The sequence below is a fragment of the Abramis brama genome (genome assembly GCF_963993115.1).
Source record: "Abramis brama genome assembly, chromosome: 18".
In the NCBI taxonomy this organism is placed as follows: Eukaryota; Metazoa; Chordata; class Actinopteri; order Cypriniformes; family Leuciscidae; genus Abramis; species Abramis brama.
The window spans coordinates 24,911,220-24,979,915 of NC_139980.1; the positions used below are offsets into that span (position 1 = coordinate 24,911,220).

Here is a 68,696-nt window from a genome sequence, read left to right on the forward strand (position 1 = left end):
ACGTAACACCAGAGCACTGCTGTGTTTACCCTCACCACACCTCGCAGTCGCTGCTCAGAAGTGCAACATTGTAAAGGGTCCGTCTGAAACAGTGTCGCGCGGCCGCGGCGCAGCATAACGTTCGTTCCGAACGTTGAGTAATTAAATACATCGGTATGGCGGTATATTAAAAATTAATATCGTAACGAAAATATACACCGGTTTTCGGTATGAACCGGTATACCGCCCAGCACTATATTGTAGAGCCCTAATATTTACTCTAAAATTTGAATATTCATTTTTAAGATTTTTTTTTTTTTCAATAAAAAAGCCGTTCTTCAATGTCATTCACCATCGTTTTGAGGCTCTCTTTTTATTTTTATTTTTAAGTATCGGTTCATGCACCGGTACAGTTTTTAAAAGTATTGATTTGGTACCGGTATCGGAAAAAAAAAAAAACTATACCCAACCCCTAGTTAGGAGTGGGGATAAAGTTAAGACTAAAGTTAGGATTTCTTTGTCAAGTTAGAATGCTTCTGTAATACCCTTTTCCTATCCGTAGTTAAGATGAGATTATGCATTTAAGAAATGTCAGTGTTTCCCCTACCATTATATAAGGGGGGCGCCCCGCCCTCCTAACGGCTCCCCCCGCCCCCCTTGAAGGTCAAGTAAATTTGATTTGATTTTCTTTATAGCGCCAGATTAAAGTTTTTTTTATTTTTTTTTATTACAAAAACTAAATAGCCCTTAAGTAATATGTTATTTATCTTATTTCCACGATGGCATGTCTTTTCTGTCTGTGTTTGCGCGTTTACAATTATTCCAATGAGTGCGCAAGCGCGCACACTCGCACACAAACAAACACTTGCGTCAAATACAGATGAGCACTAGCGGACAGAGCGCGCGGCGGGAAATATGTCGCTGAACTGAAGATGGCAACACTCACTCTACTGCGAGTAGCAGCCGGAGTAGCTCTCCTGCTCCAAGTCTAATGCCCGTTTCACACATATTTCGTTTGCAGTGTGTATGCGGTGAGTATTGTTTTCCGTACCCATGTTTACAGAGCTTTCACACTGCACGCAGATGCAGTCCGTCGATGATCGATCCGTTCCAGTTGCGGTGCGTATACAGCAGTGCAGCGATCGTTTCCGCACCGAGTCTATTTTTGCCGTTTATATACTGTCTATGATTTTTGCTGTGCTGCAAACGCTGAATTAAAGTGACAGCGCATGTTTCGTGGTCAAAATGAACACAGATTGACCTGAAAATGTAGTCATTTCACCATAAGTGCGATTAATTAAATAAAATGTATGTATTTATACCATAAATTTATTTAATTAAATACTACTTTTTTCATTTTAAAAACGGGGTAAAGCAAGGAAAACTACAATTTACCTTAACAAGGCGACATAATGACATTCGTGGAGGTGGAAAAACAAGTTCTCTGTGACATGCAAGATTTATTGTATTAAAATTGAAATGCAAAAGATTTTAATATAAATACATGGTTAAATATTTTACCACTTGCTTGAGCAACTTAATATATAGCCTAATTATATAGAAGTAATGCATTGAATAGTACATTGTTTAAATTGTGTTTAAACGTGAACGCGCGTTCACAGCAGTGCTGCGTCTGACAGGATTATTCTCTCCAATAAATGCATCATAGAAATAAAAACTTCTCACAAAAAAAGCCCATTTAAAATTTGTTTTTTTTAGTTGTTAGTTAAAAAATAAAACTATTTAAGCTCTGGTCCATTAATATTAACAAATACTTCTATAAATTTAACAAAGGTTATTTGCAAAAGTCAATTTTAAAAAGATTTAAATATGTTTATTTTATTTTTTTAAAGAGATATCTTATGTTAATTTTTTTTTAAACATTTGTGTTTTATGTTAACTTTTACAAAGCATTACCCTCCCAGACAACCAATTAATGTGACAGATAGATAGATAGATAGATAGATAGATAGATAGATAGATAGATAGATAGATAGATAGATAGATAGATAGATAGATAGATAGATAGATAGTGTCTGTGTCAATTTTCACCAACCAACCCCCCCCCCCCCCCCCCCCAAACCTGTAAACCAAGGGGAAACACTGAATGTCATTCTGTAATAGCCTTTGTCCTAAATGAAGACCTAACTGAAATGGCCATGGTTACCAAACAGATAAGAAAGGATTCTAAAGTTAGGATCTTTCTGTAATACGCCCCCAGAATTTCACCTATGATGGATGGGTTTTTTTTTGTTTTGTTTTTAAGTTAAGTATGAGCCTTGATTATGGACTAGTAATACATTTTACTTTTCCCCTCTCTTTCTAGATACACCTAAATACCAGAGTGAGTGAGTCACGAAGGAAATCACAATGTGTTCTATACCGGGGCTCCCATCAACAGGTTCAAATGTACCTGTACTTATAACCAGAGTTAATCTGAATCCATCATGTGTTCTTGTAGAGTTTTGGGGAAATTTTGACCAAGACCGGAAATTTGCTTATCAGCAGCTGAAAAAGGAGATACAATACCCCAGAGAGAGTTTCTGTGAATCAGATGGAAACCCTGGTGACTTGTGCCTTGTACAAGTGTATGAAACATGGTATAGAGCCCGTATAGTTTCCAGAGACACTGAAGAGTACAGCGTGTTTTTAATCGATGAAGGCAGAACACTATGTGCCACTGTTAACACTCTTGCATGGGGAAAAAGCGACTTTTTCTATCTTCCCCCTGAAGTTGAATTCTGTGTTCTTGCCAATGTGTTACCATTGTCTCCTGAAAATAAATGGTCAGCGATGGCGTTCGAGTTCATGAAGACCTTCTGTGGTCGAAGAGTCAATGCTTCGGTTCAAGATGTTCTTGTGCCTCATCGAACATTCCTTCTTGACATTCCTTGTCTGTCCAGACAGATGTTTGAAATGGGCTTTGCAAAGAAATTGTACAGTGATCGGTTCAAGGAGTTTGTTGCAAGATCTTTACAGACCAACAATGGAACTGGAGAACCTCAGAGAATTTCTTCCATTAGGCCAAAACCAGTTGAGAGTATTGAGCAAATGGAGAAGCAGCAGGCCTTCATGTACCCAGAGCTACAAACTGATACTGTTGAGACTGTCATGGTCACAGAAGTAACAAGTCCATTTCGAATATTCTGTCAGCTTAAGGTTTTCTCTCAGGAGCTGAAAAAGTTAACCGAACAGATAACTCAGCATTACGAGGGAAGAGTTGGCAGAAATTTTGCAAGACCTGAGAATTTGGGCAGCCCGTGTGCATCAAGAGGAAGTGACGGCAAGTGGTATCGTTCAGTGCTGCAGCAGGTCATGTCTGCCAACAATGTGGTTGAGGTTTTGCAGGTGGATTATGGCAAGAAACAATTTGTACAAGTTGAGAATGTCAGGCATCTTGCCTCTGAATTCTTCAGGATGCCTGTCGTAACGTACGTGTGCTCCCTTCATGGAATAGTCGACAGAGGTGTTGGTTGGACAGCTTCACAAATTGATTATCTGAAATCGCTCCTGCTCAACCGCACAGTGATTGCCAAGTTTCAGTATCAAAGCCTTTCTGAAGGTGTTCACTATGTCTCGCTTTATGGAGAGGAGAACACAAACATCAACAAATTGTTTGAACTGAAACAGAAATGTTCACAGGACTCTGAAATGACTCTTGCAGATTTTGCTGTTCAGAAGAGCCCATCATCTCAGAAGCGCAAGATTTTGGAGACAACAGAGATATCACACATTGACGAAACCTACTCTGACCTTAAAGGGAACAAACCAGTCTTTTTCACAGAAAGTCTCACACCTAACACTTCACATCTGGCTGTTGTGCAGCACGTTGACAACCCTGGAAAGTTTTGGGTTCAAACTCAGAGTCATGCTGATGAATTCGACCAGCTAATGAATGACCTTGGAAATCTGTACATTAATCCAACAAGCGCTGAAGGATTGATAAGAAAGCCTGTTGTTGGTCTCCTCTGTGCAGCTAAAGCCCAAGATGGTGTGTTCTATAGAGCAGCTGTCTATAAGGTAATTGACAAGAAAGCAGAAGTTTACTTCCTTGACTATGGCAACACAGAACTTGTTGATTGTTTCAACCTCCGACAGTTGCCTCTGAGATTCCAGCAGCTGCCAGCTGTGGCGGTAAAGTGCTCCCTCCATGGCATTAAATCGAGACTGAAACACTGGGACGAGAGGGCTACGTTGTTCTTTTCAAAACTTGTCGAAGACAAAAAACTTGATTTGCACGTACAAGACAAGCATCAAGACACTCACATGGTTCAATTAGTGGACCCGAGTTTAGATGGAGAAAATGATGTGAATAAATTGTTGTGCAATGCAAATTTTGCAGAAAGTGAAAGGAGCATTGTGGATAATTCTGTTGTAAGATCTTGTGGTTTAAAAACCACACACACCTCTGGCATATTCTTCACAGGCACTCGACCTCAGACACCTTCCAGTTCTTCTGCCGTGGCGGAAAGTGCATCGGTTTTCAAGGAATACTTGTTTCCAATTGGAAGTTCACTGGAGGTAACCGTATCCTACATCGAGAGTCCAAATGACTTCTGGTGCCAAAAAGCCCGAAATGCTGCATGCTTAGAAGTTCTAATGCAAGATATTCAGCGTTTCTATGCTCACAGTGAATTTCAGCCACCTTTGGAAGCAGCTTGTGTTGCTCGTCATCCTGAAACTGGGATATGGTACAGAGCCTTGGTCATTCAAAAACACCAAACGCCTCATGTTGAGGTCTTGTTCGTTGACTATGGGCAGACAAAGAAAGTTGCCATTGAAGATCTTCGAAAGATCAGTCCAGCATTTTTGAAGATGAAAGGACAAGCCTTTCGATGTAGTTTATATAATCTGATCCACCCCATTTCCCACTCGGCTATAGACTGGAGCCCTGAAGCCACATTACAGTTTCGAGAGTTTGTTGATACTGCAGCATCCATGAACGTGCCTTTGAAATGCACCATTTTTGCTGTAATGTATGATTCCCAGAAAGTTGTGTTCAATGTGGTGGACTTGGAGACCCCATTCCAAAGCATTTGCAATCTCCTTGTCCAGAGGCGCCTAGCTGATCGTGCACCCTCTAAGAGAGTGCCTCTCCCACCCTTTCGCCTGGACACCTACTATTATTCCACACACGGAGTCAAGACTGGATGTGAAGAGGAAGTGAGTGTCACCTGTGTGAAAAGTGTCACTCAGTTCTTTTGCCATCTCGCCAGGAATTCAGATGAGATTGAGAAACTTGCAGACAAGGTCAATTACCTATGCCGTCAGCTAGAGGTAACCAAGTGTCCTCAGACTTTTGGAACTGTTTGCTTTGCAAAATACACAGATGGACTTTGGTACAGAGGCCAGATAAAGTCTTCAAATCCGTCAGTGGTGATCAATTTTGTGGATTATGGCGACACATTGGAAGTTGATAAATCAGACTTGCTGCCAGTTCCAATTGAAGCAGGAGAGATTATGTCCGTCCCAGTGCAGGCAATTGAATGTGGGCTGTCAGATATGCCAGAAAATGTGCCATGTGCAGTGGAAAATTGGTTTCAGAATTTTGCGGACAGTCATTGTTTCACTGCTTTGATTGTGGCAAAAGAACCTGGAGGAAAGCTTATGGTGGAACTTTATGAGGGAAAAACTCAAGTGAATGCACTGATCAGACAGAAGTTTCACAATGAAATCCATAGAATTGAACCAAGCCCACTTAAAGGATATAGTTCAAAGAACCGAAGTGCACAAGTTCAGGCAGAGAGCCTTGGAAAGGAAAGTTCCAGTGGTCTTAAGAGAGATACCACAGATCAAGTTCAACAATCCCGGGAAAGTCATGCAGCACAACGAGGAAACGTTGAATCAAAACAGCCACGAAGCAAGTGGGGATTCCATACAGATGGTAGACCAGAACCAACAAGAGATTTTGTGACAATCCATAATTCTCAGAAGCAAAATGAACCACAAAGAAAGTCCAGTGATAGAGGTGATGTACGTCACCCATGTACATCTGACAAAACTAATGGTGTTAAACCAAAGTCCCAGGCTCTTCTCAGAGAATCGGCGCTCCCAGTGAAAATAATAAAACCTGGTCTAGAAGCTGAGGTATTCATCTCTCATTGCAATAGCCCTTGTAGCTTCTTTGTTCAGTTTGCAGCAGATGAGGATGACATTTACTCACTTGTAGAGAAGTTGAATGCTGACCAGTCAAGGTGCGCAAACATTGATTCTAGTGAGATTCGTGAGGGAAACATGGTCTGTGCAATGTTTCCTGATGATAACTCTTGGTACCGTGCAGCAGTACGAAAAAACATTGATGACAAAATTGACGTTGAATTTGTCGACTTTGGAAACACGGCTGTGATTTCTGCCTCAAAAATATGTCGTCTTGATCAATCATTTGCTTCGTTTCCTAGGTACAGCATCCACTGCTCTGTACATAAACTAAATGTTGACAGCATGGACCAAGAAATTGCACCCAACTTCAAACAAGTAATTGATCAAAACATTGAAAAGGTCATGTGCACGTTCGTTAAAATGTCAGGGACCGTGTGGGAAGTGAAACTCAATGTTAATGGTGTAGTGCTGGGATCCACCTGCAGGCATGAAGTTGCACCAGCAGCTGAGCTTTTGACTACAGGTGTCAAGCATCAGATGTCTGATATCAAGGTCTGTACCCTTTATAAGGACCCTGACATATCAGCTGGTCAAATGATCAATGGATACCCCTCATTTATCAAGGGTCCTCAGCTCTTCTGGTGCCAATATGTGGAAATGGACAAACTTCAAGAGATTTCAGATGCTTTACAGATTGCTGGTAATGCATCAGATACAACTTTGAGTGAGGACTCTGTGTCAGCCGGAAGTGCTTGCATTGCTCTCTTCAATGAAGACAATTTGTGGTATCGAGCTAAAGTAACATCTAGGGACCTTGACACACTCTCCATTACCTTCGTAGACTATGGAAATGAATCAAAAGTCAACATGGGTGATGTCAAAGCACTTCCACCCGAGCTATCAGATGTGCCCCCTCAGGCATTTGACTGCCAGCTTGAAGGTTTTGATCTTTCCAAGGGTTTCTGGGATAAGGCGGCAGAAGATGCTTTTTTTGATCTAGTTAATGACAAGCCTTTTAATATCACTGTTGAGAAAATGGGGGACTCTGAAACTCCACACTTCGTCAAGCTGGATTGTAATGGTGTTTTCATCAATGATGCCATGAGAAGCTATTGGAAAAGTCAAAGTCCTGAAACTCCATCAGATGAAATCTTAAGTGGAGCAGAACTGGTGTCTGCCAATGACTCTGTGGCTGCTGAAGTTAATATTGACTCTGAAGTTACCCTTGATGCAGACACTGAGCTTGTTGACGACAAAACGTGCACTTCAGTTCTTGAAATGCAACTTTCTGAACAAGAGCAGCTTGATTTACTGAGAAATTCAGAAGTTGGAAATGAAGCTCAAGATGGCCCACTTGAGATGACTGCTGAAAACTTTGCCTCGTCTGATACTTGCAGTATAGTGCCCTCTGAAACACAAAGCAACCTGGATACCACATGCATCACAGAAGATGAACCAGTTTCAGGTTTCACAAGTCCATCTGACACCACAAACCAGCATGCCTTTGCTAAAGAGACAGATGTTGACCCAACACCTTTTCCTGTAGTTTTGCCACCGCAATCTGAGGGAGCAACATCTAATATTTCCTCAGAGAATATAGAAAGCTTCTTGATGAATAACACTGATTCTCAATTATGCATTGTTGAGGAACCAGATTCACCATCATATGAGATCATTCAGTCAGGTAAGTCTGCATTTGACACATTTTGTGATACAACTTTTAAAGATAGTGTTCACTTTATGCAAGAGTTCTCCCTTCTTTAATTCTTTATTTTATTTAAATATAGGCCTAATTATATTTATATTTAAATATATATATTTATTATTATTATTATTATTATTATTATATATATATATATATATATATATATATTTTTTTTTTTAAGACTTGGGCTATTTGAGGCGATCGACAGAGAAGAAGCCTGTTGGGTCAGATTGTGTGATCTGGTCTCATGTAAGGAGGAATTGGTGCACGGCACGAATTTTAAAGGTTTCTGAAGATGCTGCATTAGTGAGTGTATCTTTCTCTTCGAATTCACAAATGTTTGTTTTAAGAGCTGTCCTTGTTGTTTTTCTGGTAAAGAAACGTGTACTTTTTGTCTTGTCTGACTTCAAATTCATCTTCAGGTTATTTTTTTCGGTGTATTTTTCAGGTTTTGCTTGTGGAGCATGATTCTGAGGTGGTAGTAGATCCACTCAACATCTTTGAAATTCTGCCAGAGAAGCCATTGCAGGTGTGGAACACTAGAATCTACTTTTGCATTTGTGTGTAAAAAATTAGAAAGCATTATTTACTCATCCAGTGTTTTAATTGCAGACTTCAAGCATTGAAGCTGCAGTTCCAAGTGGTATGTATTACATCTATATCTATTTATGTATTATATCTTTTAATGGAAAAAAATAGAGGGCACAATACTTATCATTCTCATTGTTCTCCACCAATGCCATAAAAGGTGACAGCATTTTTCCCTCTCTCTATCTCTTCATTTGAATTAAATTGTAACTATTCAAGATGTAACCAAGGGAACATGTACCTCATTGAAGAACAGTGCTTCAAAGGTAAATGTATGTTTAATCGTGGTAAGTAGAATGTTTACAGCAGTTGGGAATAGAACAACATGTAGAAACCAATTGTATCTCTATATACATCAGGACGAAGGTGCAGAATATGGAACTACAGTCGCAGAATATGGAACTACAGTCGCTTTGGAGTCTGAAGAACCAAATGGTATGAGTTTATATACCTATTTACAGAATTATTGCATCGCATATCACTAAGGAAATGAAGAAAAAGCTATATACTTGCATTACTATTTTATACTATGGTGTAAATCATAAATGCAAAATTTAGTTCAAAATAGCATTTTTAATTATGTCAAGATGAAGAGGAAACGCTCATTGACCAAATGGATCCAGGCGATGAACTTGCAGATCAGGTACAGTGTGGTGCTGTTTTACCAATCAAAAGCAATTGAATGATAGTAATCAGATAGCTTGAAGAGTCTCAACATGTTCATGTAAATAAATGCAGCCTCAAGACAAGGGGTGTGTGTCCTGCTCCATTGTTTTGGTTGAAGATTCTGAGGGTAAGTGAGCTTGCTTGATATACCTTTTTATTAAAGTATTGGTACTTCAGTTATTATAAAGTGCTTAGTACACTTATTCTATGAATGTTCTATAGTTTGTATAATGTCTGTTTGCATAAAATAATTCTTAAAGGGTTTGTTCACCCAAATATGAAAATTGTAATTTACTCACCCGCATGTTGTTCCAAACCCATAAGACTTTTGTCCGTCTTCGGAACACAAATGAAGATATTTTTAATGAAATCTGAGAGATTTCTGTTCTCTCCATTGACAGCTACGCAACTACCACTTTGACGCTTCAAAAAGTTCATAAAGCGATCATAAAACTTATCCATATGAATTGAGCAGATTAGCCCAACTTTTCTGCAGAGATGATCATTTTATATGATGAACATAATGAATTTAGGCTTTTATCCACTGAAGCTCAAACTTGCTGTGAAACACGAGAATGAACCTCAGTTCCGTTTACTAACTGATGTGTGCGTTGATTGTTCATATGTGAATAAAAGCCTAAATTGAAACTGTTCATATGATGCTATCGTGTCTCTTCAGAAAATTTGGACAAACCGCTCAATTTGTATGAATTAGTTTTATGATCTCTTTATGAACTTGATGTGTCAAAGTGGTAGTTGCAACTGTCAATGGAAAGAAAGCTCTCAGATTTCATCATTAAGATCTTCATTTGTGTTCCAAAGATGAACGAGATCTTGCGGGTTTGGAACGACATGAGGATGAGTAAATGATGACAGAATTTTTGGATGAACTATCCCTTTAAATCTATTAAATTGCACTTTAATAAAAATGAATATCTTTTTTTTGCAAGACAATGAAATATGAAGTGATTGTGAAAAGTTTTGATGCGAGTATCTTAGATCTGAATGCATTTAAAGGCTGAATTTCTTGTTTGTGTTTAGTTGAAGATACATTGGGGGAAGGTGCACTTGTTCAAGTACTGAGTGTAAGTACACATAATAAGAACGCATTATGTCATTAATTACCCTCATGTCATTCCAAACCCCGTAAGACCTTCGTTCATCTTCGGAAAACAAATTAAGATCTTTTTGATGAAATCCGAGAGGTTTCTGAACGTTCTGAGGTTTCATAGACCGCAACGGGATTGCAACTTTCAAGGCCCAGAAAGGTAGTAAAGAAATTGTTAAAATAGTCCATGTGACTACAGTGGTTCAACCTTAATATTATGAAGCGATGAGAATCAATTTTGTGCACACAAATAACGACTTTATTTAACAATTTCTTCTCTTCTGTGTCAGATCTCCTATGCTATTTGTGGTGTAACCGCAGTGTGACGTGTGTGATGCTGATGCAGAAGCTGGCCAATAGTGAGCCGGCGTTCTGACGTAGAACCCGGAAGCGCTGTACTGTTTACTACGCAAATAGCATAGGAGATCTGACACCGACGAGAAGAAATTGTTGAATCAATTCATTATTTTCATTGTTTTTTGCACTCAAGTATTCTCGTCGCTCCATAATATTAGGGTTGAACCCCTTTAGTCACATGGACTATTTTAACGATGTGTTTACTACTTTGCAATGACGTTGCTGTCTATGGAGGATATCAAAAATATCTTCATTTGTGTTACGAAGATGAACGAAGGTCTTGTGGGTTTGGACCGACATGAGGGTGAGTAATAAATGACAGAATTTTCATTTTTTGGGTGAACTAATAACCCTTTAATAAAAAATATTATTAAGCTGCTTATCTTAAAGAAATAGTTCACCCCAAAATTAAAAATGTTCTGACATTTACTCGCCCTCAGGCCTTCCAAGATGTAGGTGACACTTTTTTCTTTCAGTATAACAGTAAAGATTTTTACCTGAAACCATGGTCCTTCGTATAATACAAGTCAACGGCTACCATCACTTTGAAAAAAAACAAACAAAACATATATAGCAGCAAAACAAAATTATTGCTGGTGGCTCCTGACAATACATTTAGGTCTTATGAAGAGAAATGATTGGTCTTTGCAAGAAACTGAAAATTATTTACAACATTATTACCTGTAATCCTCAGCTTCGGCAAACCTTCTTGAGCGTGTTCACGGCAGTCTGGAGCGTGAGCTTCCTGTCACATAATGACAATCTGTCTATACAACACGCGTCAACAGTGAGTTTGCTCTCATGCCTACGTCATTATGCGACAGGTAGCTTACACTCCAAACTGGTCCATAATTTATCAGCAGGAGCCACGGGTATTAATTTTCTTTTGCGTGTATAGGTTTTTTGGACTATCAAAGTGACGATAGCCATTGACTTGCATTATATGAATCACTAAGGACCACGGTTTCAGGTAAAAAATCTTCTTTACTGGTCTACTGAAGAAAAAGTCACCTACATTTGGGATGGCCTGAGGGTGAATAAATTAACAGCAAATGTTATTTTTATTTTTTTTGGTGTTCTATCCTTTTAAATATGTTTGTACTCCAGCTTGAACCGGATCACTCCCAAGATGACTTGAATACTTCAGCTGGAGAGCAAAGAGGTTTCCCTGCATACTTCATATAAAACATACTTTAGTTTTATGTTTTGGTGTTTATAAAGTTTTATGTTTTGGTGTTTATAAATCTGCATGGAAGATTAGTTGACTGTTCCATTTTTTTTATTTTTTATTTTTTTAAATGTGACTTTAGAAGACTGTGCCAAGATGAGTACCGGAATGGATTTACTGATGGATTTTCTTGATGTTGCTCCCCATGATAAGGTGTTTTGTCTTTTCTCTTGTTTGTCTTTTTAAAGACCTACACCACTCAGTGGCTGAAAGTATTTTCCTCTCATATCATGTTTTTGCAGGTACAGGATGCATGCGAGACTGAGCATGAAACAATTACCTTACCGGAGGCGTTTAATAGTATGTCATGTTTGAATTCCATATTCAATTAAAAATAGTTAATGTAAAGCCCTTCTATTTTAACAATAGAATGGATGTGTAGCATTCTAACAGAAACCATGGATTTTATTTTTTTAGTAGATGTTACTGAAGATCTTATTGTTCTGACCAGTGATGATGGAGCAGAGTCTGACACAGCATCTGATGGCACGGTATTATAAGCTTGCTATTAATTCTTGAACCACAAACATATGTTTTCTTTTTTTCTTTTATTAATATCTCCTTTACTTTGAATACTTCAGCTTCAGGGAGATGTGATGGTCACGGAAATCCATCCTGATGCTGAAGAGTCTTCATGTTAGTAATTTAAGTATACATTTAAATGGAAGTGTCATAAAGAGTCCTAATGCTTTTCTTTGAAGTAATGAGACAATTTCTGGTTGAACTGAACTGATGGTAGTTTGCTTCACAGGCTTACAAGAGAAGTCAAGTGCATCTGATTGCACCAACTCAGAGGATCCACAAGTCACTCATCTGACCCTGAGAGTTGAGGACGCATCTGACGATGATGTCATTTTTGTTGGTGTTTTGCAAGAATCCCATGCAGAAGTATGTGAGCCGGAGAGTGAAAAACAAAAACAAAAACGTGACTAATGTAAACTTTGATGTCCCTAAAAATAGTTGCTTTTGTTTGTGCATGGTTTTGTTTTGTTTATTACATTTAAATTTGTATTAAGTGGTGTTGTCTGCTTGTTACCATAAACCGTATAGTAGCAACAGTAAGCACTGCTGCTTGTTCATAGAGTTGAGCTGGAGTTTTCACCTTCCATTACTGTTCACCGATTTCACTTTGCAGATATGAAGGCTGTTTTGTTTTTCCATTTATTACACAGCCTTTCATTGTGTTCCTTATTGGATTTCTAAAACTGTTTCTAAATTATACTTTGTACAAGGATTTTGTTATTTGTTCAGATGCTCTTAAAAGTTTACACTTGTGGTGAAAAAGCAATTTGCTGCATTTTGTGGTAACTGGTTGAAATTTTCTTTAATAAATATTCTCTCTTTGTGTGCAGCACTAATATGAACATATCTTAACAAAGTTATTATTCAGACTTTTTGTATAATTGAGAAAAAAGCAAAAAAAAAACAAACACACGTGACATGCCAAAGGTAAGATAATGTTTAATAAACAAAATCACAAATACATAAGAAAAAATTGTGCATTTTTTTTGTGGCTGTACTGGAATCCAGCGAGAAATATTGAAATCTTACATAATAGCTTTTAAAAAATTTCTTACTGACCAGAGAGTAGTGTAAAAATTGATTTCAATAATTTACAAATCAGGAAATCACAGGTTTGTTACAGATCCAGAGATGATCGTAGACTCTCTAATAAGGTTATTTTCTACAATGTTAAAATTGTTCTCAATACAGGGCAACATATAAATGCTATGCTGAATACATTTCATAGTATGGTATTTATATTTGTAAATGGTTGTCTGCTAATGGCCTTGTAATGTCAGAATCCACTGAAAACATTTAATTGATATAAAAACCTCTGCTTTACATGGCTGTAAGAACATTAAGGCACATAACAGGATGGTGTTAAAAAATCTATTGTACTGTTCTGCAATGTAGCTGGTAGAAACCTGTAGTTTTACCCTGTTTAAAAAAATACTAAACGTAATTTGCGTAAGATCAGTCTAATCCATAGTGCAAATTCAATCGTACTCGTACACCGCATTCAATATTAAAGTCTCTTATGAAATTTCCAAAATAGATGGGCCCTTTCTCATGTAACCTTCTGACTCAGTTTCATGTGAATTTGCATCTACTTTTGCATTGCACATTACAAAATCATTGTACTGATTAAACATTTCATGTTACTCGATTACATAGATGATTGTGGTATAACAATATTGGTTCCTTGAATCAAGTTGTCATCTTTTCCATCAATTAAAGGATCCCACTTATTGAAGTCTTTGTCCAGAGCTGGAAAATAAAGTTAAAAATTAAATATTGCAAACAAGTTCACAGTATTCTGTACACTAAGCATGGGGCGAAAAATGCTCAAAAAGGCTAAAATGATTTGGTCATATTATGAAATACTATTGAAAAAAATGAATTACTTTTTTCATATAGTGTAAAATGTTATTTATTCCTGCGACGTCTTTTTAATGACAATTTAATGCATCCATGCATTTTTTTTTTCTAAAATCTTACCGCAAACTTCTAAACAGTAGTGTATTACAAACGATTTAACGGAATAGCAAGAGCTGAAACACACTGAACCATTCATACTAAAAAAGGTAAATTAACTCACTTAAGTGCCTTTGAAGAAAAGCCAAAGTTGCTTTGTTGGAAAGATCCATGGCTATATATGGATCAATCTCTCCTTTCAGCTTCAGGAGCCTTCCGATCCAGTTCCCAGTAAGAAATGTGAAATCTGGGAAGCTCTGATGGACTGTCCCCCTGCCAAAACATTGTAAAGCACAATTAAATGAAGCAAAAAAATATTTTGTGGAGGGGAATGAAAAAAATAATAATGAATTACTGACTTGATGGTTATCATTTTTCTGGGAATCATGGCAGAGTCCAGCTTCTTCATACGAATGATATTCCCAATCCACTGGAATTTTTCAGAGTTGATAAAAAAGATTGGCTGCTTCACTCCTGGGAAGATCTCCTCATCCAAGGGAAACATCCAGGAGTCCAGTGCCACACCACACCTAAGAAGCAACATTTATGCAAGGATGAACATTTTGTTTTTCAAGCTCTCTTCACAAGCTACATAGCACTATTAACATGTTCCCTATAATTAGATGTTTAGCAAGTAAACGTGAAACTAAAAAAAGTAAAACTACCTGAAAAATCACCTCTGAATTTAATGCAAATAATGTTTTCATTAACTTTTTTTTGTAAATTACTCTCTATAAGGCTATTTAGAGTGATAAGGTTTCAAGTAGTGTGGGAGGGAGTGTGAAAATGCTAAAAAAAAAAAAAAAAACAGGAAACTTGCAGAAGTTTTCAGACATCAGTGTGGAGGATAAAATAAAGGCCAACCGCACTGACTGAAAGCATCGTTTCTCAAACAGTCTGCTAAATATGCTAATAATCTACCCACAAGATCTTGTAACACAAAGTATGTCACGATACGTCTTGGACATGCTAGTCAGCACAAACCGTACTTGAATTTGACATCTTTGCACAAACACTCGATCACCGTCGCGCCTCCGAAGGAATGCCCCATAACTGCTATTCTACACAAGTCCATGGAATTCTGTAATGCAGAAAAGCTCATTACCACCAGCTCTCCATCACTTATTTACACTACTATAATTAAGTCATTCGGAATATGATCAAGCAGTTTATTTTTTCTTTGTTCTCACAAGTTTAAACTCATTGTAATATTCACCTCCAATGTTGACAAATCAAAGTTGGACTGTAAGATGTTCTCGACAGACTTTCCTGAATTGATGTCAAAGAGAATATTTAAGGCTCTGATGCATTCATCTGCTCTTTGCTTTACCTGAAACATAAAGGACATTTGATTCATTTACATGTGACACAGACAGTTTCATCAATTGTGCACTAGCCAGGACCACAATACATTTCAGTAATTATTTACAAACAAGTACAATTGTCACTAATACTAATAATAATAACTATTATTGATGGGTTTTCAGTGCAAAACAACACAAAAATCAAATATTTTGAATAAAGGCAGCAGCAAATTCACTCATTTACGGCTACAAATATCAGACTAGGAAGAATATGTTTGAGATATCTGATGAGTATTGAGATTTTCCTCACTTGCTTGTTTCTTAGAGGAAACTCATGCTCCCCTGGTTTCAACGGCCTGTAGTACATCCAAACCTCCTCCAGATTATCAGACACAGGCTTGGCAATGTCACATGACGGATGCCTTTTTGTTCCCGGCTCAGTGTGTTCTCTGAAGTAAAATGTTGCAGAGGCAGATTCATCCCTGAAATTGAAAAGATATTTTAGTGAAAGTAAAACACACCAGGCCAAAGACAACACATGGTAAAATGGCTCGTCACTAGCTGATTTTCAGTCATAGGCTTCATTTAATAAAATATTCCTTTCATAACCATAAGTGACCTTGAGATTTTTAACAAGAGTGAGTGTTTTATAGCAAAATCTAATTTCTAGTTAATAGTGAGGCTCAACACACTTCATACTCTTTATGGATAAATGTTTCCTAAAACTGCAATACTACAAAGCATTTCCATTGTTCCATTTTGACTTAATAGTTTACACTACTATACACTAGTTTGAATTCCGATCCCAGTTCCATAACCTGAAAGGCCGTGTGACCGTCGCTGCTGTTAGTCCTGTGTTATGTGTCAGTCCACCGGTAAACACTGTTAAAAATGTGATGACCTAGTTTATACTATTGTTTGCACACTCCTCACACACTTTGACTATAACAACATACAAAACCTTTCAGTGCAAGGAACATTTCTGAACAGTAATTGTGACCATGTCAGTTTGTGGTTAGCAGATATCTCTTATCTCAACATACTGGTCCGTTGGAAAGCAAAAAAGCTTTTACAGCTAATAACTGAAAGCAAGCACCTGTGCTCCACGGCTGCAACAATGAAGCCCTGCGACGCCAGTTCAACACATATGGCTGAATACAATGTCCTGAACATACAACACACAAAAACACAGTGGGAATGTAAAATACTGCATCATTGTTCAGGTTTTTGTGCCTAAATTTTCAAACCAACCAAACCTGAAAGCTCCCAGTCCATGAGAAAAGATAATGACGGGATATTTCCCATCCGGTTTAAATGACGCACTCCAGGCTGCTGGGATTTTACAAGACCCTAATGTGAACAAACATACATAAATGGCCATAGCATGACAACAGTGGCAACCAATGTTTTAACCACATATCAAAGTGCCAGGAAGTGGCATGGTGAGCTGCCAATGTGTCACGACAAAAACTACATTTTCACAAGCCCCAGCACTGAGTAGCCCATACAAAAAAAAAAAAAAATGTTTACCAAAGAGGTAGTTGAAAATTCTTTCACTCAGTGTTCTGTTCATCTTCATAAAGTCTGCGAGGCCGTTGAAATACTCTCTGCACGGGACCCAGTCTGGCAGCTGAGGATTCTCGGATGCTTGGCACGGATAGTAGAGTCTCAAGAACGTATCCTTGGAAAAATATATAGGCTATATATTAATCTGATAATGACACACATACAATTCATGTACACACAATTCAAGTACACACTTACATGTACTGTGTGGCCCACCATCAGGTCTGTGCATCCCACTTGGTGGGGTCCTTTTCCTGGCGGGATACTCATAGTACTGTTGTGGCAATTTGAATTACCCATTGCGAAAACAACCAACCAGTTCACCCTTGGCATAAACTTTAAACCTGAAAAACAAGAACCACATGTCACAAGTTTTCATGTGACAGCATGAAATGGCATGACATTTTCAAACAAGCTTACTGAGTCACACTCAGTTCACACTGTTCTTGGTCCTTTTAGCGAACTCAGTGCTTGTGAATAACCACTTTTTGATTTATTAGTCATATGGATACTGTCTTTTAGAGAAGTAACGTTACTCTTAGTTCATGTGAGTTCACTGTGCTTGTCAGTGTAATAGCTACTGCCCGCACAATAGCAGCTTACATAAATAAAAAGAAAAGCAGTTAAAGCAATGGTCTGACCCTTAAATAAATATGATTGTTTATTTATTCATTTAAAAAAATCAGTGACGTACTGTAATAGGAAGTGGCTGTCAAAACAGCGAAACCAGTGACACAACTAGCTTGTTTACAGTAACGTTAAGCACACTAACGTTAGCCATTGCTATTGCGAAGTGCCGAACCACCTTTAAATCTCATTTGTAATGACTTACCCGACGTTGACTTTGACCATTCATATATCTTCTTGGCCAGAGTCAGTTGAACAAGTCTGCCGACAAAATACATCGACATTAGCAGGGCTAACTTACATTAAGCGTCAGCTGAAGACCAACAGGCGGAGTCTCATCCTGACCGCGACTCGACACGTCTGTAAATTGAGTCACAGATCAGGCTGTTTTTGGATCAGTTTGTGAAAGTGTTTTTGAACAAATCTGTTCAGTGAATGATTCGTCGAGAAAACGATTCGCACTAAAAATGAAATGCCTGCGTTTCTGCCCTCAAAGACGGACTACAGCGTAAGCCAATAGCATTCGAGTGTGGGTTGTAACGCAGCATTTCATTGGTTGGACTTATTAAACGAACACGCCCCCTTCACTGAACTAATCTGTTCAGCTCAGAAATTAAGAATCTTTCAGAGTCTGAACCATGGTTGAGAGCGTCAAAAGGTGAGATGGTCCTCACTGCAGAACACGAAATCCAGGGGGAGGAGTTGGATCCAGATCCAACTCCTCCCACCTTACCTAAACCTACCCATCTCCACCCCCTGATCCATAAACCCACCCCTAAACCTACCAATCTCCACCCCTTAGATCTGGATCCAACTCCGCCCCCTGGATCTCGTTTACTGCAGTGAGGTGCTACTGCAAAATGTTGGGCAGTTCTCGACTTTATGCAAATATCAAGCGAAAAACGCGGTCGGCAGCCAATTGCTGTGAGGTTCGTGATGTGACGTCTATCTTGAGAGTTTAAAATATGCAAATTGTGCTGGAGTTTATGCTGATTTATTGCGTAAATAATTTTGTTTACAAATTAGATGCTTTGCAGTTGTTATATATATGTTAAATATTTCAGTTTTGGTGTGTTCATTGTGATTATACTGGCTGGGTTTATAAAAGTTTATAAAACTGACAGGATATTTTTGCTTGGGGCATTTGGGAAAAAAAAATCTTGTCTATTTCCGAATGTTATCGCGTGCATCTCTGATAATATACTGTGTTGAAAAACAAAACAAAACAAAAAAACAGATTAAACACACTGGCAACAGACATACCCTAGCGTTGCCAGCGGCTGAGCGGAGTTCCCTTTCAAGGGAACTCGCGTTGCGTCGAGTTTGACGCTATGGGAACGCTTTGCGTGATGACGTCTTGAAGCACATGTAAAATCAGTCCAATGGTGTGGCGGAACGTCAGAGGCGGGTGACGTCACGTACCAGGAAGCTATAAAAGCCGGCCCGAAACAGAAAACGAAAGCTTTCTGAGTCTTCAGTTGCGCTCTGTGTGAAATCTGTCTGTATATTTGGTGTTGTCTGTCTATATCATATATATATATATTCAGTATGGCGAGCGAGCAGCAGTTTAGAGTGTGTGTCCATCCCTGCCCGCGTTATTTAACGGGAGGTGACACACACACTCTTTGTGTTGTTTGTTTGGGAGAGGAGCATGCCCAGTCAGCACTCGAGGGTGGTGACTGTGTGCATTGCTGTGCGCTTCCATTGCGTACGCTCCGATCCCGCTTGGCTCGGTTCAATCCCGACCACGCTCGCCAGGGCTCGGGTCCCGCCGCTGCCGAGGCACGGCGTCGATCTCAGACCTGGGGTTCACAGATGGATTTATCAGTGGATGTTGAGACGGGCTCTGCCTTATCTCAGCATCCGTCTGATAGATCCAGTGCCTCTTATCAGGGTGTGGAAGCACGCGCTGCGGTTTCTTTCCCCCCGATAGAGGTACCAGTACTGCAACTATCCAGCTCTGAGGAGTTGGATGTTGTGAGTATTGTAGCTGAGTCTGAGGATTCGCCACCTCAGTCTCATGCGTTTGAGGAACTGCTCGATGTCATTACTAGAGCTGTTGACAGACTGTCTATTGAGTGGCCAGAAGATAGGCAGGACGTTCGTTCGAAAAGTAAGCTCGACGAACGCTTCCTGCCATCTCGTGCGCAGCCCCAGCGCAGGAGCCTGCCGTTTTTCCCCGATCTCCACACCGAGGTGTCGAGATCGTGGGCGAAACCAGTGTCATATCGAGTGTATACTGCACAAACATCACACTATTCATCCATTCACAATTATAAAGAGCATGGTTATGGGGAGATGCCGAAGGTGGAAGAGACGCTCGCGAGCTATCTCTCTCCAGCAACGGCATCTTCTCTGAAGGCTCCTGCACTTCCATCCAAGCCAGTAAAAGTTACTTCTTCCCTGGTTCATAAAGCTTATGCCGCCGCCGGTCAAGCTGCAGCGTGTTTACATACAATGTCCATAATGCAGGCTTACCAGGCTGAGTTATTGGGTGATTTTGAGGAGGGCGGGGGTATTAGTGCTGATACGGTGTCTGAACTGCGTAGAGCCACGGATTTGTCTCTCAGGGCCACCAAGGAGACGGCTAAATCCATCGGCCGCTCTATGGCAGCCCTGGTGGCCACTGAGAGGCATCTGTGGCTCAACTTAAGTGACATAAAGGACAAAGAAAAACATGTTCTTTTAGATGCACCAGTATCCACGCAAGGGTTATTTGGAGACGCAGTTAATAGTGCTGTAGCGAAGTCACAAGAAGCTTCAAAACAGGCAGCTGCACTTCAGAAACTTCTCCCCCGCCGTTCTTTCTATGAGGCTGCTGAGCGGGAGCAGCCTCACTCCTCTAAAAAGAGCGCTGAGCACCGCGCCACTCAGAAACAGAGCGTTTCCTCCCGTGCTCCCCCACAAAAATCTCGGGGACACGGAGGGCGCTCTCAAACCCAGCAGTCTTCGAGGGGTAAAACGGATCTGCGGACCGTTATTACCGCCAAGAAGGCTGCTGGGAAAAAGTCCTGATGTCTGAGGGCTCAGGACAAATGAGGGTAGTCCCCCCGAAGCAGAGCGGTTAACACCTCTTTTCACGGTGCCCGTCTCTCTTCGGTGCCCTCAGGGGACCGTTCTGCCAACCCTGCCGCCTCCGGCGTTACAGGGCGCAGCGGTCTCCGGCGAGCACATATCTCAAGGTCCACCCGGAAACGTAGTGGCCTCGGGATGCCCGCCCCCTCTGAGGAGGGTGCTAGAGCAGTCTGTTTGGTCGTTCCCTGCCGGTGCGCCGTTACAGGGCGACGAACCGACTGCTCAACAGCAGGAGAAAAATACGGTGCCGTCTCTCTTCGGTGCCCTCAGGGGACCGTTCTGCCAACCCTGCCGCCTCCGGTGTTACAGGGCGCAGCGGTCTCCGGCGAGCACATATCTCAAGGTCCACCCGGAAACGTAGTGGCCTCGGGATGCCCGCCCCCTCTGAGGAGGGTGCTAGAGCAGTCTGTTTGGTCGTTCCCTGCCAGCAGTCTGTTTGGTCGTTCCCTACTCAACAGCAACAAAATCCAGAAACCAGTCTCGAGAGACTGGTACCTCTAGTAGAATCTTTGACAGCGTGGAAGCTACTGTCAAATGTTTCTCGTTGGGTCCTGCAGACCGTGGAAAAAGGGTATTAGATACAATTCTAGTAACGCCCACCGCGGTTTATGGGGGTCCTGCCCACAATGGTGGGCCCCGAGCAGGTTCTGGTTATGGAACAGGAAGTAAACACTCTGTTAGAGAAAGGGGCCATAGAATATGTACCTCCCTCCAACAGGGAAACCGGGTTTTACAGCCGGTACTTCATAGTTCCAAAGTAGGACGGGGGATTGCGTCCCATTTTAGGTCTTCGAGTTGTCATGCAGCTCAAGTTCAAAATGTTAACATTGAGACAATCGTGCCACAGATTAGTCCGAGGACTGGTTTGTCACGATAGACCTCAAGGACGCATATTTCCATCCGTCCGTGTCATTGGAAGTTCCTGAGGTTTGCTTTCGGGGGCAAAGCATACCAATATCGAGTTCTTCCATTCGGCCTGGCTTTATCACCCCGCACTTTCACCAAATGCGTGGATGCAGCTCTGGCGCCTCTGCGCCTCCGGGGTATTCGCATCACGAACTACATCGACGATTGGTTGATTTTAGCTCAGTCGCATTAGATGGCGGTTCAACATCGAGATGTTGTTCTCGCCCATATGAAAGAGTTGGGGTTACGGCTGAACGCCAAGAAGAGTGTGCTTCTCTATTTTAGAGGACCACTTTTTTAGGCGTGGTTTGGGATTCAGTGTCGATGCAGGCGCGCCTGTCATCGCCACGCTTCGATCCTGGCAGCTGTGAGAAGTGTAAAGCTAGGCCAGCTACTCACTGTCAAACAGTTCCAGAGACTGTTGGGTCTCATGGCAGCAGCTTCCAACGGGATACCTTTTGGACTGCTGCACATGAGGCCCCTGCAGTGGTGGCTCAGGACCAGAGGGTTTTTCCCCGAGGGGCAACCCATTTCGCACAATCAAGGTCACGCGGTGATGCCTACGTGCCTTGGTTATGTGGAAGAAACCTTGGTTCCTGTCCCAGGGCCCAGTGCTGGGAGCTCCTTGTCGTCGCAAACTGCTAACGACGGATGCTTCCCTCACGGGTTGGGGAGCGATCCTGAGGGTCGCTCATCTCAAGGTCTGTGGGAAGACCATCATCGTTCCTGGCATTCTATAGCCTAGAGATGTTAGCTGTCTTCCGGGCTCTGAGGAGCTTTATCACAGGTCTCAGGGGACACCATGTGTAGTACATACGGACAACACGTCGGTAGTCGCCTATATCAAGGGGGTCTGCGCTGGCACGCCATATCCTCTTGTGGTCCCAGGGGAAGTTGCTGTCACTCAAGGCAGCCTACATCCCCGGGGTCCAGAATATAGGAGCAGACACTCTGTCGAGACAGGGGCCGAGGCCCGGGGAATGGTGGCTCCACCCCCGAGGTGGTGGAGCTGATATGGAAATTTTAAGTGGATCTGTTTGCGTCTCGAGAGACGTCTCACTGTCCACTTTGGTTCTCCCTCACGCATCCAGCTCCTCTGGGACTGGATGCTATGGTACAGACGTGGCCGAGGCTACGTCTGTACGCCTTTCCCCCAGTTGCTCTGCTCCCGGGAGTTCTGGAAAGAGTTCGCAGGGACCGAGTTTGCCTGCTTCTTATAGCCCCGCGCTGGCCGGGCAGAGTATGGTTTCCCGATCTTGTGTCCCTCCTCGACGGGCCTCCTCTGGAGCTACCCGTCAGGAGGGACCTTCTGTCCCAAGCAGGGGGCTCGATTTTTCACCCCCGACCAGAACTGTGGAACCTGTGGGCTTGGCCTCTGAGGGGGCCCAGCTCATAGAGTCAGGTCTCTCAACTGAGGTTGTTGAGACCATTCTACAGTCCAGAGCTCCCTCCACGAGGAAACTTTATGCCCTGAACTGGAGAGTATTCACCTCTTTGTGTAGTGACCGTCGGTTGGATCCAGTCAACTGCCCAATTGGTACAGTTCTGGAGTTCCTGCAAGAGCGGTTCACTGCAGGTCTGACCCCGTCCACTTTAAAGGTTTATGTGGCGGCCGTAGGTGCTTACCACAGTCCTTTGGGTGGAATGTCTGTGGGGAAAGACCCCTTTGGTATCTCGTTTCCCTCGTGGCACTTGGAGGTCCTCCTCCCTTTCGAAATCGGACCAGGAGGCGAATAATTTGCTTTGCCCTGTTCGGGCGTTAGACGCGTATGTCCACAGAGCTGCCCTGTGGCGTAAAAGTGACATTTGCTCCCCTAACAAGGGAGGTCCAGTGTCTAAGCAAAGGATGAGCAGTGGGTGGTTGAGACTATCTCACTTGCTTATGAGGCGGCTGGACAGCCTTCTCCTTTGGCTGTCCGGTCGCACTCTACGAGGAGTATGGCGGCCTCTAAGGCCCTTATATCAGGAGTTTCGTTACAGGACGTTTGTGATGCGGCAGGCTGGTCCTCACCGCACACTTTCGTCAGGTTCTACTCTCTGGATCTAGACTCTGCTCCAGGGTCTCATGTTTTGTCTTCCTAGTGCTGCTCACCAGATTTCACACAGGACAGACATTTGTAGCTATGGAGGCGTTGGTATAGACGTTCCCATAGCGTCAAACTCGACGCAACGCGAGTTCCCTTGAAAGGGAACGCCTCGGTTACGACTGTAACCTCGGTTCCCTGAAGAGGGAACGAGCGTTGCGTCACCTTGCCATATCTCCTTCATGCCTGTCAACACGACTTCAGACTTTACGAAGCTTTCGTTTTCTGTTTCGGGCCGGCTTTTATAGCTTCCTGGTACGTGACGTCACCCGCCTCTGACGTTCCGCCACACCATTGGACTGATTTTACATGTGCTTCAAGACGTCATCACGCAAAGCGTTCCCATAGCGTCAAACTCGACGCAACGCTCGTTCCCTCTTCAGGGAACCGAGGTTACAGTCGTAACCGAGGCGTTCTGCCGACTGCCGCTGTAGTGGACACGCAGACTTTGAATCCAAGTTCTTCATACTCCATGTATGAAAGTGAAACTACTTCGTTTGTAGGCTACATCACGTTTTTCTTAAATTAATTTAAATACTCCTATTTTGCTTTTAACAGTGTTGTCTTGCCAACGTTTAACACACTTTTAGCATTGATTTCCATCTTGAGTCATATTCTGCACTTTATAAATAGCCCAGTTGTTTTTTGTTTTCATTCAGTGCATATCAATTAAAACATTTACTAGGATAAGGATTGATTTGTGCAGTTATTAAACATGTTGGGCTGTGTTTGGTTGCTTAAGGTCTGTAAACAGTGAAACTACTCACTGACTACACTGCATATGGGAGACACGTGTCATTTGGGTTATCACAAATCTACTGTCAGTAATGAGACTTCAAATCCATTGTTCCAATAAACATGGTCAAAGGCTAAAGTTCTCTTTATATAATTTAAGCGATGGCAATATCTCCTACCTCACATACTGTCAGTACTGTAAGTATGCTTTTACAGGAGCTGCTCATCTTTACAGTGCTGGCTGTAGCACTTCATGCTGTGAGTGATTTTCTGTATTTATAATTTACACTTTATAATATTATACTTTAACAGGCTTTGGTCCCTATTGCATATGCACTTATCTGGATATCTACAGTGATTGCTATCTCTAAATGCATTGGGATTAACCATATTCCTGCCATGACTTTCAGATTCCAATTTTGACTCGTATTCATGGTAAGATTAATGATTTTAATTAATTACTGTAAGTTATCATTTTTATTTTATTTCATTCATCTAAATAAATGTATACCACTATATTTATCACAGAGGTTGAAGATGAACCAAATTTCAACCCTTTCATCAACCTTGGTAAATTGTTTTATGCATTCTATTACAAAACACTGAGGCAACAAAGTTCCTTTTAATGCTACTGTATATTCAAAGAAATACTTGCACAAATGCATTATTTTATTACTAAACCATTTTTTTAACTTGTTTGTCAGGAGCAAAAACCCGACTGATTGAGGGAGACATAGCCCTACCTGTAAGTGCACAACCATGTCATAATTCAGTTTTGTTGCAATGCTGAAATCTTCTTAATAATATCTATCACTATGTATCGTTGATTTAAAAAACTGTCTATTAAAACCTACATGCCTTTACAGCCTGGTCGAGTTGGTCTTATTAACACAACATACAGATGGAAGTTCCCTATTCCATACATTCTATCTGACAGCCTGGGTAAATGATATTTACTTGTTTTCCAAATCGTTCAAAAACAAAAACTGACTTATTTGTGTTTTTATAATACTGATTTTCTTCATGGATAAATTCTCCCCATTTTACACAGACCTTAATGCAAAAGGTGCGGTCCATCAGGCATTTGAAATGTACCGTCTGAAGTCATGTGTTGATTTCAAACCCTATGAGGGAGAGAAGACATTTATCAAATTTGAGAAAAGAGATGGGTATGTGCAGCCAAACATTGCAAATAATATTTCTGTTATAACATCAGCACATTTATGTTGAGCATGAGCACATCCACACAGAATTTTACCACAAATTCAGTTAATCTGGGCCTGATAAGAAGTGTGTATATGATAATAATAAGCTCTGCTAAATAAACAAATTATCAAACCATTGTAGCATTCTAATGATGGTGTGTAGCAAATGGGATTCCGCCATCAGACAACGCTTATCGTATATCCCATACAGAAAAAAAAATATTGAAATATATTTTAAAGTGTCAAAAATATATGTGGCACATATTCCAAATACATTGAAATATATTTGCATTGTTGTACACTTATATTTATCATTTTGAAATATATTCTGAAATATAACAAAAATATATGATGTTAAGTGTGAAATATATTTACATTTATAACATGTAATGTAAAATATATGACAAAATATATGGTCATAAAATGTTTAGCTTGCTAAAGAAGGGTCGAAAATGTATTTTGATCATAATAATTCCTCTACCTTTTCCCATATACACACCAGTAGGCTACCATATTTCACTACTGTATTATGACACACAGCTATAATAAATACTGTACTTACATTTAAATGACTGCAATGTAAAATGACAGATAGTTGCTTTCCTAGGACTATTAGGCCATATTAGGTGGCACGTACCTAACACTAAGTGCAATTATTAGATTTATTGTTGTTTTATTGACATCTTTCCTGAAGTCATTTAAATATTGAAAATATGCACAATATTTATGATGCAAGTATAACAGTGACACTCCAACAGTGAAGTGCACTTAAACAATAGATAGAACTCAGTGTCTAACACTGCATACACACACTATTAAATAACTGTATTCAATTCTGTAAAAATAGGGAAAAATGCATTCTGTGTGTTATTTCCTACATAAAATTGTCATTTTCGGCCAATAAAGTCAGTTGGCTTGTAACCGGAGGGTTGCTGGTTCGATCCCTGACCAGTAGAAAAAAAGTGGGTGGGGGAAGTGGTAGAGCACTGCTCTCTCATGCCCACATCCATGGCTGAAGTGGTCTATCTAAAAAATAAATTGCAAATGTGTTGTTTGTTTGTGAAAACTTTTTAAATTTCAAAATATATTTCAAATGAAACAATTTGCAAAAGTTAAAACAAATATGAACATATATGAAAATATATTTACATATATTTAACTGAGATATATTTATTGGGCCAATTTCAAATATTTGCATATATTCCAAAAATATATTTAGAAAATATATTTCAAATATATTTCTTTTGTGTATGGGATTATAAAACAAAGGAAATCACACTAACAGGACTTGTACTTGCGGTAGGTGCTGGTCCTATGTTGGAGATCTACAGAACGGGCAGGTGCTTTCTCTGGGGCCGGGCTGTGACCATAAGGCTGTGATTGAGCATGAACTTCTGCATGCCCTGGGCTTTTACCATACGCAGTCTCGCCAGGATCGAGATGACTATGTGAAGATCTGGCTAGATCAGGTCACTGAAGGTTAGTTCATTTGTTTTGCATTATTTCCTGTGTAGTTTAATATTCATTACTCACTCTTACAATTTTGCATGTGGCTTTTATTTATAACATAATGTTTTTGTTTCTAGGCATGGAGCATAATTTCAACAAATATGATGACAGTTTTGTCACAGATCTAAATACACCATATGACTACGAGTCTGTCATGCATTATCGTCCATTTGCTTTCAACAAAGACCCCAGTATTCCTACCATCACAACCAACATCCCAGAGTTCTTCAACATCATAGGGCAATACCTGGACTTTAGTGAGATGGATGTTGTCAGACTGAATCGAATGTACAACTGCTGTAGGTTATTATAAATAATATAGAAACATTAATGCATATATCCATATCGATCTATCTATCTATCTATATATATATATTTTTTTTAAATATATATATATATATAATTTTTTTCAGCCTCTTCTCTTACCCTCCTGGACCAGTGCGCTTTTGAAAACATAAACATTTGTGGGATGGTACAGAGTTTGACTGACGATGCTGATTGGGTCCATCTTAAGAGTTCTCCTGGCTCCGAGGATCATACTCTCAATGGACTATGCAGAGGTTACAAATCTCCATTTTCTGAAATATACATTTTCCATTTTGGCTGCCGTTTGGCCAATTTAAATAACGTTTTTTTGTTTGTTGTTTTTTTAGATTTAGGATATACTATGCACTTTGACACCTCCATTGGAAATGCAGAACAATCCGCTCTCCTTGAGTCCCGCATCCTATATCCTAAGAGGAAGCTGCAGTGCCTGCAGTTTTTCTACAAAATGACAGGGAGTGTAAAGGACAGGCTAGTGATTTGGGCCAAGATGGATGATGGAACAGGAACCGTGCGAAAATTAAAGAAACTGCATACAATCTGGGGTAATTGTTTTCCTTTTTGAACTAATAGTAGCTTAGATTCTTAAAAATAAAGTAAGAACCACTGGAAACTTCCATTCCACAAAAGACTAAGAATTTGTAGGTGTACATTGCAGGAAAGCTTTAAGATATTATACATGATTGTAAAATAATTTTAAATCAACATTTCATGTCCACATATTCATGTATTCATTTAGTGAGTGACTGTATAATAATCAGAATAATGTACGTAATCATTATCCCTTAAATTATCCCTTATGTAATCCTTTATCATAAAATGAATGTGGCGTTAACAAAAGGCTTGTCTTACCCAGCTGACGAAGACGAAACATGGAAGATTGCTCATGTGCCATTGCAGATAGGAGCAAAATTCCGCTATGCATTCCAGGCAGTGAGAGGAGACCCTGCCAACTCTGGAGGAGGCATATTCATCGATGACATCAGCCTGACTGAGACGCACTGCCCAGCCGCTGTCTGGCGCATCCAGAACTTCTCGAGCATCCTGAAAACAGCCGACTACAACACCGTGCTGAACAGCCCACGTTTCTACAGTCCTGAGGGTTACGCTTATGGGATTCAAGTACACCCAATCTCTAGCTACTCCGATTACACAGGCAACTACACTGGTTTGTACTTCCATCTGGCCAGTGGTGACAATGACATTGTGATGCAGTGGCCTGCTGTGAACCGCCAGGCCACCATAGTGGTGATGGACCAGGATCCAGACATTAAGCTGAGGATGTCCTCTGCTCGTAGCCTCACCACTGACCTGACCAGAGGTATGTGGCGATGGCTTCTATTGTGATATATATATATATGAATATATATGTGATATAACATGTTCTTTTTGTTTTCCTGTTCTTTAGTCAATGGAAACCAACTAATATGGGACAATCCAAGAAAGTTTGGGACCTTTGACCCAAGCTGCCAGTGTTATCGAGGAGAGTCAGTGGGATGGAAGAATTTCATAAAACACTACGACTTACGCAGACGGAATTACCTGAAAAATGATGACCTCATCATCTTTGTTGACTTTGAGGGTATGTTTACACTGAGTAACACATTCTGTCCTAGAAATGAATTGTATTACTGTCTAATAGTTTGGTTTTGTGTGTCTCTTTAAAGACTTAACAAGCCTGATAAATAGTGAAGTTCCGGTTGCACCAAAGGTTTGAGGCTGATAAGTGTGTAAGTGAGCTCAGTTACCATACATACAGCAGTTCTATTCTTTCAGAACAAAAGGAATTGCAATAAGCTTTAGTTTACACTTTATTTCGATAGTCCTCTTTATAAATTCTACTAAGTATAAATAACTTTGCAACTACGTCAACTAACTCTCATTAATTTGCAACTATACGTCAACAACAACAACAACAACAACAACAACAACAACAAAAATGAATTAGAGTAAAGTAGACTTTTAGGTCATGGTTAGTAGAATAAGTTGAAATGTACTTGCAAAGTAACTTATAGTCAGTAGAATGTCTGTTGGGAGAGCATCAAAATAAGCGTATTCAGCCGATATTAAGCAGACAATCTGCTAATACTCTAATAACTAGTTGACATGTAGTTGCAATGTATGTATTATTCAGTAAAATATCTAATGTGGACTATCGAAATAAAGTGTTACCACTCAAGTGTTATTGGTTTAACTACCTCTGCTTTTGATCTATCAATAACTAATTAAGAAATAATCAGTTGTTTGATAAATGACATACAGTATGATATGTTTGTGAAATTGTATGAGAGAATTTACTTTTTTATCTCTTTGAAACAGGTGCGTGTCTGAAGAGAGAAAGCTGTGTGCATTGTGGAGAATGTCATCTAACACATCTTAAAACGGAATTATGATTACTACAAAAATGTGTTTGATATATTCACTCTGTACTCTAACTTTTTAAACATTCCCAATAAAATCTGAAATGAAACTCTTTTACCAAACGTCATATTAATGCAGTCAATAATTGTGAATATCTTACACATTACACTGGCATCTGAAGTGATACACCTGCATGCAGTTGAAACCTTGTTAGTTTTCTGTGTGCACTTTACTGTTAAAATGTAATATCTTAATCTTAAAATCTTATCTGAAATCTGATATGACTGTATTCACCTATGTTGCAGTGCTGAGGTTATACTCATCTCCATATCTTGGCCTGCAGTAAACCTTTAACTCTATTCGTCTTATCTTTTATTTTGAGTTTGCAGATCAGATATCAAAAAGTCCTTTTACACATAAGCTTTTATGCTTTAAAGTCACCAATGTTCACCAATCAAAATTGTCAATTCTTCTTTTTTAATGGAATGTTACAGTGTTTATTATAAATGATTTATCGGTGCACATTATTACTATTTTTAAATTCATGTATCCTCGTAATCTTTGATAAAAACTTCCCCTCCCACTTGCAACAACTTCTTCTCTTCTCTTCTCTTCTCTTCTCTTCTCTTCTCTTCTCTTCTCTTCTCTTCTCTTCTCTTCTCTTCTCTTCTCTTCTCTTCTCTTCTCTTCTCTTCTCTTCTCTTCTCTTCTCTTCTCTTCTCTTCTCTTCTGTGATGATGTGTTTAATGGAGTGAGGACAACCTATCACTCAACAATAGCAAACCACAATGTTCCAACAATGATTCACTTAGATATACATCGCAATAGAGAAGAAAAGCCTATCACAACTTCTGTTCCTTACTGACTTTATTATGCAAAAAATGGGTTACCAAATATTAATTTAAATTCAGGAACATGTTGTTATGGCTTTAGTTACTTTTCCACTACATTTCAAGCATAATCAATGCGTGTTTTTGATTTCAGTTTTTAGTTTAGCCCATTAATTACAACATAGCTGCTAAAAAATAATCTATATAAGTCTGAATTACAATTTTTCTTTGCTCATCAGATGTTATGAGCGACACAGTGTAAATATATCCCTTTTGACAGATTTAATTCCTGATACTGTTATCATAAAGAAGGATAAAGATAAAAAAGATAAAGAAGAAAGAGATAAAGATTGATATAGAAGAGCTGATGCATGCAGTAAACAGACACTTCAGAATACACATGACAGGCCACTAACTAACTGGTCAATCCACATGTGTTACTTCACCTGGTAATTGTCTGTGCTTCTCAGATCAAAGTTCTACTCCAACTCTGACTTTATTGGTATATTTGTAAGTGCGCTAAACCCTGTTGTCGTCTCCTGGAGTTAACATGGACTCTGTGTGGAGAATCATTCTGTTCATAGTACTTCTCATGTTCAAGGTATTTTAAACTTTATTATTGTTAATTTTTAAATGTAAAAACCTCTTGACATTTTTAGTTATTGTAAAGCAAACACATCCAATGAAAATGTATTAATCTAATCTATAATCAATATCTTGCAGGTGCATGCTATTCCAACACAATATGGTACAATATTTTAAACATTTTAAAGATCATGTTCAATTTGAATTGTTATCTTTATAGAGCTTCTTACACGTTTGTATGCTTTATTAAATATTAGGCAAGGATGCAGATGCAGGTGAATTACGGGAGGACATTCTTGAAATCAATTTAGGTCAGTAAAAATTAATTTGTAGAAAAGCAAACAGTTTGCCATACAAGCATAAGTGTTTTACATGCAATACAATCTTATTATACGTATATTTGTCAGTTTGTCAAGAGAAAAAAAAATATTTTAAAGGATCTGAATTTATCCATTTAATTGAAACATTTCAGATTCCCAGAGAGATTTGTTTGAAGGAGATATTGCTGGAGATGTAAGTCTTTCTTTTAAAAACCAAATGTGCTTTGTCCAAATCTCTACTGCCTTTTGTTTTTATTTTATCATATTTTCTATTCAATATTTTAATTCCTAAAATGAACTCTTATCTTAGCCACGAAGAAATGCAATATTAGATGAAAAAGCAAGATGGGAGTTTCCCATTCCATACATACTCACAGATAGTTTGGGTGAGATTATTTATTATTTTAAAATGCAAGATCAACAAACTGATTCCAGGATGAGAATATTCATATAGCTTCATTTCTTTAGATCTTAATGCAAAAGGAGTGATCCTTCAAGCATTTGAAATGTATCGTCTCAAGTCTTGCGTGGACTTTAAGCCCTATGAAGGAGAGAGCACCTATATTTCTTTCACAAAGCTGGATGGGTATGGAAAAAATCAACCTGGTCTGCTTTTCCCAAAAGCATCGTAAGCCTGCTTTTGCAGTCTTGTTTTTGTCATTGTTACAGATGTTGGTCATTTGTGGGAGATTTAAAGAGAGGGCAGAACGTCTCCATAGGGGACAGATGTGACACCAAGGCCATTGTAGAGCATGAACTTCTCCATGCACTGGGTTTCTACCACGAACAGTCTCGCTCTGACAGAGATGACTATGTTCAAATCTGGTGGGATCAGATCATTCCAGGTTATTTGCATCTATTTTTATTATAAAAGTGCATCATGAAACTCTCTTTTAGTTTCGTGCAAATTTGTGATTTGCATTGCAAAAATGGGGAAGGAAGGGACAAATGTAATGCCTCTTTCCTTTTGTCATCCACATTTGTGCAGGAAAGGAGCACAATTTTAATAAATATGAGGATGATTTTATAACCGATTTGAACACGCCCTATGATTATGAGTCCATCATGCACTACAGGCCTCTGTCTTTCAACAAGGACCCTGATATTCCCACCATAACCACTACCATCCCTGCCTTCAATAACGTAATAGGACAGCGCTTAGACTTCAGTGCTCTTGATCTGGAAAGACTGAATCGCATGTATGAATGCAGTAAGTTCTGATATTCAACAACCGCCTCAGGCTCTTACAAACATTACAAACAATGCTTGACATATTTTGTGCTTGAAAAAACATTCCATACTTGCAGTATTGCCATATCAACTTGGTTTCTTTCAGCTGCAACCCACACTCTTCTGGATCAATGTGCCTTTGAGCAGATCAACATTTGTGGAATGATTCAGTATGATGAAGATGATGTTGACTGGGTCCAGACTTTGAGCTCTACAGATGTAAAGGACCACACACTTGCAGGAAACTGCAGAGGTAATTTCAGCTGAACACTTTTGTTTATAGAATAAAGCATCGTCAGGGCTCAACAATAATATATATATTTAACATAAAATAAAAATAAAATAAAAAACCTTACATGATGCGAAATCGAACTTTTTGAAATAATGTTCTTAACATTTAAAGTGACATGACGTGAAGGCCAAGTATGGTAACCCATACTCTGAATTTAACACTTCCAAGTTAGTGTACACACATTAGGAGCAGGGAACAGTGAGTAGTGAACACACACAGCAAACCGTGAGCAGTGGGCATTGCTTCCTTTTGCTGCTGTGCCCAGGGAGCAATTGGGGGTTAGGTGCTATGCCCAAGGGAACCTCAGTCATTTTCTTCCGGTATGGAGAATCGAACCCGCTACCTTTGGGTTTCCAGTCTGACTCTCTAACCATTAGGCCATGACTGCCCCAAATCTGATGTAATTTGGTGGGAAAACATGACTGATTTCCAATACTATCACAAGTTACTCTTAATTTTAATAAATTCTCTTCTGTATTCATAACCTAGTTAGAACGTCCTTATTTGACAACAATATTTAATATATTATATATATAGCCATTGAATGCCATTTTGCATATGTTTTGTTTTTATAAGATGCAGGCTATTTTATGAAGTTTGACACCGCTAACAAGGCTAAGGGACACAGTGCTTTGTTGGAGTCACGGATTCTTTACCCCAAGAGAAACCAGCAGTGCCTTGAGTTCTTCTACAAGATGACTGGAGACTCTAGTGACCAGCTCATCATTTGGGTCAAAAGGGATGATGGAACTGGCACTGTTCACAAAGTCAAAAAAGTTCACACAATCACAGGTCAGCTACAGCCAAAAGTTACTGTATATGCACACACACACACACACACACACACACACACACACACACACACACACACACACACACACACACACACACACACACACACACACACATATATATATATATATATGTATCTATGTATATAGCCTACACTGAACAAAATTATAAACGCAACACTTTTGTTTTTGCCCCCATTTTTTTGCTGCACATTTTAGACATACTGTCTAATCAGCATCTTGATATGCCACACCTGTGAGGTGGATGGATTATCTCGGCAAAGGAGAAGTGCTCACTAACAGATTTGTGAACAAATATTTGAGAGAAATAGGCCCTTTGTGTACATAGAAAAAGTCTTAGATCTTTGAGTTCAGCTCATGAAAATTGGGGGCAAAAACAAAAGTGTTGCGTTTATAATTTCGTTCAGTATATGATTGTTTTTTTTTAATTTAGTTGCAAAATATAACTATATTAATGCCCATCTCTAAACTGATAAAAGCAGCCATAGAGCATGGATATATTAAGATATTATAAACATTAAGATCATGTTTTTCTATAAGGCTGCTTTGTGCAAAGCAAACAACTGATTTGTCTTGACTACTGACAATTGACTCAAAATATCTCTTCTAATAGCCTACTATGATTATGTATTAGATATTGAATACTGTGCACCTCTTTGATTTCTTTAGGGGATGGGGATGAGTCATGGAAGATTGCACACGTCACTCTAAATGTTGAGGAAAAGTTCCGGTACTTCTTCCAGGGTATTGTTGGCTCCAACAAAACATCAGGAGGGATCTTTATAGATGACATTACTCTGACTGAGACATCATGCCCAAATGCTGTCTGGAGGATTCAGAACTTCACCAGCCTCCTTAATACTATCCCACAGGGTGACAGAGTTCAGAGTGCTCGTTTTTACAACTCTGAGGGTTATGCTTATGGAATTAATGTGTATCCAAATGGCAGAAATAACTCCGCTGAAGAGTTTGTTGGGATCACTTTTCACCTCTTCGCTGGTGAGAATGATGCAGTATTAGAATGGCCTGCAGCGAATCGGCAGGTCACTATTACGGCTATGGATCAAAATCCAGACACACGACTTCAAATGTCTAACAGCAGAAGCTTCACCACTGGTGCGTCTGTCTGTCTTTCTGTCTGTCTGTCTATAGACAGGATCTATCTATCTATCTATCTATCTATCTATCTATCTATCTATCTATCTATCTATCTATCTATCTATCTATCTATCTATCTATCTATCTATCTATCTATCTATCTATCAGTCCATCCATCCATCCATCCATCAGTCCATCCATCCATCTATCCATCTTTGATTTCACATTGCAGCATCAAGGAATTATGAATGATTTAATGACCCCCATTAATCACTCACTTAGATGCTGACATGATGCGGTGGAGTAAACCATCTACGTCTGGAGAATGGGACGAAAACTGTTTTTGTTTCAGAGGTCCAGAGTTTGGTTGGGCCACTTTCATCTCACACGATCAGCTCCGTAGGCGGGACTTCCTCAAGAACGATGACCTGATCATCACTGTTAATTTCGATGGTAATTTTGATCATGCAGAACTGTTCCACCCATCACTATAATTAGTGTGTTTACAGCTATTGGAGTAATTATGTTAATTGTTAAATGTGTGTTTTACTTTATCAACCAGATTTGGCACATCTTGTAAAATCTGAAGTTCCAACCAAGCTCCAACTCTCAAGCAACCCCCAGCCTGCAGAAGAAAGCTTTGAGAGCCCAAAAGTCCGGGTGCCACGAGCGATCAGCGACCCATGTCAGCCAAACCCCTGCCGTAATGGAGGAGCTTGTGTCATACATCAGGGGAGAGCAACATGCAGGTTAGTGAACCTATCTGACTGTCATCTCAGCGTTTTTAATTATAAAACCACAGTTTGTTGTTTAAGAATGAAAAAATGCTTGTGTTTGCGTGGCTTATATGGTGACAGTTATATGTCTTCTGCAGGTGTGTCTCTGGACAGGCCATTGCGTACACAGGAGACACTTGTGAGAAACAGCACTTTGATGGAGGAATTCTGGGAGTTTTGATCGGTGGTGCTGCAGGAACTGTAGCTCTTACTGTTGCCATTATAGCGGTGATCTACAGGCAGAACTAAACCTATTTCATCATATTTGACATCTGAATAACCACTCTGTGATAAGCAAAGTATTTTATTGATGAACCATCTTACAATAGTATGCCCAAGATCTTTTATTCATAATAAAACTTGTGTTATTAACAATCTTATCTCTCTTTTTTTCCATATCCCTTTACATGAAAAAAGAAAATCGGTCTAACAAGAGAAAAACCAAAAAGCTCAAGAAGAGTGCATAGATGTGTTCAATTATCATCGGTTCATCAGATAATTTGTCAGAATTACTAAATAGCAGAAAATTATGTCATAGTTCCATATGTTTGTCAAAATAGAAGCAGAGCTAAAACTAATTAGATTACAACCAAGGTAAGTGACCACATTTTACATTGCATTTAAAGAGATAGGACGATTGTTTATAAAGACAACAACAATCTGGGTATCGCTACATATATACAGCGGCACTTTAAGAACAATAGTTCTTTTAAAAACATAAACACAAACATCTATTATATGTTTTTGATTCTCTTGGTTTGTTCCTAAGTTTATGCATTAAGTAAAAAGAGACGACCACAGCCTATACTTTGTTTCAAAGATGTTAAGTCTTTACAAAAAGAACTTTTAGGTCTTCATCAAACAGTTGTGCTTCCGCTCCTCTTTTTGTTTCTGCTGTGGGTTCAGAGGTGGATCAATGTCCTATAATGTTTTACATGCTCCTTCTGCAATACAAATCAGAAACAGAAATTTTATTAAAGACAATTTTGTCTTCAAGTCATTTAGCTGCCTTTGAATTGATGAACGTATTGTTATTTTCCTATAAAACTGTTTTTTGTCAATCAAACAAGGGAATTAAGCTGCATCAAAAACTTACCTTGTGTGTATTTATTTGAATGGATAATTTATTTTGCGACAGATGTTGCTGTTCCTTGTTCTTTTCCAGATTTCTGGGGGTGGAGGGAGTTGTTATAATGTTATATTTCATAATGTTATTTAAATATTATTTAATAATTAAATAATATTTTAAATAGTATTATTTTATTTTAACATTACATTTTGCAATTATTATTTGTATTATCATTTTTCACTCAAATTTATTTTTTCTCCTAACTTTGCTGTGGCATGGCATTCGATTTTTTTTTAACATGGGTTCCCCAGAACTTACCCCCAGAACTATTTTTAATATTTCATCACGGACCTGTAGAAAAAAAAAGAAAAACAGGTAAGTGTCCTGTGGTCCTAACTGTACTAAACATCTTCAATGTCAATTAAATGCATACCCTTTTTTCTGCAAAACATCCTGTCAACAAGATGAAGAAGCCCTAGAAGGTATAAATGATACAGAGGCATAAGGTATAAATGATTCAATATATATGTCATACTATTTAAAGTGTTATAATTTCCATTTAGAGATGGGAATACCTGCAGGGAGTTGACTATGGTGAACAAGTAATGCACTACGTATGTAATAAACTGTGTAAAGTCGTCCATCAGAAACACAAAAAGCCCCAGAATCCAAGTCCCACCAAAAATAGGTGTGAGAAAGATAATCACTTTGATTATGCTTTTTGCTGCATCTTTGTCCCCCTTTTTGTTGGTCTCAGCTCCAGACGGCTTTAAAACCGTCGCAATGACCACCACCATGGAAGCCAAGTTCACCAGCACGATGGTCCCAACTGGAAAGAGAAATGCGTGGATGGATCCTTGCATGGCTGACTGATAGGTAAGCCAGCATGTTTTCGAGCTGTAATACGGGATGTCAGTTGCTTGATCGTAGTACACGTATGTTACCGCCACAGTCACTGTTGGACAAACATAGCCAATGGTGAATCCGAGGATCATGTACATCTTTTTCCCAATGTGGCTGAAGACGAAAATGAGCTGGTGGACCAACATGACACTCAGACACAGCATCCAAAAGAACATCGCCAGGAAGAAGTAATGCTTCATCACCACCAAAACAAGGCACAAGGTTTCATTTAGGATTGATGGGAAAGAGGAAGCTAAGAAGCTACAGTCGGCCAAAAGCAGACACAGTGCGATGTTGAGGAGAGAAGTGTGCCGGAAGTGAGAGAGGCTGGATTTAACTACGGCGCTCCAGACCAAACACTCGATGATGATATAGATGATGAGAGAGCATATGGAGACTCCCAGTCCGATGTACGTGAGCTGATCTAGAAAAGGCATGCTTACTGCATGCTTGGACATGAGCATGGAGAAGGAGGTGAGATGGTTGCATTCACAGTAGGCGGTGTTCCCGGGACCTTGAACATAATTGCAACCTTCGTCTGACCATCTCTCCTCCGAGACGTTCCAAAACACGCATTGCATCGTGGCACTGTTGCCCTCATTTGGAAAACCCAGTCTGATGTTCACCGAAGGATGAGTGTTGTTCTCAACTGTGCTGGATACGACTATGCTAGGAAACAATGAGTTCTCATAACCCAATTTTGGCAAGCGGTTGGCCAAGCTCTGTAATCCTACTGTTTTCACCATATCTGCTGTTGCGTTCAACTCAACTTCCACGTTGAAAACGGTTTTGTTGCAAGTGGTGCCGCCTCGGCAGATCTGAAGCTGGATGTTTGAGGAGTTGTAGCCCTCACTGGCGTTTATTCTGATGCTTTTTACAAGGCCTTCTACGGATGACAGATATTGTGAGGCCAGTGAACTGCTCGCTTCCTCTTCTCCCCCATTCCAGGTTACGTTCAACATGCTGCTGGCTGATTCAAGGAAATCCTACAAAGAGAACAGATTTTCTACTGAAACAGCAAATTTCTCAAAGCAACACATTTTCACTCCCAGCCTGTCACACATTGACGCTTGGTCAGGACCCTTCAGCGTAACTTTTTAACGCACAGGGTAGCCCTTTAGCGCAACTTTTTGACATGCAGGGTAACGTTACTCCATTGCTTTCAATGAGTAATCTTTGGCATCATACACAGATGCGTTGGGCATGGAATGTTAGTGTCATGATGAATTGGGTTATAATTTTGCCATTATGGCATGTTGGAGTGTGATTCTCAATTTAATCAGCCAGCATAATTTATTTACATTTATTTAATTTTTTTATTTACACTATTTAGACAAGTTTGAACACGTAACCGAACCAAACCCCACACCTAAACCTACCCATTTGTATATTATATGATATAAAACACAGGCAGATACGACAATAGGCACAATTTATTCAAAAAGTACAAATATTCCAAGTGTTCCGAGGCCAAACGATTGATTTGTGTGAAGAAAAGACTCAAAAGTGATCACCGTCTCCATCCCCCGTAGGCTAGATCATGCCATAGATTTTACAAATGCAAAGAATTATGTGTCTTGATCTGACGCATAAGGCAAACAACTGAAAGCAATGTGGGTCGAAAAATTATGCTAAAGGGGTACCCTGTGCATTAAAGTTATGCAGAAGGGTTCTGACCAAGCATCAATATGTGACGAGGTGGGTTTGAGAACATGTTGTTCAAAGTATACAAACATTTTGATAATGTTACAGTCTGAGTTACATTTCAGACTTTAACATGATCAGAACCTGAAGATGTAGCTCTCAATATGGGTACCTCAAATTTTCTAAATGTTATATTATATTGAATATATGTAATGAAGAATTCAAGTAATTTTTTTTTTTAAATATCTAATTTTGTATATTTATTTTTTATATTCATTGATAATTAAGTAAGCAATAAAAAGACTCGAGAGGCTTGAGTAACTTATTGCTTTATAAAATGGTTACCACACAATGCAAATATTAAAGGCAAAAAATATGAATCAATGCAACTTTCAGGAAGTAAAATCACTAAAAGCCTTCCTTCCGCTGGAAAAAATAGTCCCAGACCGTGAACAGCAACAGCAGTTACATTATTTCGCCATTAGATGGTGGCAAAGACTGTCTTTATGAGTGAGTCAGTCAGTAGAGAAGACTTTTATATTGAAAGGACTGCAAGACGCAACTGACAAATGACTAACCTAACTGTTAAAAGGACAATATATTACTGCGGACATTCACATGGATGTTTTATTATTAATATAGCACTGACTTGAAGGAAAATGCTATATCTACTGTAAAACAGGTACACTCACTTACTCGATCTCTCACAATACTCTAACTAGCCTACTCTATAAGCTTCAATGAACAAATTACAATATCAATGAGAACATATGTTTACGTTGCTAAGAGTGGTTGCTAGGGGTGTTTGTGTAGTGATACATAGAACCATTGGGTGAAGCGGACATAGCCTTGTTTTATCATGAATAAAACACAGCTATTGACCAATCAGAATCAATAGTTAGCTAACTAATAGTTAGTTCTAATAATTTGTATTATTTGAATTAATTATATAATATAATTATTTAATATGTGAGCTGTCAAAAGGGAGTGAAATAGTTGAAATGCTTACTCCAAGAAGTTCCTCGCCTAGTGGCATGTTTAATGATGCCTGTTTCATAGTTTGGAAAACAGTAACTGCAGTTTTGACATCACCAAAACTGTTCTCGGTATCATCTTCGGATGTGTTGTTTTTCAAACTCTGAAAGATTAACCTAGCGCCATCTTGTGTTGCTCCAAGTCCCTTTTCAAAATCCTGCAGTGACATAAAAATTAGACATTTTCACATTAAAGACATACTTCACATGCCATAGTTGTGTCAGGTCACTCAGAATCAGTCAGGTCTATAGATTTGCATACCTTTGCTTGCAAAGCTAGATTATTCAGGACTGCTTTAACACACAGAGAGACTTCTTCACCCCATGTTTTCCCATTGCATTTGCGTTTCATTGTGCCCTGTCTCCCTGATGAAATACAATCTATAACAGCTGTTTCATTATTCTTTGTTTTTGGCCAGTTTCTATCTTCAATGACTTCTGCTGCACAAAACAGGTCACTGGCTACAAAAACAAACAAACAGACAAAAATAAATAAATACAAACATAGTTTTTTTTTTTTTTTTACATTACCAGAGTTTGTAGAATGGCATACATTTGCAGTAGAATATGACTTTCAGTACTTACGGTAAATGATTGGTACTTTTATTGAGCGATTTAGCAGTTGATGCAAAGAGTTCTCAAAAATGCAACAGGCCTCAAGTGAACTTGGTTTGCCTTCTGCCAGACAAGTAACAGGGAATTCTGCTGTATACTTGATTATACCATTGCTCTCTGTAAAACATGGGTAACAGTTTCACATGTGTTCGCAGGTTATGGATAATTGAAATTAACAGTGAACAAATGTATGTGGACACGCCCAAGTTTATGGCACGCCCAACTCAGGAACTTGGGTATCAAAATGATCCCTGATCTTCCCAGTGGTAAATATGACTTGAGAGGGCGTTGTCCAATTTTTATCTAGGAAACTCGTATTTATGATAACTCTGATAGCACGTGAAGGAAGCATAAAACCATATCTAGTGGCGAATCATCCGGATTTGGAAATGTTTTGAAACCAACGTTCGAACATCACAAACATCGAAATCACGTGACTTGGCGAGTTCGACACAAGCTCCGAACTAAAGAAAATATTTTTAAATGTTTTGAAGCTTCAAGCAGTAGTGTTTTGAAAGCGTCCATCACTAATAATATTGACACAATATTCGTGTTGTTACTTTGATGATTATTTTGTCCATTGTAGGCCTAGTGGACGATTTTATTCATAGTGGAAATTTTAAGATAGCATAGGTAGAATTATGTAGGCCTATGTGGACACACTCCAAAATGTATGGATTTCATTAAATTTGATGATTGTAAATGTAGTTTATCACATTTGATTGTTCAAGTTTGACAACCATAAAGTGTCCAAATCACTGATCTATATAGTCATTAAATAGATCAGTGGTCCACATACTTTTTTTTTGTAAAGTAGCCTATATTTTTTATATTATATCATTTAAAACCAATGTCTTTTTGATATGTTTTTCTAGAAAAAATATGCTTGTGTTGTAATGTTGTATAATAAATAAATGTAAATATCCCTTAGTTTAATATTTTGTCATCTAATGAAAAGATATTCATTTATTTAAAAGCATTTCACGAGTTCACACTTACATATAATTGAATAGACTAAAAAGGTTATGCGTATTTGGCGTGTTGTCCGAGGGGAGGGCTCCGAGCTCGATATTTGTCCTGAACCCAGAGTACTCCCCATCCCAGGTGAATTTAGAAGTGAGGAGATGGGCTGGTTGCTGGAAAACTTGTAGAACAAAGGTACGTCTGCTGTATATATATGTGTGTATATATATATATATATATATATATATATATATATATATATATATATACACACAGATATGTATAAGTATGAGTGGACTGGATGAGCTCCTCCTATGTTAATTAGGTTAATTATCTGAAAGTGCTCCTCCCGAACTTTGTTAATAAAACATCATTACACATACGTCTAAATACATTTTGGGGCCACTGCAAGCCAGATTTTGATCGCTTACAATTCACAAATGATGAGCCAAGACACATTTCAACAAAGCTTGCCCTAGAACATTTGTGCTACTTGGTAAATTGCTTGATTTTAAAACCTGTCAAATATATTTTATAGAATAAGCATAAACTTTATGTGATTTGAAGCTTCAGTTGATTATTTGCTCTATGAAAGATAAAAGTCAGCTTCATGTGCCATCAAACAGAAGATTTATATATAATATATTACAAATTGATAATTTAAATTACAGCTTTACCTTCTTTCTTTGGTGCATTATTTTCTATACTTCCGAGTTTTAGCCGGGACGTGTAGGTTTCAGTACTGTTGTTGATGGAACATGAGATGGCTACTGTGGCAGATGATGTTTCAGAGCAATCTATAGTTTGTGGATTGCTTATTATATTAATGTTTTCTGGAAGCAGTGCAATTTGAATAGGTGCCATGGCCATGTGAGCTATGTTCCCGCTGACAAAAAGGCAGCTGTATGTTCCTGGAATATCAAAAAATGACAAAAGTCACAATAATGTAAATTGTTGTCCCTGTTTCACTCATGATTGCATTGAACAACACACCTGACCAGAATCCACTTGTCTTCAGAAGTGTGATTGTTGATGTTTCTGTACAAGTATCTGACAGCATTATTTCACTCCCTGGTCCCAGAATCAATGGCACTTCTTCACCTCTTGACATCTGCCACACACACTTGCTCATAGCCTCTATACTGGTACAATTCAGCTGTTGTCTTGAATTATAACACACTTTTCCTGTAGGTGCCTCTATGAATACCATTCCTGTAAATTATAGTGAAAAGATTGGTAGGAATGCATAGATAGAACAAGTGATGAAAATATTGGTGTGGTTGCAGTGTTTTACCTAGAGATTTAACATTGAGACTGTAAATGGTTGCATTCGTCAATAATGTAGCAATTATGCTTTGAACTTTGGAGGTGTCAAACTGAGAGCTGAGAGACACTGTGAAATTGTGAGCGTATGTAAATGACCCTGTGAAACTGTGACAAAAGAGCGGAAACATTAGTTTCTTGGTTACAAAAAGAAGTAAGCTAGTTGTTATCAAATGAAGAAATGAAAATAACAGTATTTCAAGTGGTTATTATTACTTGATTTACTTTCAAATAATAAAATAAAAATGTAAAATGAAATAAAAATTATGAGAAAAATATCTCACAGGGTGCCTTGCATGGTCAACGAGTTGAAGGCATTTAGCACATTAAACGCTTTCTGCAGCTGAAAAGCAAATGGGTTAGAATGATGAGTAAGAGATTTGTCATAATTGAATAAATAGCTACTCTGCATTCAGGTTTCAAAATCTTTTCAGTAAAGACAAGAGATATATTGCTTTAGTACATGGCTCTCTGGAATATTTGATTCTGTCAAGTTCATGGCGCCATCCAGCGGTAGATAGGCCTACTTCTAAATACTCATCTGTGCCAACGCTCTATATCAGTCAGCTCATCACTGAAACCCGCACTACTCCTGCTCTGTTTCGTTCAAATTCTGTCTGGTGCTTCCCTGTGTCTCGGTAATCGACTGTATTGTAAATGCCATCAGAAAACGACAGTTAATAGGTTAATATTTGGTGACTGGAGAAACTAAGCGTTCCAATCTCTGAATTAAAAGCGCTTAAATATCTTCCATTTTTAATTGAAAATAGTGTTGTGTAAACAGCTAGCCTAGAAATCTAGGCGCACTCTAGCGGCAGCAAATGTAATTTGCAGCCAAGGTCGTCTAGCAACTCTCTGTTGGTTTGCGAGCTGGAAAAACCAAACTCTAGTCATGCCAATCACATCGAGTTGGTCGGCGGGCTTAACATAATGACGGCAGAGTTGCGACGGTTCCGCGTGAATTCCCTGCTACTTGAAAACAAAGAAGATGGGTCTTCCGAATCGGCTTTGGCTGCGACTCTGGAAGACTTGGAGTTAAAGGACAAGTTCGGTATTTTACACTTAAAGCCCTGTTTTCATATCGTTTCTGATGAAATAGAACGGTTAAGATTGAAATTTGGACACATGCTGCTGGCCCGAGAATTTTCGGTTTCTGTGGTAGCACCGCCCCCCCCCCCCCACCTCCACAATGGTTGCATAGGTGCACTGGAACAATCCTTCCTAAAACGCATTAAACTTTCGTTTACAAAGACGTGAAACTCACCGAGTGGTCAGGGGTGTTCACTGATATGCTCACACAAAAATCGCTGCAAAAGATGCTTTCCAACAGGTTATATCGTAGTTTTTGTCCAACTCCATTGACTTGTATTGGCTGTGCTGTGAGGTACGGTATTACTCCGCCGCCGGAAACGGAAATGGGGTTGTTTGTGGGCTGGAGTGTCTATTATTCAAGCTCTCAACAGAAGAATGTACGGGTGTGAGGCGTTTGGAAAAACAGGTCCACAGTTTTACAACGAATGGTAAAACACCTGTTGGAAAGCATCTTTTGCAGCGATTTTTGTGTGAGCATATCAGTGAACACCCCTGACCACTCGGTGAGTTTCACGTCTTTGTAAACGAAAGTTTAATGCGTTTTAGGAAGGATTGTTCCAGTGCACCTATGCAACCATTGTGGAGGTGGGGGGGTGCTACTGTTACCACAGAAACCGAAAATTCTCGGGCCAGCAGCATATGTCCAAATTTCAATCTTAACTGTTCTATTTCATCAGAAACGATCTGAAAACAGGGCTTTAAGTGTAAAATACCGAACTTGTCCTTTAAGTTTTTCTTTGAGAAAAGAACAAAGAACGGCACTGAAGTCATTCTTAAAAAAGGAAGATGTGTTCGGAGTTTTGCCGAGTTAAATCTATCAACTAGCTCTGCTGGTGGGAAAACGCTCTGGTTGGTTGTTGCGCTATCCTATAGCGTGCAGATGGAATTTGATAGACAACCGTTTATCTCGCCCCTCGGATTGAGCCCTGCCAATGGTGTATTCCCAGACCCAACATCTTAGGCTGCGTTCCAGTCCAAAATTGTCATGCCCTTCTTCACTCGCTAACTTCCCTCCGTCTTGTTCACTCGGAAGTACGTTATTGCTTATGATGCACGAGTGCCCACTACTGGCAGAAACTGCAATGGGCTGAATTGGAACGTTCTAAGCCCTTGAACACTTGGAATCAGCTACAGAGTTGATTCATTATTTCCCTTCAAGAATTTGTTTAATGCAGCATACAAATGTATATAGGTGTGTGTGGGTTGTTTTACATTTAAAAAAAAAATTATATATAATTAATATATAATAGAGTTGTTTGTTGTGGTGGTGATTAGATGAGATTTGTGGTGACGTCACAATCGTACTGCATTGTGGGACATATAGGTGCCTGAAGTGTACATATGAAGTAGACTCGCTCCCTTGGTCAAAATTGAGGGAACGAGGGTCTGTCCATATAAACTTCCCTCGTCCACTTCACAAAGTGGAACGCACTTCAAAATGGCGGCGGGGATTCCCCCGAGTGGAAGTGCTTAGGGAAGTTCGCAAGTACGTGTCTAAAAGTGGACTGGAACGCAGCATTAGTCTTGTTCGACTTCATGCAGCTCTGCGCAGATCGATCGGCGGCTGACTTGAAGCAGTGCATGCCGGTTAGAAATCTTGTCCGACTTGATACAACGCCGACGACTGTGACGTGTGCCATCAAAGTACCGCAAGAGCGATTCGAGAGTAGCCGGAGAACTCAGCCAGCGCAGCTTCTCAAGACCGGCTGCACTGGGCTGCACGAGGGCTGATGACGACACAGCTGTTCCACGATTGGCTGGATTCACCGCATGACAACGATCACGTGTGTTTCGTGTTTATTCGAACACCTTTAGTTCCTCTAAAGCTCACAAATCAGTTTTTTTTTTTTTATAACAGTAAACACTCTTTTCATGTAGTTGCAGTGTTATATTGTGTCATGTTTATCAAATTAAAACTGATTAAAAAACGTAGACTCCACTTCATTGATAGTAGCTTATGTTGAACTTTATTCTTGTTCAAATAGACGCTGTATGAAGCAGTACATAAAGTATTGAATGAAAATATCTCTGAAACATCTGTGTATTATTTGGCAAATATTGCATTTATTTCACTTCAGCTGTGGTAAAGTATGCAAACACCACGTGAGCGGTCACTACGGGAACCAGAAAGTGTCCAGGTGTGTTCGACATTGGCTGCGGCTGGATGTAACGATCGGCGAGAGTAGCCGCGTGCAGGCGGGGAGGAGCTGCAAACGGAGACGTGAAGTCGGACACTTTCTGGTTCCCGTAGTGACCGCTCACGTGGTGTTTGCATACTTTACCACAGCTGAAGTGAAATAAATGCAATATTTGCCAAATAATACACAGATGTTTCAGAGACATTTTCATTATGTACTGCTTCATACAGCGTCTGTTTGAACAAGAATAAAGTTCAACATAAGCTACTATCAATTAAGTGGAGTCTACGTTTTTTAATCAGTTTTAATTTGATAAACATGACACAATATACCATCACAACTACATGAAAGAGTGTTTACTGTTATACAAAACTGATTTGTGAGCTTTAGAGGAACTAAAGGTCTTCGAATAAACACGAAACACACGTGATCGTTGTCATGCGGTGAATCCGGCCAATCGTGGAACAGCTGTGTCGTCATCAGAGCTCGTGCAGCCCAGTTCTCCGGCTACTCTCGATTCGCTCTCGCGGTACTTTGATGGCACACGTCACAGTCACGTGGTGTCGGCGCTGTATCAAGTCGGACAAAATTTCTAACCAGCATGCACTGCTTCAAGTCAGCCGCCGATCGGTCTGCGCAGAGCTGCATGAAGTCGAACAAGCCTTCCGACTTCAGGTCTCCGTTTTCAGCTCCTCCCCGCCTGCACGCGGCTACTCTCGCTGATCAGTTACATCCAGCCCCAGCCGATGTCGAACACACCTCTTGATGTGGGTCTGGTGGCTTGTAAGGCTACTAAACAGCCCCTAGTGTACTAATTGCCTCGCAAAATGAATCACTCGAAACAACACATGCTGGCACATGCACCTGATGTTCAAAACTGTGTAAATGCAACGAAAACTCAGACCAAACATGTATAATGGCATCTTTCACAAACCAACTACAAATGTTTTCATGAATAAGTGTCTATGAAATGTAACCTACAAATAAAAATGCTGCATTTATGCCATGTAAAAAAAGCAGCTTTCGATTCGCTCTCGCGATACTTTGATGTCATGCACCGATTTGATCGGCGGGAGCTGCCGCGTACAGGCGGGGAGGAGCTGAAAAAAGTCGGACACTTTCTGCTTCTCGTAGTGACGATGTTTGCACAGCTGACATGAAAAAAATGCAATATTTGCCAAATACACTGATGTTTCAGAGACATTTTCATTCAGTACTTTGTACTGTTTAATACAGCGTCTGTACAAGAATAAAGTTCATCATACTATCAATGAAGTGAGGTCTATGTTGTTTTTTTCTCCGTTTTATTTTGATAAACATGACACAATATAAAATCGCGACTAGCCTACATGAAAAGAGCTTAGCCTACTGTTATAAAAAACAGATTTGTGAGCATTAGTGGAACTGAGGCCCTGTTTACACCTGGTATTAAGATGCGTTTTGGTCGATCGGATCACAAGTAGACAAAGGAGACATTCCCGTTTACACCTGGTGTTTTAATCAGTCTCATTTGTCCACTTTCAAACACTTCTGTCCTGATTTCTTCGAGGGGATGGACTATGGGCGGGTAAATGTATGGATTTCTAACAATTTTTTTGATCTAATGGACAAAATAAGCGTGCGCAATTTGCATATGAACTTGCCCAGAGACGACTAAAAAACATACTGAGAGCAGTAGCTTTGGTTAACAAGCCTACCATCTGCAGTGGTCAGGTGTTACAATGGCTACATGGTACAAGTCGTAGCTCTCAGAAAATGATGAGGTTACACTTTGTAGTTGCAAGTTATACAAGCACATGAAGGCTTTTTACAGTTCAGAATTGTTACGGTAATTTCGACATGGCGTAAACTCACCTAAATACCATTAAAAATAAAGTTTCTGGAAAATTTGTATTTTTTTTTGTGCAATGCTTGTTTTGTGTGTAATTGGACAGGCTTGGCAAAATAGTTAAATTAGAAGCAATTAAATATGATTCTCCTTTTTGTACATGCATAAGTTAAATCGTTAAAATTCATAAAGTTAATTAAAATTGAACCTACAAGAACAGTTAAAACTATTAGTGTTTGTTTCTTTGGGCCGCTATACATTGCAATGGTCAAAGCCGGTTCGTTCAAAATCTAGTTGACTTAACCGTATTTATACGCATGTATGAATAGACTACAATAGACTTCAGCAGATGATTTTCATAGGATTTAATTGATCATTAATGTTAGATAATTCTGCATTTGCTAAAAATATTGGTTACCATAGTTTAAAAACCCTGTAAAATTTGGGTTAATAGAAATAAAACCCAAACTAACACATTCTCATCCGTGAAAGGTTATCCCATTTCTTAAGGAATCTAAATCTCTGCGTTTTTTACAAGCAGAGTCTGCGTAATGTTGTGGCATCTTTGAAAACGCATTGATTTTTTACTGCGAATAATGACAGGATCTGAAATGTTGACCATTCCAAGATGGCGGACGTGTCAACGTATCTGGAACGGTCGAATGTGGAAGGCTATGATTAATGCTGCTTTCATGTCCTATCGAAAATTGTCCCCTCTACCATGTTTAAAGTTTATGGCACGCCCAACTAAGGAACTTGGGTATCAAAATGATCCCACGTGGTACATAGGATTTGAGAGGTTGTTCATGTCCAATTTTTATCTAGGAAACTCATATTTACGATAACTCTGATAGCACGTGAAGGCAGAATAAAACCATATCTAGTGGCGAATCAACCGAATTTGGAAATGTTTTGAAACCAATGTTCGAACAGTATGATATAGTGAAGCCTCATTTGCTGAAATCACGTGACTTGGCGAGTTCGATACAAGCTCCGAACCAAATAAAAGATTTGTAAATGTTTCGAAGCTTCAATTAGTGTTTGAAAGCACCCATCACTAATAATATTGACACAATATTCATGTTGTTGTACTCGTTACGTTTTATTTTATTCATAGCGGTAGAATTATAGCCTAAAACAATTTCATTAATTTAATCTCAAACCAACATTGTGATCACTTATATTTATTTGAAGAGTAGCCGTGTAATAAGCAGGATAACGTACAGTCAGTGGATCGGACATTACCGCAAAATAAATCCAAATACATTGGCGTCCTGATCGCCCTGTTGGGCTCTATAAGGACTGTCTGACTGTTCGTTATCCCTTACATATTTAATATAATACTATTAATTTCTGCAGATGCTTAGGGGAGAGTGGGGTGAGTTGTGCCAGTTTTTACTCAAAGTGACTTTAAAGTGAGGCCATGGCAGTAATGCCTTCAACTTAAGGATGTACATATATTTCAGGATGTGGTGCATCCCTGAGAACAATAACTTTGGATCTGAAATAAATTGTTTCAGAAATATAGCTTGGGAAAAAAGTGGTCTCATGGCACAACTTGCCCCTGGTGCGGAGTTGTGCCTTTGGGGGAATACATTGGGGGTAAATTGTGCCAGTGATTTCTGAAGTAAAACAGAACATTTTAATGTTATGAACCGTAATGCTATATGAAAGCAAGATAAATTCAATACAAAATTACTCATTTAAGGTTTATTTAGATATTGTCACCCTGGAATACCATAGCATGCGTTTTTCCTACTATGGTCAATTGCATAGGGATTTTGTATTGAACATAACTCTGGATCACAGTGTCATAGAGACAAGGGGGCGGGCTCATTTTACTCAGACGACCAATCATTCTCTCAGGATCATTGTGAAGCTATCAAGCTACGCCCTAGCAACCATTAAGAGCACCATAGCAACACAATATATGATATTTGTGAATCATTTCAGGCAAAAAGGCTTTGGCAATAGATGCCTGTTGACATAGCGCTGTCTGTCAGTTATGTAACATATAAGAATAAAGTGACTAGGCTAATTTCTAAACATCCTATTGTGACATAGGCCACTTAAAAACGGAATAAAACTTCTCTTTATAACATAGTGCAAACTCAAAACTGAAATCAGTGTTAGCTAAATTAAACAAATAACAGGCAGGCCTGAGTCAAACAATGATGAGGCATGCCCATCTCCTCACTTCTCAAGATTATCCCCTGTGAGTATGTAGGTCTAGGTGGTCTGGATCTGGCACAACTTAACCCAGGCCCTTTGGCACAAATCACCCCAGACCCACAAGTTTGAAAAACTAGCATGATCCAGCAGTTAAGAGCTAACATCATGCTAACTGTATAGACTCATTGTGTAGCCTACTAAAGCACTAAAACATGTGTGAATTGTTTTCAAACTTGTCTATAATTGTTCAGACACTACAATAAAAAACCTTAATAATATAAATTTTACTTTGAAAGGGAAAAAACAGTTTTTTTGCACTAAAATATGCTTAACTCTCATGCCGTGTGTCTCTCTTCTTTGGAGGACGAGTAAAAGTGATTGCTTTTCAAAATTATGTGGTCACATGACCAATTTCTTCTATGGTTTTCCAGAAACAAGGGTGGAACAACTTCCCCCCCTGGCACAAATCACCCCACTCTCCCCTACATATGCTTTTCAGAAAAAGTAATCAATTATTAAATGAGTAGATGCATACGTACCATGGGTTCAACATTTGAGGAGCTACCAGTGAGCATGCCAATGAGTGAAACTATAAGGATCACAGCAGTGAAACAATCATAAATGTTGTTCGGAGGTGCACTCGTGCACATTATGAATGGTCTAACTGACTTTAACTTAAATGACAACTTACCATTCACTTTGGGCAGACACAGAGGCGTGACGTATGATATATTTGCCTCACATTTATCCACGTTGCAGCATTTATTTACAGAGTCGCACACAAAATTGCTCCAAACATAGTTTGGTCCACACCAGCATGTTGTATTTTGGCCAATTATCTCACACTCTACAACACATGATCACATAATGACTTTACAGCGTATTTATTCCATTTTGAAATGTAATCTGGCAGGCTGGTTTAATGATACTGAACATTTAACATAGACTTTATTAAAACTGAATACAATCAACATCAGAAAAAAAAACAACAACAACCCTGTTACATCTCTTACCTGCTGCAATTTCAGCATTTGTGATAGTTATCCCTGTTGTATCTAGAGAGGTTCCTATAAGTCCAGGCAGATTGTTTGCAACATTTAAGGTTTTGTTGCCCTCAATCATGACTTCTGCCCAATGGGTCACATCTATGGACCCTGAAAACATAAAATGCAAAATTATAAATTTGCTACATATTTTATTTGTGTTTGATGTAAATTTATAGTTTGTGGATTTTAAAACAACTTTTTTTTATTATTAATGTGGAAAGGACTGTGTCTGGTGAAATTAAAACTTACCCACATGTGAAGTCTGTTGGGTAACAGAAGAAGAAGATAGTCAGTAATTTTGTTCTGCTTCTGCTTTTTTTTTTTTAGTAAACAAATGATCATGATGCGTGATGACAAGAACGGGATTCTTATGTGTTAGAAAATATTATATAGCATAGACAATATATTTAAATAAATTAGCAGTTTGTAGATGATGACTATGTTTACAAATTAATTTAATTCCATGATCATCAGTTAGTTTAGTGGAAATATGAATTTCAAGGGTGGTTATACAGTATGTGGCATTCAGGCGATTACTATTTGTTTTACTTAGGATAAAATCTGTTATCTTGTATATTTCCTTTATGAATTTACCTGGCTAAAAATGAACAGTGCAGCAAAAAGCAGCATTCCTGCACCAGACAGTGTCTTGATCCTATTAGGGAGATTGCATTGAATTCTTTAAAAGACAGTCAAAATGTATGCCTACCTCTAAAAGAAACTTAAAAGTGAAAACTTTCCCTGCACTTTAGTGAAATTGTTCGCACAGATATCTTTTATTCAAATTCTAACTATATAGTATAGCACTATAAACTGTCCACGTCATCTCTCACTTAATAAACATCATCAAAACAACAAAACTGCAAAAAACTTCAACAAAGTTAATTGCTGCCTTTCAGAAAAACAGCTAAATACATTCACAAGTGACATTTCCTTTCAATAATTGTCACAGAAGCTGAACAATGAAGATAAAAAAAAAACACACAAGGATTAAAATTATTTGGTGAACTTATTATTCTATGAACATCGAAATTATAGTTTATATAGTAAGATGTATGTATATATATTGTGAGATAGATTATTTTTTTTACACCATACCTTTAATAATTGTATTTAGCTGCTGTACCTTTATAATATACAAAATAATATATGGACATACAAACCAAAAATAAATAAATACTGACCTTACAGTCTGCATTTTAAAAGAGAGGATCAGCAAGTTTTAAGCAATGCTATCTGTCTTAATAACATGTTCCCTGTGAAGAACCAGTTTCTTGAGTGAAATGGGGTGCTGAATGAGAATTAGGGAAAGTTGACAAATGCAGTGGGTGTGGTGAATTAGGGAAAGTTGACAAATGCAGTGGGTGTGGTGAAAACTAATTTACAAAGTTCCCTCTCACATTTGCATTTTACATTCTCCAAGTCCATAGGCCACCTGGATAAGTTAGCACACCATAGTCATAGGTTTAGACTTTCCATTGAGATTTGGCTAACAAATGTAGCTCAGAACTGCATGCCTGCCTTGTCCTGTTTGGTTAGATTGTCATTTTTGGCTATTTTAGATAAACCATTTTCATGTTTGAACCTGCAGTACTTTTAGAAATAAGATGTTTAGAAAGAAGTTCTGCTGTTTCTGAATGTTGAATACCAGGTGGGAGGTGTATAAAATTGTTCCATTTCAGGCTTTCAAATTGTGTGGAACATATAGACACAATTCAAATGAACTTTTTTGTTTATTGGAAATATACTAAAAAAGTGCCCACTTCGGCACACTGTAAGTAAAAGTAAAAGTAAAACCCTGAATTTTGATGAATTCCAATTTGAAAAATGATCTTTGCACTCAGTTTAAGGGGAAATTGTATATTATCATATGTTAACACTAATTTAAAAATATTGTGTATTTTCTTTTATTTGTTGTTTGACACCCCGGTGATATGGTTATGTTTTCCCGTTATTCTGACCACTATTGCATCCAGCTCATCTAACCCACACATGACTATGGTAATATGTGGTAACACACAGTGACCATGTTTATTCAGCCTGAGGTAAAATCATTTGGCTGTTGTGGAGAACATGAATCTGGACTGTTGTGTAATGTTATGAAAGGCGATTCAAAATTATTATAAGTGAATTAAAAGCACAATAATAAACGTACCACTATTAATGTGTATAATTTCAACATAACTACATACATTTAGTTAAAAATTTAATAAAAGTTGAGGTTTTAAAAGATTTATTGTTAGGGAACACACTTGCAAATTAGTGTCTTGTTTTCTTCATAAGTATTTGCTTGTTAAATAGCATCCATGGAAATGTATCTGTTTTGCATGCTCATTCAAAATGAGGAAACATGCTGGTTTAATTCCATTTGAAGAAACCAGGTAAAATCATTCATATTTCATCATCCTGTTCTATTTATAATGTTGAAAGGCAATGTAGCATTCTATTTTAAAGTCGCAACACTCTAAGGTGACAAAGCTAAATGAGAATATCTGCTTATGAACACTTCATTTATTCATTTTTAACACGAGTCTCTTTTCTGTTTTAACTCTCAGTTTTTACCATAGTAATAGCTTGTACCTTAAAGAATAACAACAATGCTTGTACAGAAGTCAATTTTAGTTCTCAGATTATGAGGGGGAGTGTTTTGAAAATAAGTCATTAGGTGCATCACAGCCACAGTATAAACGAACCGGCAGCACCACAATTTACATCCTTACCAGTGTATTAAGACCACATGCTGAAACCTACATTGATGTCAAACCAGAGGCTAATCCAGCAATGATCATCTTCTAAATGTGTAAACACTTACATGAAAGGCACATAGCAGACATATGCAATGTGTCTATTGAATATGAAAATGTGTGGCCATATTCAAATTAAAATTTGCTGTGGATTGGTGCTTATTACAACAGAGACTGTCAAGGAAGTAGACTTATTAACCAATAGTAACCAATATAAGCACTTAACAGAATTATAATTTCATGGAATTCCTCACTCTAGGAAAAGTCTGTATTGAATTTTCACAAGTGCTTTATCGGTATCTTTTACAGGTTTTTTCCCTTTTTTCTTACAGTGTTATATCTTCTGGACCTTCCTATGATCCACAGGTACAATAAAAATAATTATTACGCTGCTTGAGGCTGTTAAATTGACCTTCACATTTTGTTTCACAATAAAAATTGTGTACAGTTGACAAATTGTTGTCCATTGTAGTCCCAATATATTTGTCTGTACTTCCATGATTGTGTAACTAATGAGGTTGATCTTTAGCAGTGGGAAAGAGGTTGTACAGGCCCAAATGTTAAACTCAGATGACTGTGAAAATGAATAAGAAGACATAGTGACATACTAAGAGGATGCAAAATAAAATAAATTTGGAAAAATATCTATTTTTACCAAGAATTCTGCAGCTATGAATTTGAATAAAAGTCATTATTTCAAGAAAATGTAATTATTGGGGAAATAGTAACATTTTATTTTGCTCACTTGTTTTTTAAATACAAACTTCCAAGTTTTCAAGACTGAAATGTTAAATTTTGTATGTAAAAAATGTAAAAATATTGTGAACATGATGGAAATGAACTCGAGTGTTGGATCATTCACCGGAGGATCTCAGACAAATTCCATTGAGAATCCCACCAGAAAACACAGATACAACAGTTTTTATAGAATCGAAACAACAAATAAGATTATCATGACTAAACATGTCACCTTCAATATGATTGGTTCAATTGGTTCAAAAGCCCCAACCTTTTCCCTCTGTCACTGGCACAAGCAAACTCTGATTGTGTGATTACTTATCACAAGGTTTGAGAACTAGTCATCTGTCTAGTTTCACTTCCCCTAATTGTTATTAACACACACACACACACACACACACACACACACACACACACACACACACACACACACACACACACACACACACACACACACACACACACACAAAATCAAAGTCACAAGTTTTCCCCATAGAGTTTGGAAACATTTAAAAGCATATGAATGTTGTTCCTGCAAGAAAAACTAATGTTAGTTGATTAATTAAAGTTGATTAATTAGAAAATCCATCACACCATTAATTGATATCCTTCCTCCATTCTGCTCATATACAGTACCCTACCCTGCCTGCCTTTGAGGGGCACCTCAAGCCTATGAGGGGAAAAAGGCTGTAGCTTGTCCAATGTTGCCACCCCGCGTGCATATCCTTACTGCCAGGCTTAAGAAAAAAAAAAGAAAAAAAATTGGCATTTCATTATTGGTGAAGCAGTAAAATGCAAAGTTTTATTAATAAATGCAATAACATTAACTGGATAGCAAATCTCTAGAGTCTAGACCCATCCAATCACACCATTATTATAAATATCAAATCTGTACATTTCTTCAATGCAGTCTACCTATACATTTTATACTAGTTTACAAGCGCTTTTGGAAAAACTGTTTCATGGTTAATAAAGTAGACTATAGTTAATAGTTGATTATGCATTCATAAAAGTATTTTATAAAACGGATAGTTCCGGTCCTTGATTCTGATTGGTTGAGCCGTGTTCGAAGCCGTTGTAAATTACTCAACAAACATACACCTGTGACCGCATTACATTAGTATTACTGCGCAGCTGCCATTTTTGATTCTTTGTTGCTGCATGTGTTGCTTGGCAACCTCTTTGGAACTACATTGCTTGGCGGAGGAATAAATGTGTTATAACATTATTTTTTGTTGCTGGTATTTATTTTATGAATAAAATAAATATTAAAATAATTTTTTTTATGGAGTAACCGTTTTATGGAGTAACTCCGCTACGCGTTGTGCCTAACAACGCCTAATAACACCCCATAGTTGTTCTAAATTCACTGTAAATCACAGCTTCGCGGGGCTTATTGCTTTAATGAGCCACTGGAGATGTATGAAGATGTAGTTGAGAAAACGCTGGCTCTAGATAAGTTGTTCACATCAGCAAATAATTATTTGTATGTTACTTAAAATATATAATAACAGTTAGTTCCAATCCTTGATTCTGATTGGTCAATAGCTGTGGTCAATTTTATTAACGATAAAACACGGCTATGACCGCACTCTGTATCACTACACAACACCCCTAGCAACCACTCTTAGCAATGTAAACATATGTTTGTTCTCATTGATATTGTTCACTGAAGCTAGAGTAGAGTATTGTGAGAGATCGAGTAAGCGAGTGTACCTGCATTTACAGTAGATATAACATTTTATTTCAGGTCAGTCCTACATTCATATAAAAAAATATGTTTGAATGTCCGCTGCGATATCTTGTCCTTTTAACAGTTAAGCTAGTCATTTGTCAGTTGGCAGTTAAGGGGTTTTACCGTGCCCTACCCAGAGCCGTAGAGAGAGAGAGTTGCGACAACGGAAGTTCGAAATGCTTAGTTGTCACGTGATTCGCGTAGACCTCAGATAGTTCCAGGAAGTGCTTCAGCGCCAATTCAAATCGATGGAGTTAGAGAGCAGAACTTTGATTTTTGGTAGTTTGTAGTCAATAAATTAATTGATTTACAATATTTATATAATACACTGATATGTGAATGTAATATGTGTTTGTAGTTACAGTAATGTTATTTTTAAAAGATAAAAATCTGCTAGTATTTAATGTTTATAGTGGTCAACCAGCGTTGCCTGCCGTTTGTTAACATATTTCTGGCTAACGTTACCTTGGTTAAAGACCGTGTTGCAGTTGTTTTGAAGTATTTCAAGTATTTCATTTAGGTTCGCGTTTAAAGTATGTGTAGAGAGAATGGTGTCGTCTTAGCGAACCCTAATTTAATAACAAATGATCGTTCCGACGGAAGCGAATCAATGGACATTAACTTTAGCTGGAAAATAACTTTATTAAAGAACCGCTATAAAGCCAAAACAATCTCTGTTACCATAAATTATACGGCGTATCTCTGTAAAGCTGCTTTGAAACAATCTACATTGTTAAAAGCGCTATATAAATGAAGATGACTTGACTATTTTTTGTTCTTAAACTAGAATGTTATTTATCACGATGATTGTCTTAAATCCGTTGCAAACAAGTAAAATGTAGAATTTATAAAATGAAATTTCATTAATCTTAATGTTTACAATGCTTATGCACCCCATGCACTTATTACTGTATAAATTAATACATAATATATTAATGTATAATATTACATTTTCAAACAAAACATGATTATACACACACACATTATTTCATTAGTGTTCATGTGCATTATTTACTTTTAACATAATTTGATAAATTCATGACCTACATTTCTTTAATCTATAAAATCTATTTATTTGGTTATTTTATTATAGTAATTACAGTATACATGATAAATAATGCATCGTCCAGAGGAGCCTTAATGATGAGTGAAAAGGGTTGTAGATCTCTCTCAAATACTGGTAAAAACTGCTTTCAAGTATCATGGGTAGGTTGGTACACTTTCCATGTCAGGTGAATTTAAACACTAGAAATGTTTAATATACATTACATCAGTTTTGATATATATATATATATATATATATATATATATATATATATATATATATACACTTTTGCATTGATTTAGCACAATGGGATTTATAAATGTCTAATAAACTGCATGTCAAGCATGTTGTCTGTCATTTCCTCTATGTTGTTCTTGTGGTGTCTGACACAGAGAGGAGAAAATATGCTGAAACTGATGGTGAAGGTACAGCGTCAGTGCAGGGAGTCTTCATGATCCACTGAATCCCTTTGAGCTTCTTGTGTTGAAAGGGATAAAGGAGATAAAAACGGGACAAATTATATACAGTAGTAGTATATTACATGTTGTGGTATTTAGTATTATTCCCCATTTAGTCTAGTGTGATTTGTTTTTTAAAATGGCTTGCTGCTTTTAAGCATTGTTTTTAATCTCACAAATAAACTTCCATTTCCCTTTCCCATCAATCCAAAAATCAGCTGAGCTGAAACATAATATAGACAGCCTAATAGTCAGCAGAAACACAATGTCTAAAAAACTCCACCCATACGTTTTTGTTACTCAAAAATGCAATCTAAAATAAGGATTTTGTTGTTGTTGTTGTTATTGCGCATTTAATGAGGAATGAAACGGATATTCTCATTTTATCACTTCCACATATCACACTCCCCAATGTTATATTTAACCCCTGTTTAGAAGCCTTTCCCTCTTATTAGGCTACACAACAAAGGATAAAACTGCATTAAAAGAACGGGTTTAACCATTAATAGGCTGTTCGTGGTTTGTTATGCGCTACTAACTTTATCCAATGACCTATCTTTTATCTGATAACGTCCCCTAAAACTACTAATTTAGAGAGCAATAATCAACTAGCATGCTTTAATACAAGTTAATTTGATTCAGATGTAACTTACTGATAATATACAATCGTATTCTTTAAACGTCTTACCTTTTATAAAAGTCCATCACAAACGGTCTGTTCTACCGCGCTGCTGCTACTTCCGGGAACTATTGAGAGGCTCCACGAGCCGCCATTGCTGTAAAAAAAGCGTTCTATTGTAGTCAATGGAGTTGTCGCAACTCTCTCTCTCTATGGCTCTGGCCCTACCGTGCCCTTGTCATTTGTCAGTTGCATCTTGCTTTTCCGTGTTCACAACGGAAAAGTTCTGTTGCTGTTTACGGTCAGGGACTATTTTTCCAGCAGAAGGAAGGCTTTTAGTGATTTTACTTCATGAAAGTTGCATTGATACATATTTTTTGGCTTTAATATTATTGTGTGGTAACCGTTTTATAAAGCAATAAGGTACTCGAGGCTAGTGCTGTATCGTGAATAAGTCACGGCTGAAGGGGTTGCAGGCACTCGACAGCCTCTCGTACCTCATTGCTTACATATATGCACACATTTAATATTAAGATCTGTTTAAATTGATAATATATATATATATATATATATATATATATATATATATATATATATATATATATATATATATATATTTGTCACGTTGTCAGCTTGTTTTGATTTGTGTTCTTGTCTGTGTTTGGTTAATATGTTAACTAGTTCAGTCCTGTCTTTCTCTCACCACCTGCCTGTTTGTTTCCATGGTTACTGATTTGATTTGAGTTTCAGTTCAGCTGTGTCTCATTATTAGTCTCATTAGTTCCTTTGTCTGCTGTCTATTTAAACCTTGTGATTCTACCAGGGCTGTGTTCAGCCATGACAAAAAGTTGCTAAAGGTTTTTATTTTAATTTTTTTTATTAAATAACCCTTTCATGCATGAATTATGATAACCTCAGTCAGGATTTTTTTCCTATGTGTTTTTATTGCTCTTAGGGCATGAAAACCAAGTTTTTTTTGTTTTGTTTTACACATTTTTTTCAGATGTCCACTTGAGTGGACAGCATGCATTTATGGTTTAAACTGAAGAGATACTGTATTAAATATAATACAATAATCAAACAGATAAAGAATGTGTATTTAACAAACTAATCAATAAAATTATATCAAATCATGTGAAAACTATAAAATATATATATATAAATGCGAAATATTGCAAAGGCAATTGAACTTCATACAAGTTGCACTTTGCGCATCTTTGATATCAGAGCATGAGGACGTGATTCCATCAGAAATCCCTACACCCTGTCAAGGTACAACTGTGGAAACCACTCAGATGCTCCCTCCAGTGTACCAGAGTATGTCAATTTACCTTTATTAGCTGATAATTCTGATTATGTTCAAGATGGACACATTTCTAGCATAGCCCTCCTCTGAGAAAACCTAGCGATACGTTTATTCAATTGTACTGAGAAGGCCATTCTTTGTGTTCTTTTTCGAAGAATTTTCGGAGCCTAATGAAATCGATATAAATATGGTTTAATAGCCTACTGCAAAATACACTCGATGTTACAGTCACTGCCCTTGCCGTCTAGAATAAAAGAGAACATCCCAATCGAGTGAAGGGATTTGTGGAAACTGTGGTTCCTAATTATTGTCATGATCTAACATTTGCCTCGCATTTCAGGATGAAAAGACAGACATTTCAGGTGAAGGATAATCCACTTCTTACCTCAGAGACTGTGTTATGATCTATATGACCTTATTATTTTTATTGTGAGTATTAGGCCTCTTATTATTGCTGATCACGGTTCATATGCTATATTTTTACTATAAAACTCTTACAACAAACATGTCTTATAATATCTTCAATTATTGCGTATACCGAGCTGCAGCGGACACATTTGTAAAGGACTTTACTTGGACCCATTGTGCAAGCTGTCTCTTTAATACTGCATGGCTTACATGTTGCTGCTGATTGGGCTGACATTTTTGTCACACCCACCAAACAAAAGACAACTCAAACCCCTTTGCACACATAGACAGTAAAAGAAATGGACACAGCAACCCCATTGGATTCAACAGAGAAAAGTGAAGTCAATTAGAAGCACTCACTTCCTGATGGCTGAGCGTACTGCGCAGACTCAAACAGAGCTTGATGACGTAGATGTGACGTGAGCAACCTGTCTGTCTTCTAGTAGCTGTGCCAAGAGAAATCTGAATCATTCCCTTTCGAAACTTGCAGAGACGGAGAGCGTGAGTAGGAGGTGTCCATGAGCTAGGAGCAGGAGCAACTTTTGCTAAGTATTCTGATTAATTATTTTGTCATTTTGCCTCCACGTACCCCCGATTGCCTGCGAGCTTCTCCTCCTGTCTATACGGTAATTTCTCTACTGTGCGACAGAGAGTTGCGTGGTTATGGCGCAATCGTTAGCCTATTTTTATAAAAACTGCTTCTACAGGGCCATAACATAAGATACAAGGTAATGGAGCCTTTTATACATTTTCATGTTTCTTTAGAAATAAATAATGGACAAATGGAGTCTTTAAACGCCTCAGATGTAAAGTTATTCGCTGTCAAAGTGACGCCACATTTTATGGGAGTCAATGGAATGCTAACAGCAGGTGATGGTCTGCTTATCAATGGCGGCCCCCGGGGAAGCTTCAGTTTCCAGCTGATAGATTACCCCCCTGGTTGCACACCATTTCCAGGAAACATGTCGTTCAACCCGGAAACCGAAGCAAATGTTGCGCACCGGTTTGAGCTTGAACGTGCCCCAGTTCTTTGTCAGTTCTATATTGCATTTAGTTGGTTGTTAGGTTCATGTTCCCGAGATTCTGTTTTGTGAAGTTGAGTTTGTTTTTGAATAAAGCTGCTGCACTTAGATCCTGTTTCATCTCTGCGCAACCACCTTGTAACAATATTAGTGCTGTCAATCAATTAAAAATGTACTTGATTAATCACAAATTCTTTCTGTGATTTAAAGGAGCACTCCGGTCAATTTTAACATTGAGCTCATTTTTTTTGTAAATTTGGAGTGCTGTCAGTACAGAGAACAACAACAAAAATCGGTGTTGCCTACACCGTGTTATCCTCTTTTTAAAATTTGCACTGTTGACTTAAATGGGGCAAGTTTTAAACCTGCTTTTAGCCTCTTAACATCCTTGATGTGTTATTACAAGTGCCCAGCCATGTGAGTGATTCCTTTTCGAGTGAACACGGTGAATCTGACTGCAGTAGATGTGAAAGATATGAATAAAAGTGATGTTAATTCAGCCAGCGCACATGTATTTACTTCCTGTTTTCGGTCGAAGTCCACAGTAGTCGATTGTCGACCGAAAACGACCGAAAACAAGTTTTTAATATGTTTATAATGTTGTAAATTCACAGTTAATCTTCAAATTAGTGTGGAAACAACATAAAGAGAGTATATTTTAAATCCTTGTTTAATGGCACATTTTCATGAATGAAGGCCAGTATCATTGATACTAATACAGCCACTGATATCTCAATGAAAAAGACCCCAAGTCTTTGAGAGCTCAAGAGCTCAAATTTAACTGGAATACCCTAGTGAAAAAAAAGTATACTTTATTGTACTTGAAATATATTCCCTTTTTCAATAGTACATTGCAAATATACTTAGCATTTTTTTTTCCACCAGGGTATCTTGTTCTTCACAATATTTTTGGAATGTTTTATATACAATTTTATTTAATTAACTTTAAGTAAGCATAAACAATCAATACATTTTATAAACAAAATATGAACACTTACCACTGACTGAATTTGTTTAGCATAGCTTTTGTACTTCTCATCATTGAGGTCTTTGAGACTGGTAAAAAGTTTCCTCTATTGCCATTGACATTTTAACAGTAAACAAGTCTAAACAAGACAAAAGAAAAATCCACCTTTACAGATTGCAATAGGTAGCTAGCACTTCAAAGTCAATACATCAAAACTAGTTAGGACATTATTTGTAATTGAAATGGTTTAATGACAATATGGTTATGGTTACACTTAAAATAGTTACAAAATAGATATATGAGATGATAAAAACTTATGCAGCATATGTGTAAAATGTTACCAGAGAGAGAGAGAGAGAGAGAGAGAGAAAGAAAAGAGGAGGCAAAGAAAGAGTCCCCCAAGAAAGGGACCCAGAGGAAAAGAAGAGACTGGAGAATCAAAAGAGACAGAGCAACAGTTGCAAATTTTTTTTTTATCCCTTCCTTGACAATGTGACTGTAACCCAAATGTGAGACGTTCAAACTGACCAATCAGATATTTACAACTTCCCCCACTGACAATTCTTAGATCAGATGTACTTTTGGCCTACAGGCCTTGAGCACTATCAGCACCTCTGCCTTTAGGAATCCAAATGGTCCTTGGGGTAAGAAAGAGGGGGGTTGAAACAGTAAAAGCAAAATGCCTTTGTTCATTTTCAAATACCTTTGATTATTTTCAACCTTACATAGTCACAAAATCTTTGATTCTTTGATTCTTGACACTTTGATGGTGATGATGGACATTCAACTTGTGGCTCCGAGTGTGTGTGTAGCTAAAAACTGTATGCTTTCCCTTCACCTGTTTAAAAACCCTCTGTGCACATACTGTCCCCTCCTGGTGACAGCCCGAAATACATTTACATTAGCACTGGTTCCTACACACAGGCCCCATAATTGTTGGTGTGTAACTATAATTATCTATTAAATTATTCAAAGGAGCCAAAAAGGGTGCATGTGCATTTCTTCTTTTAAGATCATTCCTTTGTGTCTTTAAGCAACGGGCAGATTTTGGAAATAGGTCTATTCAGTAATCCTGTTTTTGTCTTTAATCTTACAGATCGAACAATTCCCTTTTGTCAGGATATGTCTGAGTGTTTTTGCCTAATGACCTGAGCAGTTGGGTCCATGATGACCACTATATCACCAACAGCAAAGTTTCTATGTGGTTTCATCCATTCTTGTTGTTCCTGAAGCAACTGGAGATACCCCCTTATCCACCTTTTCCAAAAGAGATCAGACAGATAATGGTCTTTTCTCCATTTACGTCTGATATACAAATAACTTTTTTTTAAAATTCCTGGTGGAATACGTGGTTTTGATCTTAACGGCAAGATATGACTTGGGTGTGAGAGTTTCCAAGTCATTTGGATCATCAGAAAGCTTTGTGATTGGGCGGCCATTAAGAATAGCTTTAGCTTCACAAAGAATAGTGTGAAAGCTCTCATCATCCAAGGACTGTTGTCGAAGAGTGGAGTACAACACTTTCTTTACAAGGTGAATGAGCCTTTCCCACACGTCTCATTATGTGATCATTATGTGATCCAGCAGAGGGATTAAAGGTTATTTTTATTCCTTCTGATGGGAAAGTACTCTGAATTTTATCATGATCCAATGTCTTCAAAGCATTCTAAGCTCTCTCTTTGTTCCTATAAAATTTGTGGCGTTATCAGATCTTAAATGCAATACTTGCCCATGACAACACATGAAACGGTGCATGTAATTTAAGCAGGAATTTGTATTTAGAGAGTAGGATTTCTGTTTCCCACAATGCAACTTGCTCCACATGACATTTCACCTTTGTGAAGAGTGCCAAGTGAGTGAACTGGAGGCAGGCAATAATTAGGGGCCAAGCATTGAAAGTGCATAGGCACCTATTGAAATAGTTGGCGTTCTTCTTCTTATTATTCCGCTCTGGAAACATAGCTGCCAACTCTCACGCATTCACCGTGAGACACACGCAATTGACACTTTTCACACGCTCTCACGCCACACATCCATTTTCTCACGCACAGAAAAATCGCGAAGCAAAGAGGACACGGAGACCGACAGACTAGACAGAGCAGGTTACTTATGATATAAAAAAAAATCTCAGCTCTCAGATTCTGTCACTTTTATTACGAAATTCAGACAATAAATACAGTTTTGGCGCTTGTAAATGTGACGCGACAGATCCCTAGCAGCACGTGAACCAATCATCTCTAGCTTTAGGCCTAAATAACGTTAAACACGAATGAACACTGTTGAAAGATACAGTAGCCTACAACAACTTACCGAAATGTATATTCCTCATACATAATATCGACCAATCAATCAAACAAAGGGGTCAATAAAACAGCTGGAGAACAATTATGTCACATAACATTTACCTCAGGAAAGCCATTTAATGACCATAATATAGGCTATAGCACGTTATTTGGCTAGAATAAAAATAGAGAGTATTTTGCTAAATATGTGTACTATATTGCATTATATTTAATTTGAGTTATTTTTTATCTTAAATAATACTGCCAGCTGATAGGGCTCTCTGTATGTTTACAGCATTAGGTGAGTTGTTTTTTTCTTGAGAAAAATGAATGCCTATCTTGTGTAGCCTACCTAATATTTATCCAAATGAGTCAATATTAAATCAAATCACAATGATTGAATTGAAATAATAAAAAAGCGTAGCTTACCAGAAATTGAACCATGTAAACATTGTAACATGTTGTCACTAAACCTAATAAAATTCAGTTTAGTTACTAAAATGTTTTGACAATCACAATACACTTATTGTGATGCAATAATTTTTCTTCTTTGTCCAAAAATCATAAAAGTGGTCTCGCTAGATTCAGGGCATCATGCCGAGTCGACTGATATCCAAATTTTCCATATCAACCATTTTAGGTGTCGTCCATTTTTTACCAATTTTTTGTACCAAAATGCTGTATGTTATGAACGCATGAGCGTATTGTTACGAAACTCGGTTTGGGTCATCATGCCCTGAAGGAGCCTGAGAAGTTTCGAACCAGCGTGACCTAGATTTAAAATTACATTTTCAAATGCTTATAAATCTGGGTGTGGTTGACTTATTTTCATGGGAGTCATCTCCTTAGATTTGTGAATCCTTGCCAAGTCCAACAATACCAAATATGCTAGGTTTTGCCTTACAGTTTGTGTAGCTTTGTGATTTAGCACTTAAAAAACATTTGCCAATATCTTCGAAACCGTTAGACCGATCGAGACAAAACCAAATGTCTAAATATTAATAGTAAGTGGCAAGAAAATGCAAACAAAGTCAGCTATGGGTAATTTTTTATGTGTTTATATATATAAATGTCTATAACTCCAAAGCGAAATGAGATATTTTCTCCAAATTTGACACACACACACACACACACATGTCTGGTTTACTATCTTTGTGGGGACTCTCCATAGACTTAATGGTTTTTATACTGTACAAACGGTATATTCTATCTCCTTACACTAACCCTACCCCTAAACCTACCCATCACAGGAAACTTTCTGCATTTTTACATTTCCAAAAAAACTCATTCTGTATGATTTATAAGCTTGTTTACCCATCCCTATTTAGGTCCCCACTGTGACACGAGTCCCCATGAGTCTGTGTGCATTCAGGTTGAAGTCCCCACCGGGATAGAAAAACAGGTACACACACACACACACACACACACACACACACACACGTATGGGCTCACTCTGAGGACACATAATACCAATTGTGGGATTGTGCCTCTTGTTGGCGCTATAATAAAACAAAACATGAAATTGACATTGACTTCAATACTGATCATTATAACGTGCTTTGATTGATTTAATTTCTACATTTTATTAAAAGCTGTATATGCAGCCCCTGAATTGGGACACAGCTACTGTGTCAGTGTGTAAATCCAAAATTAGATGTTCACGATGTGGTGGGGAGCATGAGTTTGGGAAATGTGAGGAAGGAGTAGGATTGAAATGTTGTAATTGCGGAGGTGGTCATAATGCGGCATACGGGGGTTGTGAGGCGAGAAAAAGGCTGTGGAAGTACAAGGAAAATATAAAAAATTAAATAACGTATGTTGAAGTAGTAGATACTAGAAATAAGCAGAGTAGAAAAGAAAGAATGGCGCATGGTAAAGGGACTGAAGGAACAGGAAGAGTAGCCTAATTGGTGAGGGTAGAGTGTGATGGATGACCCTTAGCAAATCACAACAAAAAAATTAGTCCATCGCCACAAAACAGGGAGCAAAGCGGTCTTCAAATTGTGGGTCTTTACTGAATCTTGCTTACACAAGAAAAAAAAAAGTGATCAAGCCTCATTAGAGAGGAAAAGGGCAAAAATTGTAACAGTTAAAAAAAAACAAAAAAAACATATTCCATTCTAGCCTAGAAATCTAGACGCACCCTAGCGGCAGCAAATGTAATTTGCAGCCAGGGTCGTCTAGCAACTCTTCGTTGGCTTGCGAGCTGGAAAAACCAAACTCTAGTCAGGCCAATCACATGGTGTATAGAGTTGGTGGGCGGGCTTAACATAATGATGGCAGAGTTGCGACGGTTCCGCGTGAATTTCCTGCGACTTAAAAACAAAGAAGATGGGTCTTTCGAATTGGCTTTGGCCGTGACTCTGGAAGACTTAGAGTTAAGCTTTTCTTTGAGAAAAGAACAAAGAACGGCACTGAAGTCATTCTTAAAAAAGGAAGATGTGTTCGGAGTTTTGCCGACCGGATACTAGGAGACCGCTAACCTTGGCAGACATGGAGAAACTTCTCAACTCAATGGAGGACTGCATTATAGCCAAACTATCTGTCGATGAGGCCCTCAAACTCAAGACGGATGATCTTGAAAATAGATCGAGGCGCAACAATATCCGTAAAAGTTGAAGGTTTGCACCCAACTGCTTTCATGGAGTTATTCCTGGAAGAAACTTTTGGCGCAGAGGCCTTTCCCTCACCTCCATCCATCGACAGGGCGCATAGAGTAGCCATCGCTCGCAGGAAACAGGATGACCCTCCGTGCCCGTTCATTGCACGGATCCACCATTATCAGGACAAGGAGCGCATCCTGAAACTGGCCGAAGAGTCTGAACTGTCTGAACTGAACTGAACTGAAGAGAACTGTCCCTCTCTTTCCGCGGTTCCGAGATCCACATCTACCCCGACTACAGCGCGGAGGTCTCCAAGAAAAGAGCAGCGTACTACACAGTGAAGTCACAGTTGAGAAATGCCGGATTCGGATATCAGATGTTTTTTCCTTCCAAACTTCAAGTCACCGACAAAAACGGTCAGAGACTACTTTTTTCCTCCCCTGAAGAAGTTTCAGCCTTTCTTCAAAACAACCGGCCTGGTATTCCTCCTACTCCATCAACTTCATGAAACATTCATTTTGATGGCGTTAATACTACTCTGAGGTGGGAGCAGCCATCCTGTTGCTGGTGAGCTTTGTGTTTTCATCGCCCTGTGTTGTTTAAGTCTGTTGTCGGCCGTGTAGCCTCCGGCTGGACAGTGTTGCAAACATTATAAGATCGGTTACTCTTGGTGCTTATTTTTTATTATTATTATTTTTTATTTAGTATATATGTACTTATGACGTTATACTTTGTACTTATAGTTTGAGGCTGTTGGTCATACATGGTATGTGTAAATTTGGAATTTAGGATATAATTTCGCCACGGACCTTGATTCACACTTTTGTTGTCTATATATTAGACATGCGGACCCATACACACACATGCTTCGGTGCACTAACACATAAGCACAAACACGAAACAGGAAGGAAAGAAAAAAAAAAACCCATTTTATAATAAGGATGTTTGTTTGTGATATTCCATGCTCATGTAATACAGCGTTTGCCTTTATCGTATGTGTTTTATTTTATTGTTTTTTTTTGTTTTTTTTAATCAAACGCAAACATCTGTTAATTGTTGACGCAGCCACACCATCAAGTTGGCTACTCGCCAATA

The 68,696-nt window shown here is 38.5% G+C and overlaps 5 protein-coding genes across 7 annotated transcripts; 3 read left to right on the forward strand and 2 right to left on the reverse strand.

The window, feature by feature from the left end:
* Positions 1 to 2,349: 2,349 nt before the first annotated feature.
* tdrd6a (tudor domain containing 6a) lies at positions 2,350 to 12,663 on the forward strand (the record flags this gene model as incomplete). The annotated part of the gene is made up of 13 exons (XM_084091986.1): positions 2,350 to 7,762; positions 7,965 to 8,089; positions 8,232 to 8,312; positions 8,731 to 8,806; positions 8,959 to 9,014; positions 9,110 to 9,164; positions 10,079 to 10,122; positions 11,610 to 11,664; positions 11,813 to 11,883; positions 11,973 to 12,030; positions 12,148 to 12,221; positions 12,312 to 12,366; positions 12,482 to 12,663. The coding sequence occupies 13 exons, from the start codon at positions 2,350 to 2,352 to the stop codon at positions 12,661 to 12,663; spliced, it is 6,345 nt and encodes a 2,114-aa protein (XP_083948112.1).
* Positions 12,664 to 13,171: 508 nt separating this feature from the next.
* pla2g7 (phospholipase A2, group VII (platelet-activating factor acetylhydrolase, plasma)) lies at positions 13,172 to 18,355 on the reverse strand. 2 transcript variants are annotated; one of them, XM_084091083.1, is made up of 11 exons: positions 18,007 to 18,355; positions 17,277 to 17,422; positions 17,043 to 17,193; positions 16,769 to 16,862; positions 16,609 to 16,677; positions 15,823 to 15,994; positions 15,425 to 15,538; positions 15,198 to 15,289; positions 14,568 to 14,738; positions 14,333 to 14,481; positions 13,172 to 14,001 (listed from the first exon to the last, which is right to left on the reverse strand). In XM_084091083.1, exons 2-11 carry the CDS (start codon positions 17,409 to 17,411, stop codon positions 13,901 to 13,903), a joined length of 1,248 nt encoding a protein of 415 aa, XP_083947209.1. In that variant the 5' UTR covers positions 17,412 to 17,422; positions 18,007 to 18,355; the 3' UTR covers positions 13,172 to 13,900. The 2 variants fall into 2 exon arrangements, with proteins under 2 accessions (XP_083947209.1, XP_083947208.1); XM_084091082.1 differs by having other exon boundaries at positions 17,911 to 18,191.
* A 6,631-nt stretch (positions 18,356 to 24,986) lies between these two features.
* Positions 24,987 to 29,994, forward strand: mep1a.1 (meprin A, alpha (PABA peptide hydrolase), tandem duplicate 1). Its single transcript, XM_084091302.1, has 12 exons — positions 24,987 to 25,075; positions 25,210 to 25,250; positions 25,372 to 25,447; positions 25,557 to 25,674; positions 27,014 to 27,189; positions 27,297 to 27,518; positions 27,633 to 27,779; positions 27,873 to 28,088; positions 28,400 to 28,864; positions 28,952 to 29,125; positions 29,211 to 29,273; positions 29,863 to 29,994. The coding sequence occupies exons 1-11, from the start codon at positions 25,009 to 25,011 to the stop codon at positions 29,258 to 29,260; spliced, it is 1,752 nt and encodes a 583-aa protein (XP_083947428.1). The 5' UTR covers positions 24,987 to 25,008; the 3' UTR covers positions 29,261 to 29,273; positions 29,863 to 29,994.
* A 1,290-nt stretch (positions 29,995 to 31,284) lies between these two features.
* Positions 31,285 to 36,096, forward strand: mep1a.2 (meprin A, alpha (PABA peptide hydrolase), tandem duplicate 2; the record flags this gene model as incomplete). Its single annotated transcript, XM_084091987.1, has 14 exons — positions 31,285 to 31,335; positions 31,458 to 31,482; positions 31,577 to 31,630; positions 31,792 to 31,832; positions 31,950 to 32,025; positions 32,108 to 32,225; positions 32,309 to 32,484; positions 32,628 to 32,849; positions 32,976 to 33,122; positions 33,738 to 33,953; positions 34,643 to 35,089; positions 35,354 to 35,524; positions 35,634 to 35,820; positions 35,946 to 36,096. 14 exons carry the CDS (start codon positions 31,285 to 31,287, stop codon positions 36,094 to 36,096), a joined length of 2,082 nt encoding a protein of 693 aa, XP_083948113.1.
* Positions 36,097 to 36,136: 40 nt separating this feature from the next.
* adgrf3b (adhesion G protein-coupled receptor F3b) lies at positions 36,137 to 52,954 on the reverse strand. Of its 2 annotated transcripts, XM_084091992.1 has the most exons (18): positions 52,859 to 52,941; positions 52,269 to 52,329; positions 51,924 to 51,936; positions 51,642 to 51,782; positions 51,320 to 51,475; positions 51,168 to 51,217; positions 43,683 to 43,741; positions 43,370 to 43,506; positions 43,069 to 43,287; positions 42,753 to 42,986; positions 41,083 to 41,229; positions 40,760 to 40,959; positions 40,473 to 40,655; positions 37,492 to 38,805; positions 37,350 to 37,391; positions 37,235 to 37,267; positions 36,944 to 37,016; positions 36,137 to 36,791 (listed from the first exon to the last, which is right to left on the reverse strand). In XM_084091992.1, the coding sequence occupies exons 1-17, from the start codon at positions 52,870 to 52,872 to the stop codon at positions 36,972 to 36,974; spliced, it is 3,048 nt and encodes a 1,015-aa protein (XP_083948118.1). In that variant the 5' UTR covers positions 52,873 to 52,941; the 3' UTR covers positions 36,137 to 36,791; positions 36,944 to 36,971. The 2 variants fall into 2 exon arrangements, with proteins under 2 accessions (XP_083948118.1, XP_083948119.1); XM_084091993.1 differs by lacking the exon at positions 51,924 to 51,936 and having other exon boundaries at positions 52,859 to 52,954.
* Between the last annotated feature and the right edge of the window lie 15,742 nt (positions 52,955 to 68,696).

What these genes read in the sequence shown, in the direction of transcription:
- pla2g7 (XM_084091082.1), bottom strand. Translation starts at nt 17,989, where the DNA reads ATGTCGATGTATTTTGTCGGCAGACTTGTTCAACTGACTCTGGCCAAG. An exon ending in AGAAAAATGATAACCATCAA is followed by an intron (nt 14,482 to 14,567) that starts GTCAGTAATTCA and finishes ATGTTTTGGCAG; the next exon opens with GGGGACAGTCCATCAGAGCT. An exon ending in TTTTCTTCAAAGGCACTTAA is followed by an intron (nt 14,002 to 14,332) that starts GTGAGTTAATTT and finishes TTTATTTTCCAG; the next exon opens with CTCTGGACAAAGACTTCAAT.
- mep1a.1 (XM_084091302.1), top strand. Translation starts at nt 25,009, where the DNA reads ATGTATACCACTATATTTATCACAGAGGTTGAAGATGAACCAAATTTC. An exon ending in AGGGAGACATAGCCCTACCT is followed by an intron (nt 25,251 to 25,371) that starts GTAAGTGCACAA and finishes ATGCCTTTACAG; the next exon opens with CCTGGTCGAGTTGGTCTTAT. An exon ending in AAATTTGAGAAAAGAGATGG is followed by an intron (nt 25,675 to 27,013) that starts GTATGTGCAGCC and finishes TACTTGCGGTAG; the next exon opens with GTGCTGGTCCTATGTTGGAG.
- adgrf3b (XM_084091992.1), bottom strand. An exon ending in AAAAGTACCAATCATTTACC is followed by an intron (nt 40,960 to 41,082) that starts GTAAGTACTGAA and finishes TTGTTTTTGTAG; the next exon opens with CCAGTGACCTGTTTTGTGCA. An exon ending in TATTAAAAATAGTTCTGGGG is followed by an intron (nt 37,017 to 37,234) that starts GTAAGTTCTGGG and finishes CTCCACCCCCAG; the next exon opens with AAATCTGGAAAAGAACAAGG.